General features: G+C 44.8%; 2 protein-coding genes across 5 annotated transcripts in view; one reads left to right on the forward strand and one right to left on the reverse strand.

Moving 5' to 3' along the window:
* Positions 1-9880: 9880 nt before the first annotated feature.
* On the reverse strand, positions 9881-56403 carry letm1 (leucine zipper-EF-hand containing transmembrane protein 1). Of its 3 annotated transcripts, none has more exons than XM_045723820.1 (13): positions 55287-56403; positions 51694-51751; positions 49288-49798; positions 43734-43877; positions 40914-41051; positions 39161-39364; positions 38503-38622; positions 37327-37458; positions 21128-21361; positions 18438-18572; positions 18137-18330; positions 10400-10556; positions 9881-10265 (listed from the first exon to the last, which is right to left on the reverse strand). In XM_045723820.1, exons 1-13 carry the CDS (start codon positions 55363-55365, stop codon positions 10125-10127), a joined length of 2247 nt encoding a protein of 748 aa, XP_045579776.1. In that variant the 5' UTR covers positions 55366-56403; the 3' UTR covers positions 9881-10124. The 3 variants fall into 3 exon arrangements, with proteins under 3 accessions (XP_045579776.1, XP_045579775.1, XP_045579777.1); XM_045723819.1 differs by having other exon boundaries at positions 49288-49801; positions 55287-56392; XM_045723821.1 differs by having other exon boundaries at positions 10400-10538; positions 49288-49801; positions 55287-56387.
* Positions 56404-71467: 15064 nt separating this feature from the next.
* Positions 71468-72089, forward strand: part of nsd2 (nuclear receptor binding SET domain protein 2) — a 65430-nt gene continuing 64808 nt past the window's right edge. For both annotated transcript variants that reach the window (XM_045723823.1, XM_045723822.1), the window contains exon 1: positions 71468-71615. The gene's annotated coding sequence lies outside the window, so the exon portion shown is untranslated. The remainder of the gene's footprint in view (positions 71616-72089) is intronic.

Below are 72089 nucleotides of genomic sequence, written 5' to 3' on the forward strand. Positions count from 1 at the left end.
CATCAGTAGCAGTACTAGCATCAGTAGCAATACTAGCATCAGTAACAATACTAGCATCAGTAGCAGTACTAGCAACAGTAGCGGTACTAGCATCAGTAGCGGTACTAGCATCAGTAGCAGTACTAGCATCAGCAGCAGTACTAACATCAGTAGCAGTACTAGCATCAGTAGCAGTACTAGCATCAGTAGCAGTACAAGCAACAGTACTAACATCAGTAGCAGTACTAGCAACAGTACTAGCATCAGTAGCAGTACTAACATCAGTAGCAGTACTAACATCAGTAGCAGTACTAGCATCAGTAGCGGTACTAACATCAGTAGCAGTACTAACATCAGTAGCAGTACTAGCATCAGTAGCAGTACTAGCATCAGTAGCAGTACTAGCATCAGTAACAATACTAGCATCAGTAGCAGTGCTAGCATCAGTAGAGGTACTAGCATCAGTAGCAGTAGCATCAGTAGCAGTACTAGCAACAGTACTAACATCAGTAGCAGTACTAACATCAGCAGCAGTACTAACATCAGTAGCAGTACTAGCATCAGTAGCAGTACAAGCAACAGTACTAGCATCAGTAGCAGTACTAGCATCAGTAGCAGTACTAGCATCAGTAGCAGTACTAGCATCAGTAGCAGTACTAGCATCAGTAGCAGTACTAGCAACAGTAGCAGTACTAGCATCAGCAGCAGTACTAGCATCAGTAGCAGTACTAGCATCAGTAGCAGTACAAGCATCAGTAGCAGTACAAGCAACAGTACTAACATCAGCAGCAGTACTAACATCAGTAGCAGTACTAGCATCAGTAGCAGTACTAGCATCAGTAGCAGTACTAGCAACAGTACTAACATCAGTAGCGGTACTAACATCAGTAGCAGTACTAACATCAGTAGCAGTACTAGCATCAGTATCAGTACTAGCATCAGTAGTGGTACTAGCATCAGTAGCAGTACTAGCAACAGTACTAACATCAGTAGCAGTACTAGCATCAGTAGCAGTACTAACATCAGCAGCAGTACTAACATCAGCAGCAGTACTAACATCAGTAGCAGTACTAGCATCAGTAGCAGTACTAGCTTCAGTAGCAGTACAAGCATCAGTAGCAGTACAAGCATCAGTACTCACATCAGTAGCAGTACTAGCATCAGTAGCAGTACTAGCAACAGTACTAATATCAGTAGCAGTACTAGCATCATTACTAACATAATAAAAAAATATATAGATATATTTTACCTTTATTTAACTAGGCAACAAATTCTTATTTTCAATGATGGCCTAGGAACAGTGGGTTAACTGCCTTGTTCAGGGGCAGAATGACAGATTTGTACTTTGACAGCTCAGGGATTCAAACTTGCAACCTTTCAGTTACTATTCCAACGCTCTAACCACTAGGCTACCCTGCCACCCCATCTAGCATCAGTAGCAGTACTAACATCAGTAGCAGTACTAACATCAGTAGCAGTACTAGCATCAGTAGCAGTACTAGCATCAGTGTCAGTACTAGCATCAGTAGCAGTACTAGCATCAGCAGCGGTACTAGCATCAGTAGCGGTACTAGCATCAGCAGCGGTACTAGCATTAGTAGCAGTACTAGCATCAGTAGCAATACTAGCATCAGTAGCGGTACTAACATCGGCACCGGTACTAGCATCAGCAGCAGTACTAGCATCAGCATCAGTACTAGCATCAGCAGCAATACTAGCATCAGTAGCAGTACTAGCATCAGTAGCAGTACTAGCGTCGGCATCAGTACTAGCGTCGGCATCAGTACTAGCATCAGCAGCAGTACTAGCATCAGTAGCAATACTAGCATCAGTAGCAGTACTAGCATCAGTAGCAGTACTAGCATCAGTAGCGGTACTAACGTCGGCATCAGTACTAGCATCAGTAGCAGTACTAGCATCAGTAGCGGTACTAGCATCAGCATCAGTACTAGCATCAGTAGCAGTACTAGCATCAGTAGCGGTACTAGCATCAGCATCAGTACTAGCATCAGTAGCGGTACTAGCATCAGTAGCAATACTAGCATCAGTAGCAGTACTAGCATCAGTAGCAGTACTAGAAGAACAATAGAGGAGTGATAGAGAACCCATTAGGAAAGGCCCACCCCCTTTCCTAATAGGTTCTGTACTTTACTATTTATATTTTTGACAACTTTACCTTCATTACATTTCTAATGAAAAATGTACTTTTTACTCCAGACATTTTCCGCGACACCCAAAAGTACTCATTACATTTTGAATGCTTTGCTTAGCAGGACAGGAAAATGGTCCAATTCACCCACTTAAAAAGAGAACATTCCTGGTCATCCTTTATGCATCGGATCTAGCGGACTAACTAAACGCACATGCTTTGTTTGTAAATGGACGTCAGTGTTGGTGTGTGTCCCTGGATATCTGTAATTTTTAAAATTTTTTTTAATAAAATATGTTAATGGTGCCGTCTGGGTTGCTTAATACGAGAAATATGAAATTATTTATACTTTTACTTTTGATTCTCAAGTAGAATTTTACTGGGTGACACCTTTACTGGAGTCATTTTCTATTAAGGAACAGTCTCTTTATGTTTACTGGAGTCATTTTCTATTAAGGGACTTGAGTACTTTTTACACCACTTCTGGTAAGGCAGGAGGGATAGGGGTTATGGTTGGGGTGGTTAAGGTTATGGTTGGGGTTAGGGGTGGTTAAGGTTATGGTTGGGGTGGTTAGGTTATGGTTGGGGTGGTTAAGGTTATGGTTGGGGTTAGGGGTGGTTATGGTGGTTAAGGTTATGGTTGGGGTTAGAGGTGGTTAAGGTTATGGTTGGGGTGGTTAAGGTTATGGTTTGGGTTAGGGGTGGTTAGGGGTTAAGGTTGGAGTGGTTAAGGTGGTTAAGGTTATGGTTGGGGTGGTTAAGGTTATGGTTGGGGTGGTTAAGGTTATGGTTGGGGTGGTTAAGGTTATGGTGGTTAGGGTTGGGTTAGGGGTGGTTAAGGTTATGGTTAGGGGTGGTTAAGGTTAGGGGTTAGAGGTGGTTAAGGGTTAAGGTTGGGGTGGTTACGGTTATGGTTGGGGTTAGGGGTGGTTAAGGTTAGGGGTGGTTAAGGTTAGGGGTGGTTAAGGTTATGGTTGGGGTGGTTAAGGTTGGGGTGGTTAAGGTTATGGTTGGGGTGGTTAAGGTTATGGTTGGGGTTAGGGGTGGTTAAGGTTAGGGTTGGGGTTAGGGGTGGTTAAGGTTAGGGTTGGGGTTAGAGGTGGTTAGGGGTTAAGGTTATGGTTGTGGTGGTTAAGGTTATGGTTGGGGTGGTTACGGGTGGTTAAGGTTATGGTATAAGATTTGTGAATAATCATTCCATGACGCTTGCATGAGAAATAAAAAATAAACCAAAAAATGAACACAATCATTCAGGATCAACCAAAGTTTATTCAAGACTTGTGCCATTTTATGTAAAAGTTAATTATTTACATAAAGATTTGATTTATGACAAAAAAAGCTCTGATTTTAACTAATGTTGAAGTAAACTATCGCTACCAAGTCATCTGAAACATGTTCAAAATGTTATCCAACTTTTTCAGTTTGATTAAATAAACATTAAATAAACAGAATTATACAATATCTTCAATATAAGCACAAGTTATTTGGAACATTGGATTATTTTCATAAACATTTTAAGTAGTGAATGTCATTATACTGCAACGTCTTGCCTCTCAAACCTAATTTAATCCTCTAACCAGAGTTTGGTGCGATGGTCATTAAAAACATAAAACAATATCAGTGCATAATATCATATATGATACGGACCAAGCCCTAGTAACTAGCCTTCCACAGTATACATAGAAGGGTAGACCAGACTTCAATAGAACTATTACAGAATTCTCTTCTAGAACTTAGATTCCAGTCAGTTCTGTTCCAGTCAGTTCTGTCTGTTGTCCCCTGTCCTCCTCCATCATACTGCCAATCTGATGCTATACAACCTATTGGTTACTAACAGTTACTATAGGTTACTGCTAGCCTGCTGCCAGTCAGGCTGGATAGTAACTAATTACTCACCCTAACATGTTGCCAGTCAGGCTGGATAGTAACTAATTACTCACCCTAACATGTTGCCAGTCAGGCTGGATAGGAACTGATTACTCACCCTAACATGCTGCCAGTCAGGCTGGATAGTAACTGATTACTCACCCTAACATGCTGCCAGTCAGGCTGGATAGGAACTGATTACTCACCCTAACATGCTGCCAGTCAGGCTGGATAGTAACTGATTACTCACCCTAACATGCTGCCAGTCAGGCTGGATAGGAACTGATTACTCACCCTAACATGCTGCCAGTCAGGCTGGATAGTAACTGATTACTCACCCTAACATGCTGCCAGTCAGGCTGGATAGTAACTGATTACTCACCCTAACATGCTGCCAGTCAGGCTGGATAGGAACTGATTACTCACCCTAACATGCTGCCCACCAGCCTCTAGATGTGCTGATGACTTCAACTTTAAAAACAATCCCAATCTGAAACACAATCCACTAAAATAGCATTTCCTCAGATAATAAATTAACTATTACAATGTACGCCCTCAAAATGAAGAGAAAACAACATATCGTACACTTAATTTCTCTCCAATAAAAACTGAATGACGTATTGCTTCTTCTCTAGTATCTCAGAACCAGTGTACATGGTCAGATACACCCTGAGTCCACATGGACAACAAACATGCATTTGATTATTAGACTAATAGACTATTGTGCAATTAAAAACTCCATGAAATAATTCCCCCTTGCGGTTAGAGGCCAGCCAGCAGCCGGAAGGTTGCCAGTTTGAATCCCGGACCGCCCAGAAAAATCTGGTGGGAAGTCAGCTGGAAGGTTGCTGGTATCAAATCCTAGATGCCACTACCTGCCGTTGTGCCCTTGAGCAAGGCACTTAACCCCCCACAACAACAGCTCCCTGGGCTCACAGTGTGGCCCCTGCACCTCTCCAATACCTGTATGTAGAATGTCACTTTCGGAGGAGGTGGGTTAAAAGCGTAAGTCAAATTTTGGTTGGACCTTGTGTGCAATTGACTCCTCCTCTACACCTTCCCCTGTCCTCTAGTGGTTGAAGACTCCTCCTGAACTAGGCTTTGGTGGTATACCGTATATATCATATCTGAAACTATGTCTTTTAAGTTTTTCCAATACATTTTAATATTTGTAGATTTAAAAAAAAAGTAAATACCTGTAGTCAACTTGTGCAATACATTAGGAGATAAAGCAGATTGCATTCTTCATTTCATCTCACACATTTTATATTATGAAGCTTACCATAGTTCCCCAGAACAGCTGACCCAGTCACATGTTTGTTTGTAAATAGCACAACTGGAGAAAGCAGGAGCAGGTGAGACCAGCTGTGTATTGACAGGGGTCGTGTTTTATATTGAAAGTCTGTTTTTTGCTTCAATAGAATAATCAGGGACGTGCAACTACAGTTTTCCAGTGCAACACATTCGGCTGAAAACAGCTTCATTTTCATCAGATGACAACAGAAGTGCAATGATATTTGTCTGACAGCCAAAAAAGTAAATGAGTTTACAATGAAAAGCAAGGTATTTTTTGCAAAAACGATGCATGGCCAACATATTTCTAATGTTTAGGCCTACCATAGGAAGAATGTATCCAGCTACCTTTCCTAATATTTAGGCCTACCATAGGAAAAAAGTGGGCAGCTACATTTCCTAATGTTTTGCTTAACATTAAACTCGCATTTTAAAGGAGAAAAATAATCTGGCTACACCGAGAAAAGGAGAGAGAAAAGCATCTCCATATCAGCCAGAGCGCTGCCTGGTCCTGAATTATGAGTTTAGAACTGAAGCACAAAATTAGTCTGCCGCCGAGCAGAAATTACAATAAGAAGCATTTTAGAAATGTGTTTACAGAACTCAGAAAGATATTTGTAATGCATTTTCTTTTTTTCCTGATTGAAAAATGCTGAATTAAACTTGCTAGTTATCTAAGTGGCTAAATTAATAAGGTGAGGGGGCATCATATTGTGTTCACTTTCTGCCATGATTAAGTCGTCAAAGCCCTTTGGATCAGCTCTGTAAAGCTGCCACTGCTCTCTCTTGATTTCCTTTCATTTCTTCTCCGCACCCATCTTCTAAGCAGAGCAGGCAGGCTCGTCGCCCTAGCGACTCCAGACTCCACACAGACACAGCATGTAGACATGCTGCTCCAGAGTCAGTACTGTTCGTTTGCACAATGTCTCTCATTTCACATGCACTTGTAAATGTACAAACTCATCGAAAATTACATTCGGTAGTGCCTACCTATATACGTAGAATTTTATGAGCTGGACTGGTTGTCTTTGCAATTAACTTATTTTTGTTTGTGCTCGTTAGCATATTTAGGTAGCAGCCTCCATGCTATTACTTGTGCTAATTTTGTTAGCATTCTGCTAATAAGACGCCCAATGGGGTTTATTTGGTGCCCACTTGTGTACTAAACCGGTAATACTGTAAATCCCGGGATAAGAGGACGGTCTGATATGAAAATCTGGATAACGCCAATTCCTAGTCTGCACTGATACTATATCTACCTGGCAGAGACGCGTCTGAACTGACCTGGCAGAGACGCGTCTGAACTGACCTGGCAGAGACGCGTCTGAACTGACCTGGCAGAGACGCGTCTGAACTAATAATATATCTACCTAACAGACGACAGCCAACCCTCCAGCATCACAGCAAACCCCAATGTATTCCAGGAATGGATTAAAAAAGGTACCATGTCAATATCCTTCTCCTGACCTTCTAGCCCTCCGAACCAGCAGCAGGCTCGTACACTCCTCTACCTAGAGCTCAGAAATAAGGAAGTTTCGAAAATCAACATGTATCAGACAGACATTCTGATGTCCAATACAACTCAACCAAACGAACTCTATAAAACGCAAAACCACACCTCCTTGGATTTAGTAACAAACCAGGTCAAGTACTCAAGTCAAAGTGGGCAGAATATTATATATTCATCAAAAACAACAATACATCTTTGACAGTATCCATAATGTCTGGTTCTATTCAAGGCCAAGATGCTGATTGGTCAGACTCTCACCCTGTGCTCCATGCAGATCAATACAATCGATTATTGGTTTTATTACATTTGATTGCTTCTTTAGTCAGTTATAATTGTAAATAGAAATAGAGAGACTGTTTGGGGGGAAGGTCTGTCTCTCCTAACATCAGGTCTAGTCTATACAGTAGAACTGACAGGTCATAGACTCCTATAAGTAATGCGGTCCCTTTGGTGACGAACCATAAAGCCTTTAGAATGCTTAACCTTCATCTTACATTCAACACAATAAATAGCAACAACTCGGTTATCACGTATTAACATCAGGAGCGCAAAAACAAAAAAACTAAAACTAAATAAAGTTCAATCAAAAGCAAAATTGGGCTGAGTGGAATAAATGAATGAGATTTAGTGTGTCGAGGAGTGATCTTGAAGAACAAATCCTTCCTTTGATGGTTGAATGAATGGAAGGCCAGCTGGTTCATCTCCAACCTCACCAGAGCCATTATACAGGTTTTAAAGTATGGCTATATACACTGCATGTACAAAACATGAAGAACACCTGCTCTTTCCATGACAGACTGACCAGGTGAAAGCTATGATCCCTTACTGATGTCACTTGTTAAATCCACTTCAAATCAGTGTAGATAAAGGGGAGGAGACAGGTTAAAGAAGGATTTTTAAGCCTTGAGACATGGATTGTGTATGTGTGCCATTCAGAGGGTGAATGGGCAAGACAAAATATTTAAGTGCCTTTGAACGGGGTGTGGTAGTAGGTGCCAGACGCAGCGGTTTGTGTCAAGAACTGCAACGCTACTGAGTTTTTCACGTGTGTATCAAGATTGGTCCACCACCCAAAGGACATCCAGACAAATTGACACAATTGTGGGAAGCATTGGAGTCAGCAACAGCCAGCATCCCTGTGGAACGCTTTAGCTACCTTGAGGAGTCCATGCCGTGACGAATTGAGGCTGTTCTGAGAGCTAAAGGGGGTACAACTCCATAGGATGGTGTCCTTAATGTTTTGTCAACTGTAGCTGTAAGATAGGAACTCATTCCACGTAAGGTCGAGTGTCTGCAGGTTTTTGGCTTTTCCTTTCAATTAAGACCTAGACAACCAGCGGTGGGGAGTTCCTTACTGAGACCTAGACAACCAGGTGAGGAGAGTTCCTTACTGAGACCTAGACAACCAGGTGAGGAGAGTTCCTTACTGAGACCTAGACAACCAGGTGAGGAGAGTTCCTTACTGAGACCTAGACAACCAGGTGAGGAGAGTTCCTTACTGAGACCTAGACAACCAGGTGAGGAGAGTTCCTTACTGAGACCTAGACAACCAGGTGAGGGGAGTTCCTTACTGAGACCTAGACAACCAGGTGAGGGGAGTTCCTTACTGAGACCTAGACAACCAGGTGAGGAGAGTTCCTTACTGAGACCTAGACAACCAGCGGTGGGGAGTTCCTTACTGAGACCTAGACAACCAGGTGAGGAGAGTTCCTTACTGAGACCTAGACAACCAGGTGTGGAGAGTTCCTTACTGAGACCTAGACAACCAGGTGTGGAGAGTTCCTTACTGAGACCTAGACAACCAGCTGTGGGGAGTTCCTTACTGAGACCTAGACAACCAGGTGAGGGGAGTTCCTTACTGAGACCTAGACAACCAGGTGAGGGGAGTTCCTTACTGAGACCTAGACAACCAGGTGAGGGGAGTTCCTAACTGAGACCTAGACAACCAGCTGTGGGGAGTTCCTTACTGAGACCTAGACAACCAGGTGTGGGGAGTTCCTTATTAAAAAGTACAAGGGTGGAGCGGAAACCGACAGACACTCACCCCTCCCTGAAATGAGTTTCACACATGGCTGAGATAAAGCATATCTAACCAAGTACTACCATTAGATAGCTTGGGTGCCAGTACTACCATTAGATAGCTAGCTTGGGTCCCAGTACTACCATTAGATAGCTAGCTTGGGTCCCAGTACTACCATTAGATAGCTAGCTTGGGTCCCAGTACTACCATTAGATAGCTAGCTTGGGTCCCAGTACTAACATTAGATAGCTAGCTTGGGTCCCAGTACTACCATTAGATAGCTAGCTTGGGTCCCAGTACTACCATTTGATAGCTAGCTTGGGTCCCTGTACTACCATTAGATAGCTAGCTTGGGTCCCTGTACTACCATTAGATAGCTAGCTTGGGTCCCTGTACTACCATTAGATAGCTTGGGTGCCAGAACTACCATTAGATAGCTTGGGTCCCAGTACTACCATTAGCTAGCTTGGGTCCCAGTACTACCATTAGCTAGCTTGGGTCCCAGTACTACCATTAGCTAGCTTGGGTGCCAGAACTACCATTAGATAGCTTGGGTCCCAGTACTACCATTAGCTAGCTTGGGTCCCAGTACTACCATTAGCTAGCTTGGGTCCCAGTACTACCATTAGCTAGCTTGGGTCCCAGTACTACCATTAGCTAGCTTGGGTCCCAGTACTACCATTAGCTAGCTTGGGTCCCAGTACTACCATTAGATAGCTTGGGTCCCAGTACTACCATTAGATAGCTTGGGTGCAAGAACTACCATTAGATAGCTTGGGTCCCGGTACTACCATTAGATAGCTTGGGTCCCAGTACTACCATTAGATAGCTTGGGTCCCAGTACTACCATTAGATAGCTTGGGTCCCAGTACTACCATTAGATAGCTTGGGTGCCAGAATTACCATTACATAGCTTGGGTGCCAGAACTACCATTAGATAGCTTGGGTCCCAGTACTAACATTAGATAGCTTGGGCGCCAGAACTACCATTAGATAGCTTGGGTGCCAGAAACATAATTTGTTTCTAAGACTATGTTGTTTGAGTATAATTGTTGGGTATTTTGGGATAAGTTGAAATAATGTTCATAAGGACACAAGAGCCTTTTTCTGAAACAAATTTTAGAACAAAAAGTCAGCCTCTAATTCTGTTGGAAGAAACTGTTTAGAGTGGCTGGCTGGTAGCGCATGGTGCTGGTCGACTGGTCAAGGTCAGTTTAGGGTGAACGGAGGTCTGGGGTCCAGAGATGAGCTCCGGTTACGTCATCTGGGAGGCGGATTCCTCCCCCAAGCAGAGCCTCTTCTGTGGGCTAGTTATTTAACTTAGCAGCCTGCTCCTTCTGGGCCTTCTCCTTCTCTTGCAGCTTCTCCTCCTTCTGCAGCATCACCATGATTTCTGCTACCTGGCTGGTGTTGATGTCAATGTCCTCCTTGTCAATCAACTCCACCAACTAGAATAACACACACAACGAGACACACATTGAGTTAGCGTTCATTTGTTGTCACCACCTGTCTGTCTTTCATTCAGCTGATTGGCTGAGAAGACACAGCCAGAGGTCCTTCTGATTGGCCCAACAACACATACCTTGATGACATCGTCAATGTCGATCTTCCCGTCCTTGTTGTCGTCGAGCGCGTCAGCGATGCTCTGCAGCTTGTGCTCTGGAATGTTCTGGATCTGTCTCATGACGGTGATGAGCTCGTTGATGCTGATCAGGTTCTCCCTAAAGGTAAACAGAAGGCTACATACAGGAGGCATGTTACTGGCTCACACAGGTCACATGGTGGGGGAGGAGGAGCCAACTCTGTTGCCATGCAGGATCAAAGGTCCCAGATCAGAGCACACCAATCAGATCAAACCAAATTACATTTTAGGGAGTATTTTATCAGTGAAGTGCAATGAAGAACAAGCTCAAATTAAAAACGTTATTTTTTCATTGGAAAAAATATTAAAAAACCTTTCCTAGGAATTGCATCTTTTGCGAAAAATCATATCTAGAAAATGATTATTAATTTAGCAAATGAGTTAAAATCAAATCAAATTTATTTGTCACATGGTCAGCAGATGTTAATGCAAGTGTAGCGAAATGCTTGTGCTTCTAGTTCCGACCATGCAGTAATATCTAACAAGTAATCTAACAATTCCACAACTACCTTATACACACACACACACACACACACACACAAGTGTAAAGGAATGAATAAGAATATGTACATATAAATATATGGATGAGCGATGGCCGAACGGCATAGGCAGGATGCAGTAGATAGTATAGAGTGCAATATATACATATGAGATGAGTAATGTAGGGTATGAAAACAAAGTGGCATAGTTTAAAGTGGCTAGTGATACATTACATCAAGATGGCAAGATGCAGTAGATGGTATAGAGTACAGTATATACATATGAGATGAGTAATGTAGGGTATGAAAACATTATATAAAGTGGCTTTGTTTAAAGTAGCTAGTGATACATCTAATACATCATTCATTATTGTGAATAAAAAAACAGTACCCTTAATAAACAATGTTGAGGTGTATTATGCTATAGCAACAGTTTAAATGCCATATGGTCTATACCATTTCATCACCAGTCTAAATGCCATATGGTCTATACCATTTCATCAACAGTCTAAATGCCATATGGTCTATACCAATGGTTCCAATCAGTGTGCGGCTTGAGGAACAGTGGTGCAGCACACATTCCATTCCTTTAGATTGGTGTGTATTTGGTGTATTGTAGTGAAATTGTTAAGATATTACTGCAATGTTGGAGCTAGAAACACAAGCATTTCACTACACCCACAATAACATCTGCTAAACGTGTGTATGTGACCAATAACATTTTATTTGAGGTGTGCGGCTTGAGGAACTCTCAGGTGTGCGGCTTGAGGAACTCTCAGGTGTGCTGCTTGAGGAACTCTCAGGTGTGCTGCAAAACTTTTCCTAATCGTGACCATTTTTTTGAAACCTCACTTATAAACATGTAATGTTGACTTGGCAGCACTAGTGTTGGTCAGATAATACATGAAATGGTTCCATCTGGACGGTTGTTTCCAGTCCAGTGTGCTCAGGCTGCTGTTACATTTGTATCACCTGAGGGGCGCGCATCACCAGCAAAGTAATTTGTATCATTTTACTTTTGTCTATAAAAACAGTTAGCACAACTAAGTCTGATAGGGTTTAGTCATTTATTTCTTAATATATGGCTCTGGGCTTAGCTATACCACAGCCTCCGCTCTAGAAACAAACGTATATGGCTCTGGGCTTAGCCATACCACAGCCTCCGCTCTAGAAACAAACAGAGTGGCTCTGGGCTTAGCTATACCACAGCCTCCGCTCTAGAAACAAACAGAGTGGCTCTGGGCTTAGCTATACCACAGCCTCTGCTCTAGAAAGAAAAAGAGTGGCTTCGTGTCCATGGTTGCACCTTTACAATACAGAAAACCACTCCTCTGTAGCCCAAACTGTTTAAAACTAAAACATGTTTTAACAGAGCTAAAAAAAATATATATATTATTTCGGGAGCAGATTCGCGGGTCGCTATAAAGGGGTAAACGGATTCGTGGGTCGCTATAAAGGGGTAAACGGATTCGCGGGTCGCTATAAAGGGGCGGGTGTCATTGCAAATGAAGCCTTTCCAGCGTAGTTTGATGGACTAAATGGTTGAAACCCCAACACATTGGTCTGGCAAGCAGTAGATAAACGAGGTAACAGCTTTTACCAACATTTAGCTGAACTTTTAGCGACTCCATATTTCTCAATGAATAATCAGAATATTAAGAACAATTTAAATGTGTTAGCATCTGATCGTAGAAAATTATCAAGATTTCTTGTTTTGTTTGATTTGGGAAAGCCTCAGTGTCAGAATGGTAAAACTATTGTTAGTCTGTCTGCTTGTATTCCCTCCACCACCGTTTAAATAAGGGTTAGGGTTAACTCTAACCCAGACTGGCTTCCATACTGACGAATAAGGGTTAGTGTTAACTCTAACCCAGACTGGCTTCTCAGGAAGTCTACATTAGAACAGACACCATCAATAACATAGTGATGATGCATGTTTGCCATTCCAAATGAAGAGTGACTTTACAGGCCAGAGAACAGAGACGAACTAAAGACCTCATGCTTCTCCTTAAAGAAAACACACTATTCTTAAAATGGAGACAGCCCTTAATGGCGCTGCCCATTCCGTCACAGGAGCTGCTATTAGGAAGAGCTGTCTAACATAATCTAGTGTGAAGCCCCACCACAGTGAATGGAGGTGAGTGTGAAGCCCCACCACAGTGAATGGAGGTGAGTGTGAAGCCCCACCACAGTGAATGGAGGTGAGTGTGAAGCCCCACCACAGTGAATGGAGGTGAGTGTGAAGCCCCACCACAGTGAATGGAGGTGAGTGTGAAGCCCCACCACAGTGAATGGAGGCGAGTGTGAAGCCACACCACAGTGAATGGAGGTCAGTGTGAAGCCACACCACAGTGAATGGAGATCAGTGTGAAGCCACACCACAGTGAATGGAGATCAGTGTGAAGCCACACCACAGTGAATGGAGATCAGTGTGAAGCCACACCACAGTGAAATGAGTGGACCTGTTCCAGCAGACAACCAGGCTATGACACGTCACCTGACCAGGTACAGCTGCTGAGGGCAGAGCGCCCAGCTCAGATGGAACAGTAATCTGTGCCACCAAGCAGGGTTTCAGTTAGCCGGTGTTAGCCGGCTTTTGGAAGATAAAAAAAATAGAAAAGCCGATAAAATCTGCACCAGCCAATTGTCCGGTAGGGGAATCAAAAAATAAAAACATTTTTAGCCTCATCATTGATGTAAATACATTTGACCAGTCATGCTTATTAGTCTCTAGGTTAACTTGCATAACTGAATGGAATTAAATTGGCGTGTGTATATTCGTTATGCAACTTATTTGTGACTCGTTTCAGTAAGGTAGGCGTATGATGGACGTCACCACTTCACAGGAGAGACATATGAACGTTTTTTTTGTTTGTTGCAGAAATGCCTTCTGGAACATGTGAACTTTCAAGTGCCTTAATAACAAAATTGTATGTCATCTGTAAATACGAATAAAATTGTTAAGTTACGAGCCTGGTTGGTTAAGCCACGGAAAAAGACAGGAACTTTCCCGCTAGCCATGATTGGCTGAGATAATGGATGGACATGCCGAGACATGAGTTCGGATTGGTCTGCCATGAAACATACTTCTATAACATGAGCTGCTCAGTATGTGTAGATACTTGCTACCGCAGCTTTTTGAAAGATATAACGTTAACAACAGAGAAATGCAAAGTGATGCTACTGCTCTCAACAACAACGCTGCCCTGAATTTAGTAGACACTATTGACAAAGATCAGTGGAAAAAAAGTTGGACTACTTTCTGGAGGACGATCGTGTCATTGTTGACTCTCTCCGACTGAAAATTATTCAGACGATGAGGAAATCCCTGACTTAAGTAAAAGCATTTTCATTGAACCTTCTTCTGATGACAGTGATTGGGAAGAAACGGCGATCAACAGTGTTGTTGTCGCAGAAGAAGTTGACAATGTTTTGAAATCAGTAGAATGCCTGGTGGAAGCAGAGTATGATAAGGAGATGAATAGAATTTTGCCGTTTGGTTACAAATGCAGAGGGAGTGGAAAAGAGAACAAGGCTGTTGTATAAAACATCTGTCTCCGGATTACATCTTCAAACTAAGGGCAACTATGGCATCCGCGACAGAGAAGGAGAAGATTTGATGATTATGGCATTGCACACAGTCAGTGTGAACCAGAGTGACTGGACCCAATGGGCCAAGCAAGCTGTACAAACAAAATGAAAACGACACAGGGCATCTTATATAATGAAAGGGGTTGCAGTCTGCCACTAACCGTTCATGCATGTACACGGCTACATGCATCTAGCTACATTTTCCATGTAGAAATATCTCAGAAATCCATTTGCATTGCTAGTTATACTCTAATGTTAGCTAGCTAACTAGAACCTATTTGGTTAGCTTTAGCTAGCTATGACAATCAGTTTGTAATACTAGTATTCTATGGATTGAGATTATGGTTTATTAGCTAGCTACATGTCAAAACAAAAGCCCAAGTTAAAGTGTACTGTTAGTTAATGTTAGCTGGCACATTGAACCTAGTTGGTTAGCTTTAGCGGCTATGACACCGTCGGTATCCTGTGCATGTAACAAACAATCTTCAATTTTATATAGTGTGTTTACCAGAGACAGTAATGTGAACAACATGACCTGCACCAAAGTCAGATTAGGATATAGGCCAAGGACTAGATATTGTATTTTTACCTGGAGCTACTATTTTCACCACTAAGTCTTGAAAACATTGGTTGTTTACTACACTACTCACTCTGTTTAGCACATGGCCTCAAATGATAATCCTTAAAGAGATGGGTGGGGCTAAGGCTTAAGAGGGTGGGAACGATGCTGAATGGGTGTAGACAAAGAAGAACTCTCCAGTAGGTACCAAAACATTCAAGGACCACTTTCTCAAAAGTGAGTTTACAAGTTCATCAACTTTCATAGCAGAATTACTTTCCCATTGTTCCTCAGCTACAGTGAATGATACCATTTTTCTTGCTAAATCTCTACTTTTATCCAATGTAAAAAACACAATTTCAAATGTTGCTACATATGACTGAAAAGAGGTAGTGGGTCACATTTAAATCACACAGATACAAAGCCTATGAGCAGAAAATCTGTCCGACAGCGAGAGAGCTCCTGCTATAGCATCTCAAACAGCAGAGGCAACTTCACACACCACTTCCCAATGAGCTGGAGGCAGTACGCATTTTGAAAACATGTACTTAAATTGTTGGAAACCTGAATGTTTTACTACATATTGAGGCATGTCTTTCCTCGCTTCGAAGTAGCTTAGCCAAAATCAGACCATATCCATGGAGGCAATTATTTGATATGAACTTTTTCCATTTTCCAGTTACCAAAGGCACAATCATAGTCATATTAGCCCCCCATGCTAGTTGATGATAATCCTAGTCATATTAGCAGCCCATGCTAGTTGTTGATAATCATAGTCATATTTTCAACCCATGCTAGTTGATGATAATCCTAGTCATATTAGCAGCCCATGCAAGTTGATCTCCCCTCTTTCTAAATTTCTAACGGATATTTTCATCTCCTTCACATGAAACCGCTGGCTTTTGACAACAGTGTTTGCGCGTATTTTACTGCCTTGTGCGCATTGCTGCGCTTATAATATGAAGAAAAAATGGTTTATCAACATTTTAAACTAAAGGTTCTGATCTGTTGCATCAGACTCATTGCTTTACACATCGTTGCATCCTCGACTTGCATGTTCTGTTAACATGGATTGCAATAATCTAAATTTGACTTTGTTATTCTGAGCACCGTGGGTGGACGCCGTAATCAGGTTATGCACCCAATGCATATGGATCCGGTAAATTTCTCAAATGTCCGACGCCACATTTTCCTAACGGAAACCCTTGTTCTGAGTAGGATATCAAACCCTGTCACCCAGACACACCGTCAACAACCCTGCCACACCGTCAACAACCCTGACACACCGTCAACAACCCTGACACACCGTCAACAACCCTGACACACCGTCAACACCGCCACAGAAAACACTGCTACTCCTACTGCTCTCTCCTCGTCTGACCACGTGTTCTCGCATAACCCGAGAGCATCTGGCCAGCAGGGTGGTGGCACTGGAATCCTCATCTCTCCCAAGTGGACATTCTCTCTTTCTCCCCTGACCCATCTGTCTATCTCCTCCTTTGAATTCCATGCTGTCACAGTTACCAGCCCATTCAAGCTTAACATCCTTACCATTTATTGCCCTCCAGGTTCCCTTGGAGAGTTCATCAATGAGCTTGACGCCTTGATAAGTTCCATTCCTGAGGATGGCTCACCCCTCACAGTTCTGGGTGACTTTAACCTCCCTACGTCTACCTTTGACTCATTCCTCTCTGCCTCCTTCTTTCCACTCCTCTCCTCTTTTGACCTCACCCTCTCACCGTCCCCCCCTACTCACAAGGCAGGAAATTCGCTTGACCTCATCTTTACTAGATGCTGTTCTTCTACTAATCTCACTGCAACTCCCCTCCAAGTCTCCGACCACTACCTTGTATCCTTTTCCCTCTCACTCTCCTCCAACACTTCTCACTCTGCCCCTACTCAGATGTTATTGTGCCGTCGCAACCTTCGCTCCCTCTCTCCTGCTACTCTCTCCTCTTCCATCCCATCATCTCTTCCCTCTGCTCAATCCCATCTCCTGACTCTGCCTCCTCAACCCTCCTCTCCTCCCTTTCTGCATCCTTTGATTCTCTATGTCCCCTATCCTCCAGGCCGGCTCGGTCCTCCCCTCCTGCTCCGTGGCTTGACGACTCATTGCGAGCTCACAGAACAGGGCTCCGGGCAGCCGAGCGGAAATGGAGGAAAATTCGCCTCCCTGCGGACCTGGCATCTTTTCACACCCTCCTCTCTACATTTTCCTCCTCTGATTCTGCTGCTAAAGCCACTTTCTACCACTCTAAATTCCAAGCATCTGCCTCTAACCCTAGGAAGCTCTTTGCCACCTTCTCCTCCCTCCTGAATCCTCCTCCCCCTCCTCCCTCTCCGCGGATGACTTCGTCAACCATTTTGAAAAGAAGGTCGACGACATCTGATCCTCGTTTGTTAAGTCAAACGACACCGCTGGTCCTGCTCACATTGCCCTACCCTATGCTTTGACCCTGTCACACCGTCAACAACCCAGACACACCGTCAACAACCACTATGATGATCATCCATTCTCCATCAAATGTCAAATGAACATTATCCAATTTTCAAACTAGCCTAGTTTTTGTTGAAGGCATATTAAGTGATATTTCTTTGGAGGCAACACATTTCAGCATGTGAATAAGACTCCTAACCCATTACTCCAAATGCTACCTAACTATACGTTTAGCCCATTGGTAACTACCGGAAACTACACGTTTAGCCCATTGGTAACTACACGTTTAGCCCATTGGTAACTACACGTTTAGCCCATTGGTAACTACACGTTTAGCCCATTGGTAACTACACGTTTAGCCCATTGGTAACTACACGTTTAGCCCATTGGTAACTACACGTTTAGCCCATTGGTAACTACACGTTTAGCCCATTGGTAACTACACGTTTAGCCCATTGGTAACTACTGGTAACTACACGTTTAGCCCATTGGTAACTACCGGTAACGACACGTTAACGCCGGTCACATGACGTCCATATCCTGTTCCAGTCTGATCGGACACCCCCATTGGTTCCCAGAGTGGTTCTATGATGAGGCTGCTGATTTCTTACCCAATAGGAGGAGTGGATGGTCTGTCCATCTGTCCATCCAGGACCACCTTGTCCTGCTCCAGCTCTGTGATGATCTTTCCTATCCTACCGATCATCCTGTTGACCCTCTTAGAGAGCCGCTGAGAGGCCTTACTCTCCTGCACGGCCTTCTCCTGGCCAGTCTTAGATAACTCCTTCTTTATCTCCTTCAGGTCCTGGACAGAAACACAGAACCCCCCGTCAGTAGTGGAGATCCCACCTTACCCCCGTCAGTAGTGGAGATCCCACCTTACCCCCGTCAGTAGTGGAGATCCCACCTTACCTCGCTGTACTCCTGCACATCGTCTTTCAGGTCCTCTAGCTCCTCCTTTTCCAGAGTGAGTAACTTCTTCTGTCCCTTCAGCTGGGTACAAGCATCACTCAACATGTCTATCTCTTCCTTAGTGATCTCCTCTCCCTGTAGGGGACAATATATACAATTATACAGCTGGGTACAAGCATCACTCAACATGTCTATCTCTTCCTTATTATTATACAGTTTGGTACAGGACAGACACTCAGTGACCAGTTTATTAGGTAAAACACCCAGCAGGGTACAGGACAATATATACTATTATACAGTTTGGTACAGGACAACAGGATAGGATTGTCGTAGGATAGAATAGTGTATACAGCAATAGTTGAATAGGATGGCATTGCCTAGAACACAGTATATACATATGAGCTTAGTAAAGCATTACATAATCATCATTAAAGTGGCCAATGATTCCATGTCTATGTACATAGAGCAGTAGCCTCTAAGGTGCAGGGTTGAGTAACTGGGTGGTAGCCGGCTAGTAACGGTGACAAAGTTCAGGGCAGGGTACTGGGTGTTGGACGGCTAGTGATTGCTATTTAACAGTCTGAAGGCCTTCAGATGGTAGCTGTTTTTCAGTCTCTCGGTCCCAGCTTTGATGCACCTGTACTGACCTCGCCTTCTGGATGATAGCGGGATGAACAGGCAGTGGCTCGGGTGGTTGTTGTCCTTGATGATCTTTTTGGCCTTCCTATGACATCGGGTGCTGTAGGTGTCCTGGAGGGCAGGTAGTTTGCCCCTGGTGATGCGTTGTGCAGACCTCACCACCCTCTGGAGGGCCTTGCGGTTGTGGGCGGAGCAGTTGCCGTACCAGGCGGTGATACAGCCCGACAGGATGCTCTCGATGCATATCTAAAAGTTTGTGAGGGTCTTAGCAGCCAAGCCAATTTCCTTCAGCCTCCTGAGGTTGAAGAGGCGTTATAGCGCCTTATTCACCACGCTGTCTGTGTGGGTGGACCATTTCAGTTTGTCCGTGATGTGTATGCCCGACGAACTTAAAACGTTCCCCGTTCTCCACTGCTGTTTTGTCGATGTGGATAGGGGGGTGCTCCCCCTGCTGTTTCCTGAAGTCCACGATCATCTCCTTTGTTTTGTTGACGTTGAGTGTGAGGTTATTTTCCTGACACCACACTCCGAGGGCCCTCACCTCCTCCCTGTAGGCCGTCTCGTCGTTGTTGGTAATCAAGCCTACCACTGTAGTGTCGTCTGCAAACTTGATGATTGAGTTAGAGGCGTGCGTGACCATGCAGTCATGGGTGAACAGGGAGTACAGGAGAGGGCTGAGAACGCACCCTTGTGGGACCCCAGTGTTGAGGATCAGCGGGGTGGAGATGTTGTTTCCTACCTTCACCACCTGGGGGCGGCCCGTCAGAAAGTCCTGGACTGAGTTGCACAGGCTCGGGGTTCAGACCCAGGGCCCAGAGCTTAATGATGACGTTGGAGGGTACTATGGTGTTGAAGGCTGAGCTGTAGTCAATTAACAGCATGATCACCATGGCACCATGAGCAGCAGGTATGGAACAGCCAGATGAGTCCACAGACCTTACTAATGATCAGGTTATGATGTTCAGATAATGTAATCATCATACATTATCTGACTATCATCTGCAAACAATCTACAAGATTGTGCGAAGTTCCTGGATATTGGCGGGAACTGGAACACGCTGTTGTACACGTTGATCCAGAGCATCCCAAACATGCTCAATGGGTGACATGTCGGTGAGTATGCAGGCCATGGAAGAACTGGGACATTTTCAGCTTCCAGGAATTGTGTACAGATCCTTGAGACATGGGACTGTGCATTATCATGCTGAAACATGAGGTGATGGCGGCGGATGAATGGAATGACAACGGGCCTCAGGACCTCATCACGGTATCTCTGTGCATTCAAATTGCCATAAAATGCAATGGTGTTCGTAGCTTACGCCTGCCCATACCATAACCCCACTCCACCATGGGGCACTCTGTTGACATCAGCAAACCACTCGTCCACACAACGCCATACACACCGTCTGCGGTTGGGAGGCCGGTTGGACGTACTGCCAAATTCTCTAAAATTATGTCGGAGGTGGCTTATGGTAGAGAAATTAATATTAAATTATCTGGCAACAGCTCTGGTGGACATTCCTGCAATCAGCGTGCCAATTGCACACTCAGTGGCATTGTGTTGTATGACAAAACAGCACATTTTAGAGTGGCCTTTTATTGTCCCCAGCACAAGGTGCACCTGTGTAATGGTCATGCTGTTTAATCAGCTTCTTGATAATCCATCCACCTGACAGGTGTGGCCTATCTTGGCAAAGGAAAAACGCTCACAAACAGGAATGTAAACAGATTTGTGCAAAACATTTGAGCGAAATAAGCTTTTTGTTCATATGGAACATGTCTGGGATCTTATTTCAGCTCATGAAACATGGGACCAACACTTTACATGTTTTTAAAATATTTTTGTTCAGTATAAAATATGATTATGGTGAAATCTATTCAAATCACACGAAGACCTTGATGCCCTCTAGGACAGGTGTTGGTCTGTGTGTTACCTTCATGCCCTAAAGGACAGGTGTTGGTCTGTGTGTTACCTTCATGCCCTAAAGGACAGGTGTTGGTCTGTGTGTTACCTTCATGCCCTCTAGGACAGGTGTTGGTCTGTGTGTTACCTTCATGCCCTCTAGGACAGGCGCAGTGTCCCGTAGTGTCTCTGAGTGTTTAGACATGTCCCCATTAGAGAGGGAGAACTCTGTCCTCTCTGCTGCGTCCGCCAGCCTCTCCAGCTCTCTGTCCTTGTTATCCTGACGTATCGCTGCCTCCTCCTGCAGCGTTGCTTCCAGCTTGGTCTTGTTGTCCACCTGGGACAGCTCCATCTCAGCCACCTTAACCTGGGCCTCCTTAGCCTGGAGAGAGAGAGAGAGAGAGAGACACACCAAGTCATACATAACCCTAACCTCTAACCCTACACCATGTCAGAGACCCTGACCTCTCACCCTGACCTCTATCCCTACACCCTCCCAGAGACACTGACCCTGACCACCTCGGCCTGGAGACGGAGAGAACGTATGTGAATAAACGAACGACGCTCCAGGTTAAAACAGAAGGCGGCTACACACACACACCCATGTCAGTATACCAACCCTGTACCAGCAGTTGGAACTGTACTCATACACACCACTATTTCCAGGTGGAACTGTACTCATACACACCCACCCCTATTTCCAGGTGGAACTGTACTCATACACACCCACCCCTATTTCCATGTGGAACTGTACTCATACACACCCACCCCTATTTCCATGTGGAACTGTACTCATACACACAAACCCCTATTTCCATGTGGAACTGTACTCATACACACAAACCCCTATTTCCATGTGGAACTGTACTCATACACACACACACACACACACCACTATTTCCATGTGGAACTGTACTCATACACACACACACACACACCCCTATTTCCAGGTGGAACTGTACACACACACACACACACACACCCCCCCTATTTCCAGGTGGAACTGTACACACACACACACCCCCCCCCTATTTCCAGGTGGAACTGTACTCATACACACCCCCCCCCTATTTCCAGGTGGAACTGTACTCATACACACACCCCCCTATTTCCAGGTGGAACTGTCTACACAACCCCTATTTCCAGGTGAAACTGTACTCAAACCATTCAGGTGCACACACTATGGGAACTGTACACACACACACACACACACACAAATTCATGAGACACACCCACCCCTATTTCCAGGTGGAAGTAAAACATAGCCAGGTAGAACTGTACTCATACACACACCCCTATTTCCATGTGGAACTGTACTCATACACACAAACCCCTATTTCCATGTGGAACTGTACTCATACACACAAACCCCTATTTCCATGTGGAACTGTACTCATACACACACACACACCCCCTATTTCCAGGTGGAACTGTACACACACACACACACACACACCCCCCTATTTCCAGGTGGAACTGTACACACACACACACACACACACCCCCCCTATTTCCAGGTGGAACTGTACTCATACACACCCCCCCCCCTATTTCCAGGTGGAACTGTCCTCACACACACCCCTATTTCCAGGTGAAACTGTACTCACACATACACCCCTATTTCCAGGTGGCACTGTACTCACACATACACCCCTATTTCCAGGTGGCACTGTACTCACACACACCCCTATTTCCATGTGGAACTGTACACACACACACACACACACACACACCAATTTCCATGTGGAACTGTACTCATACACACCCACCCCTATTTCCAGGTGGAACTGTACTCATACACACCACTATTGCCAGGTAGAACTGTACTCATACACACACCTATTTCCATGTGGAACTGTAATCATACACACACCCACCCCCCCTATTTCCATGTGGAACTGTACTCACACACACACACACACACCCCTATTTCCAGGTGGAACTGTACTCATACACACCACTATTGCCATGTGGAACTGTACTCATACACACCCCCCCCCTATTTCCATGTGGAACTGTACTCACACACACACACACACACACCCACACACCCCTATTTCCAGGTGGAACTGTACTCACACACACCCCTATTTCCAGGTGGAACTGTACTCATACACACCCCTATTTCCAGGTGGAACTGTCCTCACACACACACACACACACACACCCCTATTTCCAGGTGGAACTGTACTCAAACACACACACCCCTATTTCCAGGTGGAACTGTACTCATACACACACACACACCCCTATTTCCAGGTGGAACTGTACTCATACACACACACCCCTATTTCCATGTGGAACTGTACACACACACCCTATTTCCAGGTGGAACTGTACTCATACACACCCACCCCTATTTCCAGGTGGAACTGTACTCATACACACCCCTATTTCCAGGTGAAACTGTACTCATACACACACACCCCTATTTCCAGGTGGAACTGAACTCATACACACACCCCTATTTCCATGTGGAACTGTACACACACACACACACACACCTATTTCCAGGTGAAACTGTACTCTCACACACACCACTATTTCCAGGTGGAACTGTACACACACACACCACTATTTCCAGGTGGAACTGTACACACACACACACACACACCACTATTTCCAGGTGGAACTGTACTCATACACACACCCCTATTTCCATGAGGAACTGTACTCATACCCCCACCCCTATTTCCATGTGGAACTGTACTCATAACCCCCCCTATCTCCATGTGGAACTGTACTCACACACACACACACACACACCCCTATTTCCAGGTGAAACTGTACACACACACCCCTATTTCCAGGTGAAACTGTACACACACACACACACACCCCCCTATTTCCAGGTGGAACTGTACTCATACACACACACACACCCCTATTTCCAGGTGGAACTGTCCTCATATACACACACACCCACCCCTATTTCCAGGTGGAACTGTACTCATACACACACCCCTATTTCCATGTGGAACTGTACTCATACACCCCCCCCTATTTCCATGTGGAACTGTACACACACACACACACACACACACACACACACCCCTATTTCCAGGTGGAACTGTACTCTCTACACACACACACACACACACACACACACACATACCCCTATTTCCAGGTGGAACTGTACTCATACACACACCCCTATTTCCATGTGGAACTGTATTCATACACACCCCTATTTCCAGGTGGAACTGTACTCACACACCCCTATTTCCAGGTGGAACTGTACTCATACAAACCCCTATTTCCAGGTGGAACTGTACACACACACCACTATTTCCAGGTGGAACTGTACACACACACACACACCACTATTTCCAGGTGGTACTGTACACACACACACACACCACTATTTCCAGGTGGAACTGTACTCATACACACCACTATTTCCAGGTGAAACTGTACTCATACACACACACACACCCCTATTTCCAGGTGGAACTGTCCTCATATACACACACACACACACCCACCCCTATTTCCAGGTGGAACTGTACTCATACACACACACCCCTATTTCCATGTGGAACTGTACTCATACACCCCTATTTCCAGGTGGAACTGTACTCATACACACACACGCCACTATTGCAAGGTGGAACTGTACTCATACACACCACTATTTCCAGGTGGAACTGTACTCATACACACCACTATTTCCAGGTGGAACTGTACTCATACACACACCCCTATTTCCAGGTGGAACTGTCCTCATATACACACACACACCCACCCCTATTTCCAGGTGGAACTGTACTCATACACACACACCCCTATTTCCATGTGGAACTGTACTCATACACCCCTATTTCCAGGTGGAACTGTACTCATACACACACGCCACTATTGCAAGGTGGAACTGTACTCATACACACCACTATTTCCAGGTGGAACTGTACTCACACACACACCCCTATTTCCAGGTGGCACTGTACTCACACACACACACACACACACACACCTATTTCCAGGTGGCACTGTACTCACACACACACACACACACACACACACACACCTATTTCCATGTGGAACTGTACACACACACACACACACACACAATTTCCATGTGGAACTGTACTCATACACACCCACCCCTATTTCCAGGTGGAACTGTACTCATACACACACCTATTTCCATGTGGAACTGTACTCATATACACACACACCCCTATTTCCAGGTGGAACTGTACTCATACACACACACCCCTATTTCCAGGTGGAACTGTACTCATACACACCCCTATTTCCAGGTGGAACTGTACTCATACACACCCCTATTTCCAGGTGGAACTGTACTCATACAAACCCCTATTTCCAGGTGGAACTGTACTCACACACACACACACCACTATTTCCAGGTGGAACTGTACTCACACACACACACCACTATTTCCAGGTGGAACTGTACTCACACACACACCACTATTTCCAGGTGGAACTGTACACACACAAACCACTATTTCCAGGTGGAACTGTACACACACAAACCACTATTTCCAGGTGGAACTGTACACACACACACACCACTATTTCCAGGTGGAACTGTACTCACACACACACACACCACTATTTCCAGGTGGAACTGTACACACACACACACACACACCACACCACTATTTCCAGGTGGAACTGTACTCATACACACACACACACACACACACACCCTATTTCCAGGTGGAACTGTACTCATACACACACACACCCCTATTTCCAGGTGGAACTGTCCTCATACACACACACACACACACAACCCTATTTCCAGGTGGAACTGTACTCATACACACCCACCCCTATTTCCAGGTGGAACTCTACTCATACACACCCCTATTTCCAGGTGGAACTCTACTCATACACACCCCTATTTCCAGGTGGAACTGTACTCATACACACCACTATTTCCAGGTGGAACTGTACACACACACACCACTATTTCCAGGTGGAACTGTACACACACACACCACTATTTCCAGGTGGAACTGTACTCACACACACACCACTATTTCCAGGTGGAACTGTACTCATACACACACCCCTATTTCCATGAGGAACTGTACTCATACCCCCACCCCTATTTCCATGTGGAACTGTACTCATAACCCCCCCTATCTCCATGTGGAACTGTACTCACACACACACACACACACCCCTATTTCCAGGTGAAACTGTACACACACACACCCCTATTTCCAGGTGAAACTGTACACACACACACACACACCCCCTATTTCCAGGTGGAACTGTACTCATACACACACACACACCCCTATTTCCAGGTGAAACTGTACTCATACACACACACACACCCCTATTTCCAGGTGGAACTGTACTCATATACACACACACCCACCCCTATTTCCAGGTGGAACTGTACTCATACACACACCCCTATTTCCATGTGGAACTGTACTCATACACCCCCCCCTATTTCCATGTGGAACTGTACACACACACACACACCCCTATTTCCAGGTGGAACTGTACTCTCTCACACACACACACACACACACACCCCTATTTCCAGGTGGAACTGTACTCATACACACACCCCTATTTCCATGTGGAACTGTATTCATACACACCCCTATTTCCAGGTGGAACTGTACTCACACACCCCTATTTCCAGGTGGAACTGTACTCATACAAACCCCTATTTCCAGGTGGAACTGTACTCACACAAACCCCTATTTCCAGGTGGAACTGTACTCACACACACACACCACTATTTCCAGGTGGAACTGTACACACACACACACACATCCCTATTTCCAGGTGGAACTGTACACACACACACCACTATTTCCAGGTGGAACTGTACACACACACACACACCACTATTTCCAGGTGGTACTGTACACACACACACACACACACCACTATTTCCAGGTGGAACTGTACACACACACACCACTATTTCCAGGTGGAACTGTACTCATACACACCCCTATTTCCAGGTGGAACTGTACTCACACACACACACCACTATTTCCAGGTGGAACTGTACACACACACACACACACCCCTATTTCCAGGTGGAACTGTACACACACACACACACCACTATTTCCAGGTGGTACTGTACACACACACACACACCACTATTTCCAGGTGGTACTGTACACACACACACACCACTATTTCCAGGTGGTACTGTACACACACACACCACTATTTCCAGGTGGAACTGTACTCATACACACCCCTATTTCCAGGTGGAACTGTACTCACACACACACACCACTATTTCCAGGTGGAACTGTACACACACACACACACACATCCCTATTTCCAGGTGGAACTGTACACACACACACACACCACTATTTCCAGGTGGTACTGTACACACACACACCACTATTTCCAGGTGGTACTGTACACACACACACACACACACCACTATTTCCAGGTGGAACTGTACACACACACACCACTATTTCCAGGTGAAACTGTACTCATACACACCACTATTTCCAGGTGAAACTGTCCTCATATACACACACACACACACACCCCTATTTCCATGTGGAACTGTACTCATACACCCCTATTTCCAGGTGGAACTGTACTCATACACACACACGCCACTATTGCAAGGTGGAACTGTACTCATACACAAACCACTATTTCAAGGTGGAACTGTACTCATACACACCACTATTTCCAGGTGGAACTGTACTCATACACACCACTATTTCCAGGTGGAACTGTACTCATACACACACCCCTATTTCCAGGTGGAACTGTCCTCATATACACACACACACCCACCCCTATTTCCAGGTGAAACTGTACTCATACACACCACTATTTCCAGGTGAAACTGTACTCATACACACACACACACCCCTATTTCCAGGTGGAACTGTCCTCATATACACACACACACACACCCACCCCTATTTCCAGGTGGAACTGTACTCATACACACACACCCCTATTTCCATGTGGAACTGTACTCATACACCCCTATTTCCAGGTGGAACTGTACTCATACACACACACGCCACTATTGCAAGGTGGAACTGTACTCATACACACCACTATTTCCAGGTGGAACTGTACTCATACACACCACTATTTCCAGGTGGAACTGTACTCATACACACACCCCTATTTCCAGGTGGAACTGTCCTCATATACACACACACACCCACCCCAATTTCCAGGTGGAACTGTACTCATACACACACACCCCTATTTCCATGTGGAACTGTACTCATACACACCACTATTTCCAGGTGGAACTGTACTCATACACACCACTATTTCCAGGTGGAACTGTACTCACACACACACACACACACACCTATTTCCATGTGGAACTGTACACACACACACACACACACACACACACAATTTCCATGTGGAACTGTACTCATACACACCCACCCCTATTTCCATGTGGAACTGTACTCATACACACACCTATTTCCATGTGGAACTGTACTCATATACACACACACACCTATTTCCAGGTGGAACTGTACTCATACACACACACACCTATTTCCAGGTGGAACTGTACTCATACACACACACCCCTATTTCCAGGTGGAACTGTACTCATACACACCACTATTTCCAGGTGGAACTGTACTCACACACACACCCCTATTTCCAGGTGGAACTGTACTCACACACACACCCCTATTTCCAGGTGGCACTGTACTCACACACACACACACACACACACACCTATTTCCATGTGGAACTGTACTCATACACACCCACCCCTATTTCCAGGTGGAACTGTACTCATACACACACCTATTTCCATGTGGAACTGTACTCATATACACACACACACCTATTTCCATGTGGAACTGTACTCATATACACACACACACCTATTTCCAGGTGGAACTGTACTCACACACACACACACACACACACACACACACCCCTATTTCCAGGTGGAACTGTACTCATACACACACACCCCTATTTCCAGGTGGAACTGTACTCATACACACACCCCTATTTCCAGGTGGAACTGTACTCACACACACACACCACTATTTCCAGGTGGAACTGTACTCACACACCTATTCCGGTGACTGACCACACACCACTATTTCCAGGTGGAACTGTACTCACACACACACACCACTATTTCCAGGTGGAACTGTACTCACACACACACACCACTATTTCCAGGTGGAACTGTACTCACACACACACACCACTATTTCCAGGTGGAACTGTACTCACACACACACACCACTATTTCCAGGTGGAACTGTACTCACACACACACCACTATTTCCAGGTGGAACTGTACACACACACACACCACTATTTCCAGGTGGAACTGTACACACACAAACCACTATTTCCAGGTGGAACTGTACACACACAAACCACTATTTCCAGGTGGAACTGTACACACACACACACACACACACACACACACCACTATTTCCAGGTGGAACTGTACTCACACACACACACACCACTATTTCCAGGTGGAACTGTACACACACACACCACACCACTATTTCCAGGTGGAACTGTACTCATACACACACACACACACACAACCCTATTTCCAGGTGGAACTGTACTCATACACACACACACCCCTATTTCCAGGTGGAACTGTCCTCATACACACACACACACACACAACCCTATTTCCAGGTGGAACTGTACTCATACACACCCACCCCTATTTCCAGGTGGAACTCTACTCATACACACCCCTATTTCCAGGTGGAACTGTACTCATACACACCACTATTTCCAGGTGGAACTGTACACACACACACCACTATTTCCAGGTGGAACTGTACACACACACACACCACTATTTCCAGGTGGAACTGTACTCATACACACACCCCTATTTCCATGTGGAACTGTACTCATAACCCCCCCTATCTCCATGTGGAACTGTACTCACACACACACACACACACACACCCCTATTTCCAGGTGAAACTGTACACACACACACCCCTATTTCCAGGTGAAACTGTACACACACACACACACCCCCCTATTTCCAGGTGGAACTGTACTCATACACACACACACACACCCCTATTTCCAGGTGAAACTGTACTCATACACACACACACACACCCCTATTTCCAGGTGGAACTGTCCTCATATACACACACACCCACCCCTATTTCCAGGTGGAACTGTACTCATACACACACCCCTATTTCCATGTGGAACTGTACTCATACACCCCCCCCTATTTCCATGTGGAACTGTAACACACACACACACCCCTATTTCCAGGTGGAACTGTACTCATCACACACACACATCATGAACTGTATTCACACACACCCCTATTTCCAGGTGGAACTGTACTCACACACCCCTATTTCCAGGTGGAACTGTACTCATACACACCCCTATTTCCAGGTGGAACTGTACTCATACAAACCCCTATTTCCAGGTGGAACTGTACTCATACAAACCCCTATTTCCAGGTGGAACTGTACTCACACAAACCCCTATTTCCAGGTGGAACTGTACTCACACACACACACACCACTATTTCCAGGTGGAACTGTACACACACACACACACACACACCCCTATTTCCAGGTGGAACTGTACACACACACCACTATTTCCAGGTGGAACTGTACACACACACACACACCACTATTTCCAGGTGGAACTGTACACACACACACCACTATTTCCAGGTGGAACTGTACACACACACACACACCACTATTTCCAGGTGGTACTGTACACACACACACACACACACCACTATTTCCAGGTGGAACTGTACACACACACACCACTATTTCCAGGTGAAACTGTACTCATACACACCACTATTTCCAGGTGGTACTGTACACACACACACACACCACTATTTCCAGGTGGAACTGTACACACACACACCACTATTTCCAGGTGGAACTGTACTCACACAAACCCCTATTTCCAGGTGGAACTGTACTCACACACACACACACACCACTATTTCCAGGTGGAACTGTACACACACACACACACACCCCTATTTCCAGGTGGAACTGTACACACACACACCACTATTTCCAGGTGGAACTGTACACACACACACACACCACTATTTCCAGGTGGTACTGTACACACACACACCACTATTTCCAGGTGGAACTGTACACACACACACACCACTATTTCCAGGTGAAACTGTACTCATACACACCACTATTTCCAGGTGAAACTGTACTCATACACACACACACACCCCTATTTCCAGGTGGAACTGTCCTCATATACACACACACACACACACACACCCCTATTTCCAGGTGGAACTGTACTCATACACACACACCCCTATTTCCATGTGGAACTGTACTCATACACCCCTATTTCCAGGTGGAACTGTACTCATACACACACACGCCACTATTGCAAGGTGGAACTGTACTCATACACACCACTATTTCCAGGTGGAACTGTACTCATACACACCACTATTTCCAGGTGGAACTGTACTCATACACACACCCCTATTTCCAGGTGGAACTGTCCTCATATACACACACACACCCACCCCTATTTCCAGGTGGAACTGTACTCATACACACACACCCCTATTTCCATGTGGAACTGTACTCATACACCCCTATTTCCAGGTGGAACTGTACTCATACACACACGCCACTATTGCAAGGTGGAACTGTACTCATACACACCACTATTTCCAGGTGGAACTGTACTCACACACACACACACCTATTTCCAGGTGGCACTGTACACACACACACACACAAAAACAATTTCCATGTGGAACTGTACTCATATACACACACACACACACACGAACACACACACACACACACACACCCCATTTCCAGGTGGAACTGTACTCATACACCCCTATTTCCAGGTGGAACTGTACTCATACACACACACTATTGCAAGGTGGAACTGTACTCATACACACCACTATTTCCAGGTGGAACTGTACTCACACACACACACACCTATTTCCATGTGGAACTGTACACACACACACACACACACACACACACACACAATTTCCATGTGGAACTGTACTCATATACACACACACACACCTATTTCCAGGTGGAACTGTACTCATAAAAAAACACACCCCTATTTCCAGGTGGAACTGTACTCATACACACACCCCTATTTCCAGGTGGAACTGTACTCATCACACACACCACTATTTCCAGGTGGAACTGTACTCATACACACACACCACTATTTCCAGGTGGAACTGTACTCATACACACACACCACTATTTCCAGGTGGAACTGTACTCACACACCACTATTTCCAGGTGGAACTGTACTCACACACACACCACTATTTCCAGGTGGAACTGTACACACACAAACCACTATTTCCAGGTGGAACTGTACACACACACACACACACACACACACACCACTATTTCCAGGTGGAACTGTACTCACACACACACACACCACTATTTCCAGGTGGAACTGTACACACAAACACACACCACACCACTATTTCCAGGTGGAACTGTACTCATACACACACACACACACAACCCTATTTCCAGGTGGAACTGTACTCATACACACACACACCCCTATTTCCAGGTGGAACTGTCCTCATACACACACACACACACCCACCCCTATTTCCAGGTGGAACTCTACTCATACACACCCCTATTTCCAGGTGGAACTCTACTCATACACACCCCTATTTCCAGGTGGAACTGTACTCATACACACCACTATTTCCAGGTGGAACTGTACTCATACACACCCCTATTTCCAGGTGGAACTGTACTCATACACACCCCTATTTCCAGGTGGAACTGTACTCACACACACACACCACTATTTCCAGGTGGAACTGTACACACACAAACCACTATTTCCAGGTGGAACTGTACTCACACAAACCACTATTTCCAGGTGGAACTGTACTCATACACACACACACCCCTATTTCCAGGTGGAACTGTACTCATACACACACACAACCCTATTTCCAGGTGGAACTGTACTCATACACACACACAACCCTATTTCCAGGTGGAACTGTACTCATACACACCCACCCCTATTTCCAGGTGGAACTCTACTCATACACACCCCTATTTCCAGGTGGAACTGTACTCATACACACCACTATTTCCAGGTGGAACTGTACTCATACACACCACTATTTCCATGTGGAACTGTACTCATACACACCCCTATTTCCATGTGGAACTGTACACACACACACCCCTATTTCCATGTGGAACTGTACACACACACACACACCCCTATTTCCAGGTGAAACTGTACTCTCACACACACACACACACACCACTATTTCCAGGTGGAACTGTACACACACACACACCACTATTTCCATGTGGAACTGTACTCACACACACACCCCTATTTCCAGGTGAAACTGTACTCATACACCCCTATTTCCAGGTGGAACTGTACTCACACACACACGCCACTATTGCAAGGTGGAACTGTACTCATACACACCACTATTTCCAGGTGGAACTGTACTCATACACACACCCCTATTTCCATGTGGAACTGTACTCATACACACACCCCTATTTCCATGTGGAACTGTACTCATACACACCCCTATTTCCATGTGGAACTGTACACACACACACACACACACACACCACTATTTCCAGGTGGAACTGTACTCACACACACACACACACCACTATTTCCAGGTGGAACTGTACTCACACACACACCACTATTTCCAGGTGGAACTGTACTCATACACACACCCCTATTTCCAGGTGGAACTGTCCTCATATACACACACACACACACACACACACCCCTATTTCCAGGTGGAACTGTACTCATACACACACCCCTATTTCCAGGTGGAACTGTCCTCATATACACACACACACACACACCCACCCCTATTTCCAGGTGGAACTGTACTCATACACCCCTATTTCCAGGTGGAACTGTACTCATACACACACCCACTATTTCCAGGTGGAACTGTACTCATACACCCCCCCCTATTTCCAGGTGGAACTGTACTCATACACACACCACTATTTCCATGTGGAACTGTACACACACCCCCCTATTTCCAGGTGGAACTGTACTCATACACACACACCCCCCTATTTCCAGGTGGAACTGTACTCATACACACCACTATTTCCAGGTGGAACTGTACTCATACACACCCCTATTTCCAGGTGGAACTGTACTCATACACACCCCTATTTCCAGGTGGAACTGTACTCATACACACCCCTATTTCCATGTGGAACTGTACTCATACACACACCCCTATTTCCATGTGGAACTGTACTCATACACACACCCCTATTTCCATGTGGAACTGTACAAACACACCCCTATTTCCAGGTGGAACTGTACTCATACACACACACACCCCTATTTCCAGGTGGAACTGTACTCATACACACCACTATTTCCAGGTGGAACTGTACTCATACACACCCCTATTTCCAGGTGGAACTGTACTCATACACACCCCTATTTCCAGGTGGAACTGTACTCATACACACCCCTATTTCCATGTGGAACTGTACTCACACACACCCCTATTTCCATGTGGAACTGTACTCACACACACACCCCTATTTCCAGGTGAAACTGTACTCTACACACACACACACACACACACACACACCACTATTTCCAGGTGGAACTGTACACACACACACACACCACTATTTCCAGGTGGAACTGTACTCACACACACCACTATTTCCAGGTGGAACTGTACTCATACACACACCCCTATTTCCATGTGGAACTGTACTCACACACACACCCCTATTTCCAGGTGAAACTGTACTCATACACACACACACACCCCTATTTCCAGGTGGAACTGTACTCATAACCACACACACACCCACCCCTATTTCCAGGTGGAACTGTACTCATACAACCCCCTATTTCCATGTGGAACTGTACTCATACACACAACCCTATTTCCAGGTGGAACTGTACTCATACACACACACGCCACTATTGCAAGGTGGAACTGTACTCATACACACCCCTATTTCCAGGTGGAACTGTACTCATATACATACACACACACACCTATTTCCAGGTGGAACTGTACTCATACACACACACCCCTATTTCCATGTGGAACTGTACTCATATACACCTATTTCCAGGTGGAACTGTACACACACACACACACACACACCTATTTCCAGGTGGAACTGTACTCATACACACACACCCCTATTTCCAGGTGGAACTGTACTCATACACACCACTATTTCCAGGTGGAACTATACTCATACACACACACACACACACACCTATTTCCATGTGGAACTGTACTCATACACACACACACCCCTATTTCCAGGTGGAACTGTACTCACACACACACACACAAACACACTATTTCCATGTGGAACTGTATTCATACACACCCCTATTTCCAGGTGGAACTGTACTCATACACACACCCCTATTTCCAGGTGGAACTGTACTCATACACACACCCCTATTTCCATGTGGAACTGTACTCATACACACACCCCTATTTCCAGGTGGAACTGTACTCAAACACACACACACACACACCACTATTTCCAGGTGGAACTGTACACACACACACCCCTATTTCCAGGTGGAACTGTACTCATACAAACCCCTATTTCCAGGTGGAACTGTACTCACACACACACACACCCCTATTTCCAGGTGGAACTGTAACACACACCACTATTTCCAGGTGGAACTGTACTCAATACACACACACACACCCACCCCTATTTCCAGGTGGAACTGTACTCATACACACACACCCCTATTTCCAGGTGGAACTGTACTCATACACACCCCTATTTCCAGGTGGAACTGTACTCATACACACACCCCTATTTCCATGTGGAACTGTACTCATACACACACACACACACACACACACACCTATTTCCATGTGGAACTGTACTCATACACACACACACCCCTATTTCCAGGTGGAACTGTACTCATACACACACACACACACACACACCCCTATTTCCATGTGGCACTGTACTCACACACACACACACAAACACACTATTTCCATGTGGAACTGTATTCATACACACCCCTATTTCCAGGTGGAACTGTACTCACACACCCCTATTTCCAGGTGGAACTGTACTCATACAAACCCCTATTTCCAGGTGGAACTGTACTCACACACACACACACCACTATTTCCAGGTGGAACTGTACACACACACACACACCACTATTTCCAGGTGGAACTGTCCTCATATACACACACACACACCCACCCCTATTTCCAGGTGGAACTGTACTCATACACACACACCCCTATTTCCAGGTGGAACTGTACTCATACACACCCCTATTTCCAGGTGGAACTGTACTCATACACACCCCTATTTCCAGGTGGAACTGTACTCATACACACCCCTATTTCCAGGTGGAACTGTACTCATACACACACCCCTATTTCCATGTGGAACTGTACTCATACACACACCCCTATTTCCATGTGGAACTGTACTCATACACACACCCCTATTTCCATGTGGAACTGTACTCATACACACACCCCTATTTCCATGTGGAACTGTACTCACACACACACACACACACACACACACACACACCACTATTTCCAGGTGGAACTGTACACACACACACCACTATTTCCAGGTGGAACTGTACACACACACACACACCACTATTTCCAGGTGGAACTGTACTCATACACACACACACACACACACACACACACACCCCTATTTCCAGGTGGAACTGTACTCACACACACCCCTATTTCCAGGTGGAACTGTACTCACACACACCCCCCTATTTCCAGGTGGAACTGTACTCACACACACACACCCCCCTATTTCCAGGTGGAACTGTACTCACACACACCCCCCTATTTCCAGGTGGAACTGTACTCATACACACACCCCCCCCTATTTCCAGGTGGAACTGTACTCATACACACACCCCCCTATTTCCAGGTGGAACTGTACTCATACACACACCCCCCTATTTCCAGGTGGAACTGTACTCATACACACACCCCCCTATTTCCAGGTGAAACTGTACTCATACATACCACTATTTCCAGGTGGAACTGTACTCATACATACCACTATTTCCAGGTGGAACTGTACTCATACATACCACTATTTCCAGGTGGAACTGTACTCATACATACCACTATTTCCAGGTGGAACTGTACTCATACATACCACTGTTTCCAGGTGGAACTGTACTCATACATACCACCATTTCCAGGTGGAACTGTACTCATACATACCACTATTTCCAGGTGGAACTGTACTCATACATACCACTATTTCCAGGTGGAACTGTACTCATACATACCACTATGTCAGGCAGATTCTGCAGGGTGGTCTTGAGCTGGTCAGCAGGGGAGAGGGTATCAGGGAGGAACATGGCTCTGGAGAGGAGGAGCAGTGAGGTGGGGATGTGCTGGTTCAGGTGGAGCTCTAACCACTGGAGAAGAGGAACACACACCAGGTTATAACCCCTAACCCATAACCCCTAACCCATAACCCCTACCCTACCACTGGAGAAGAGGAACACACCAGGTTATAACCCCATAATCCCTACCCTAACCCAAACCCCTAACCCCAACCCTAACCATAAACCCCAACCCCTATCCCCTAACCCCTAACCCCTATCCCCTAACCCTACCACTGGAGAAGAGGAACACACACCAGGTTATAACCCCATAATCCCTACCCTAACCCCTACCCCTACCCTAACCCCTAACCCCACCACTGGAGAAGAGGAACACACCAGGTTATAACCCCATAATCCCTACCCTAACCCAAACCCCTAACCCCAACCCCTACCCTGACCACTGGAGAAGAGGAACACACCAGGTTCTAACCCCCTACCCTACCCTAACCCCTATCCTAACCCCTAGAGAAGAGGAACACACACCAGGTTATAACCCCTACCCTAACCCCTAATCCCCATCCTAACCCCAACCCTACCACTGGAGAAGAGGAACACACCAGGTTAGCATCTAATCACAGTGAAAAACTCTTATGTTTAAACAGTGTTTAGTAGGTTTAATATAGGCTCACTGTCTCAGCCTCTCCTCCATCAGGACACTGATATGTTAATATATAATAATATACAGGTGGTTTATTACCTGCTGATCTATCAGCCTCTCCTCCATCAGGACACTGATATGTTAATATATAATAATATATAGGTGGTTTATTACCTGCTGATCTATCAGCCTCTCCTCCATCAGGACACTGATATGTTAATATATAATAATATATAGGTGGTTTATTACCTGCTGATCTATCAGCCTCTCCTCCATCAGGACACTGATATGTTAATATATAATAATATATAGGTGGTTTATTACCTGCTGATCTATCAGCCTCTCCTCCATCAGGACACTGATATGTTAATATATAATAATATATAGGTGGTTTATTACCTGCTGATCTCTCAGCCTCTCCTCCATCAGGACACTGATATGTTAATATATATAATAATATATAGGTGGTTTATTACCTGCTGGAGCTGTTCTCTCAGCCTCTCCTCTGTGACTCCCAGAGCTCTCATCCCTCGGACTCGACAGGCTGCCTGGAGCTCATTCACACTCAGAGTGTCCACCCCCTCTTCCGCTATCAACTGTACAGACAGAACAGTAATCAGTAGTATTGATTCAACACGGATGACAGATTATTTATGTTCTTCATTCAGCCTCCATCACCAAACTAGCTGAGTGATTAGGGTTAAAAGGTCAGGGAGTCTAACGTCTGACCTTGTCACCACAGACGGCTCATATTTCACCTTTATTTAACTAGGCAAGTCAGTTAAGAACAAACTCTTATTTCACAATGACGGCCTACCCCGGCCAACAAACTAACCCGGACGACTCTGGGCCAATTGTGCGTCGCCCTATGGGACTCCCAATCACAGCCAGTTGTGATACGGCCTGGAATCGAGCCAGGGTCTGTAGTGACGCCTCTAGCACTGAGATGCAGTGCCTTAGACCGCTGCGCCACTCTGGAGCCCAAGGTCGTAGCTCGAGGTCAGAGATTACGGATGGCTCGTAGCTTCACGATCACACAGACACACTTATTTTTTGACTTGCCTAGTTAAATAAAGGTTCAATAAAATATTATCCATTGGAAGGCTTAGGGGTTAAAGGTCAGGGGTTACAGACCTTGTCGTCAGCACGGATGGCTCGTAGCTTCATGATGAGTTGAAAGCGAAGGAAGTTGTTGGTTCCTATAGACTGGAGCTCCAACAGACGACAGAGAGCAACCAGCTGAGGACGAGTCAGGTTGTCCAGAGTCAACTCATCCTCAAACAGCTTAGAGAACCTGATGATCTGCTCATTACTGGGACGCTCCCCTGAGTCACGGATCTATAGGGGGAGAGACCGAGACACAGGGGGACGGAGCAGAGATGGTTAGGGAGAAATTGGGGGACAGAGACCGAGACGGGGGGAACGGACAGAGACCGAGACGGGGGGAAACAGAGACGGGGGGGTGAGACAGAGACCGAGACGGGGGGGCAGAACGGACAGAGACCGAGACGGGGGGTGGGGACAGAGACCGAGACAGGGGGGGGCAGAAGGGACAGAGACAGGGGGGGGCAGAAGGGACAGAGACCGAGACAGGGGGGGGCAGAAGGGACAGAGACCGAGACAGGGGGGGCAGAAGGGACAGAGACCGAGACAGGGGGGGGCAGAAGGGACAGAGACCGAGACAGGGGGGGGCAGAAGGGACAGAGACCGAGACAGGGGGGGGCAGAAGGGACAGAGACCGAGACAGGGGGGCAGAAGGGACAGAGACCGAGACAGGGGGGGGCAGAAGGGACAGAGACCGAGACGGGGGGGGCAGAAGGGACAGAGACCGAGACAGGGGGGGCAGAAGGGACAGAGACCGAGACAGGGGGGGGCAGAAGGGACAGAGACCGAGACAGGGGGGGGCAGAAGGGACAGAGACCGAGACGGGGGGCGGGGACAGAGACCGAGACGGGGGGCGGGGACAGAGACCGAGACGGTGGGGGGCAGAACGGACAGAGACCGAGACGGGGGGGACAGAGACAGAGACCGAGACGGGGGGCGGGGACAGAGACCGAGACGGTGGGGGGCAGAACGGACAGAGACCGAGACGGGGGGGGACAGAACGGACAGAGACCGAGACGGGGGGGACAGAGACAGAGACCGAGACGGGGGGGGACAGAGACAGAGACCGAGACGGGGGACGGGACAGAGACAGAGACCGAGACGGGGGACGGGACAGAGACAGAGACCGAGGGGGGGACAGAGGCCGGGAACGGGGGGACAGAGACCGAGACGGGGGGGTGGGGACAGAGACCGAGACAGGGGGGGGCAGAAGGGACAGAGACAGGGGGGGCAGAAGGGACAGAGACAGGGGGGGGCAGAAGGGACAGAGACAGAGACCGAGACAGGGGGGGCAGAAGGGACAGAGACCGAGACAGCGGGGGGACAGAGACCGAGACAGGGGGGGACAGAGACCGAGACAGGGGGGCAGAACGGACAGAGACCGAGACAGCGGGGGGGACAGAGACCGAGACAGGGGGGACAGAGACCGAGACAGGGGGGGCAGAACGGACAGAGACCGAGACGGGGACGACGGGGACGACAGAGACCGAGACGGGGGGGGACAGAGACAGGGGGGGGACAGAGACCGAGACGGGGGGGACGGACAGAGACCGAGACGGGGGGACAGAGACCGAGACAGGGGGACGGGGACGGGACAGAGACAGAGGGGGGACAGAGGGCGGGAACGGGGGGGACAGAGGGTGTGGGGACAGAGACCGGGAACGGGGGGGACAGAGACCGAGACACAAGGGGGGCAGAGACACGGAGACAGAGATTTTATGGAGACGGGGGACAGAGACATGGGGACACAGGCGTTTTGACTGTAGCGATAGATGGATGGTACCTTCTGAAAGAAGGTAGAGAACTCCTCAGTGACGTTGCCCTTGGCAGCCTTGTTCCTCAGAGCGATCTCCTCCACAGTGTCCTGGAGGAATTTAGCCATCTCCAGCTTCACACGCAGCTCTGTCTTCAGCCTCTCCTCCTGGAGGACACACACACACACACATTAGATCAGGGAGGGCTAAGGTCAGCGGCAGGGCTAGATTAAAGGGGAGGTCAGCGGCAGGGCTAGATTAAAGGGGAGGTCAGCGGCAGGGCTAGATTAAAGGGGAAGTCAGAGGTGTGGCTGGGATTACAGGGGAGGGGAGGAACCTAAAGAAGGCTATGGCTGGTGTGACGACCCTCCCACTCTGTCTGCCAAATTCTCTCTCAACGCTCTCCTTTTCCTTAATAGGATGTCGGTGGGCGGAGCCAGGAGGGTCGTCAGCTTAATGGGACACGCCTGGGCTCTGGTTTATCTTTCTTAGTAGTGACTGGGTCTATTGATACACCATCCAAAGTGTAATTAATAACTTCACACAGCTCAAAGGGATATTCAATGTCTGCTTTTAAAATGTTTTACCCATCTACCAATAGCTGCCCTTCTTTGTGAGGCATTGGAAAACCTCCCTGGAATTTGAATCTGTGTTTGAAATCCACTGCTGGACTGAGGGATCTTACAGATAATTGTATGTGTGGGGTACAGAGATGAGGTAGTCGTTAAATCATGTTAAACACTATTATTGCACACTGAGTCCTGACCTTTATTTAGGCTTGACATAACCAAGGGGTTAAATACTTAAGACATTTCAGCTTTTCATGTTTAATTAATTTGTAAAAAATATAATTCCACTTTGGCATTATGGCGTAGTGCGTGTAGGCCAGTCACACAACATCTAAATGTAATCTATTAAAAAAATTCAGGCTGTAACAACAAAATGTGGGAACAAGTCCAGGGGTGTGAATCCTTTCTGAAGGCACTGTAGTCAGTGTTCCAGAAATGTACTTGTGTAAATTTACATTGTGAATAAATTGGATTCTGATCGTTCAACACTTGTTAAGTCATAATCGTCCAACTCTGCAGAGCCATTCTACACACAATAGATTATCTGACATGAGTAATGTCAGTCTCATGGCTGTTTAACTAGGAAGGCCCACTTTCTCAAATTCCCCGTGTTCAGAGGTGGGACAAGCAAGAGATCAGGAAATCAACCTCACTCCTCCCTAAAGCTTGTTGTAGCTTTTAACCTGTTGGGTCTAGGGGGCAGCATTTGCACGTCTGGATAAAAAAAATGTACCCGATTTAATCTGGTTACTAATCCTACCCAGTAACTAGAATATGCATATACTTATTATATATGGATAGAAAACACTCTAAAGTTTCCAAAACTGTTTGAATGGTGTCTGTGAGTATAACAGAACTCATTTGGCAGGCAAAACCCTGAGACATTTTCTGACAGGAAGTGGATACCTGATGTGTTGTATTGATTTTAAACCTATCCCATTGAAAAACACAGGGGTTTAGGAATATTTTGGCACTTCCTATTGCTTCCACTAGATGTCACCAGCCTTTACAAAGTGTTTTGAGTCTTCTGGAGGGAGATCTGACCGAACAAGAGCCATGGAACGGTGATGTCCCATTAGACACCTGGCGCGCTACTTCATGTTGGGTACCCTCGTTCCAATACGTTATAAAGGCTATGCATTCGTCCACCTTGAATATTATTCATGTTCTGGTTAAAAAGGCCCTAATGATTTATGCTATACAACGTTTGACATGTTTGAACGAACGGAAATATATTTTTTCCCCTCGTTCATGACGGAAGTCCGGCTGGCTTACATCATGTGCTAACGAGACGGAGATTTTTGGACATAAATGATGAGCTTTTTTGAACAAAACTACATTCGTTATGGACCTGTGATACCTGGAAGTGACATCTGATGAAGAGAATCAAAGGTAATGGATTATTTACATAGTATTTTCGATTTTAGATCTCCCCAACATGACGTCTAGTCTGTATCGCAACGCGTATTTTTCTGGGCACAGTGCTCAGATTATTGCAAAGTGTGATTTCCCAGTAAGGTTATTTTTAAATCTGGCAAGTTGATTGCGTTCAAAAGATGTAAATCTATAATTCTTTAAATGACAATATAATATTTTACCAATGTTTTCTAATTTTAATTATTTAATTTGTGACGCTGACTTGACTGCCGGTTATTGGAGGGAAACGATTTCCTCAACATCAATGCCATAGTAAAACGCTGTTTTTGTATATAAATATGAACTTGATAGAACTAAAAATGCATGCATTGTCTAACATAATGTCCTAGGAGTGTCATCTGATGGAGATTGTAAAAGGTTAGTGTATCATTTTAGCTGGTTTTATGGTTTTGTTGACCCTGTCTTTGACTTGACAAAACATTACACACAACTCTTGTAAATGTACTGTCCTAACATACTCTAAATTTATGCTTTCGCCGTAAAACCTTTTTGAAATCGTAAAACGTGGTTAGATTAAGGAGATGTTTATCTTTCAAATGGTGTAACATAGTTGTATTTTTGAAAAATTTGAATTTTGACATTTATTTGGATTCAAATTTGCCGCTCTTGAAATGCACCTGCTGTTGATGGAGTGCACCACAGGTGGCACGCTAGCGTCCCACCTAGCCCCAAGAGGTTAAAAACCACGTGATCACCCCCAAATACGTCACTGAGGGAGAATAACCATACATATAACTCATTTGGAAGCTGTTTCCTACATGTTCTAACGTGACCGAACGATTAAGGTAAATAAAGAAAATCTGGAACATTCCTTTAAGATAATGGTTAAGGAGGAGGTCCTACCTTCTTGGACTGCGTCTCAAAGGTTGAGGGCAGCATGTTGGGGAAGAGCTTCAGTGCCACAGGAAGCAGGAACTCCATGAACGGCACAATGATGAACACCAGGAAGGGAAGGAGTCGAAAGACATCGGCACAAGTTCTTAGGAACTGGGGAGGAAAACAGACATTTAGTCAAAAACAGTTTATGTATGTATTTATTATGGATCCCCTTCACTCTTCCTGCGGTCTGGCAAAATTAAGGCAGTTGTACCATTTTTAAAACATTACAATACTCCATCAAAATGGCTAAAAATAAAACACATTTGAAGTTTTGGAATGGCCTAGTCAAAGTCCAGACCTAATCTCAATAGAGATGTTGTGGCAAGACTTGAAATGAGCAGTTCATGCTTAAAAACACACAAATGTTGCTGACTTAAAGCAGTTCTGCATGGAAGAGTGGGCCAGAATTCCTCCACAGCGACGTCAGAGACTGATCAATAACTACAGGAAGTGTTTGGTCGGAGTCATTGCAGCTCAAGGTGGAACAACCAGTTAGAGTTTAAGGGGGAAATACTTTTCACACATTTGCAGTTGCATAACTTTGTTAATTAAATAAATAAATGTTGTATGTAATTGTGTTATTTGTTCACTCAGGTTCCCGTTACCTAATACTGGGTTTTGCTTGAAGATCTGATAACATTCAGTATAAAATGTTTTGCTAAAGTAGAGAAAATTAGAAAGGGGTGAAATACTTTTCCCCAGCCCTGTTTAGAGGCTATTCTCCTACCGTCTCAATCCCACTGAAACATTTCCCCAGCCCTGTATATTTTCTGGCTATTCTCCTACCGTCTCAATCCCCCTGAAACATTTCCCCGGCCCCGTATATAGAGGCTATTCTCCTACCGTCTCAATCCCCCTGAAACATTTCCCCGGCCCTGTATATAGAGGCTATTCTCCTACCGTCTCAATCCCCCTGAAACATTTTCCCAGCTTCTCTGGCTGTCTCGTATTGCTGCCCATAGGAGAGTTTCGGTAGAGAATGAGTGATCAACAAACAGTAGATATGGATAAGATACCTTGATATTTAAACCGATTTCCTCTTAATCTCCCCGTTATTCATGATCTGATATCTGGATAATCAACTCAATTTTGCCAAATAGGAGAGATTCAGTAATTGGTTGGAGGTTAACTAGCAAGCTGACTTTTGTTTGACTGCCGTTTCCAAAGTTTGTGTGATTGGACAACAGTACAGCCTAGTCAGCCTAGCATGCTCTGTGTTGAAACAGCCTTTAGCCTACTGCGGAAATAGAGGAACATGATAACGCTCAGAATTTATGAACGGCTTGTTTCGCAACGTCATTGGTGATCAAAGTTACTCTATCATTACTAAATAGCAGTTTCACTTGCTGTGAAATCTTTACATAGTGTCACAGCCGGCAATGTGGGGAGAACCCCGGTAAAGTGAACATATCTTGGTTTTAAATGCTTTAAAAACAGGCACTTCCGATTGGGACTCCAGCGATAAATATGAATTATTCCCAGTATTGAAAATTGGTCGATTTTCTGGAAAAATATGAATCACTATACAGGGCTGTTTGTAATACCAGGAGACATTCCAAAAATGGGTAATCTCACAAAACCTCTGTTGAATCCCAAAGGTTTGACCTACTAGGTGGACATCTGAGACCGCTTCACGAACACAATAATGTTCTTCGTTTTGCTCTACGAATCCCACAAGTGCTGAGGGACCCGTCTGATGGTCACAGACATGAATGGAAGATTGAAGGTAGTTCTGTGAAGGTCGTTTTGTGACCACAACATCGGGGGGTTAAATGTGTCCAAAAAAACAAACATTTCCTGAGCTTTCTTATTTATCCTAGATAAAAGGACAGACACTTCAAAACCTTATTCCTCATTATAGATTTTTTTACTTTCTTTTTTGCCATTTATGAACATGTTATTCAATGCTTTTCTATGGACTATAAAAGTAAAGGCCAAATACAATATTTGATCAAATCATTTGTTTATATATTTTGATACATACAGGGGTCCTAAAATTCTAAATCAAATCCCTTAATGATCCACGATAGGAGCATCTTAAGACAATTCCATATGTTAGTTTAGTAGAGCACACCATCCCATCTGCTGTCAGAGCCAGCCATCTCTAGCCCACTGGGTAACACATTAGTACAACAAACACAGTACAGTCCAGTACATCAGACAACAGAACAGCCACAGTACAGTCACAATATCAGTCAACAGGACAGCCAGACTACAGTCCAGTATATCAGGCCAGTATACAGTCCATTAGGCTACATCAGGACAATATTAGGCAACAGAACAGCCAGACTACAGTCCAGTACATCAGGACAATATCCATCTCCTCTCCCACCTCCTCTGCACCTCCCTCCCACCTCTCCACATGGTCAAAACATAGACTCCATGGTTGCTAAAATAGGAAGAGGTGTGTCCATGATAAGGTGTTGCTCAGCTTTGACATATCAGTCAACCAGGCAGGTCCTAGTTGTCTCAGCTGGACTACTGACCAGTTGTGTGGTTAGGTGCCACAAAGGAGGACATAAGTCAATTGCAGTTGGTCCAGAACAGAGCAACGTCTAAGTATATATGTATATATACACACAAGTGTCAATGTATGTTGATGACCCAAGTTTTTTTCTTAGGTCCACAGTCTGGATCCCTGCACAGTCTGGAGATCTTGATCACTTTTCGAGCCTCTCTGGACTAAAACCTAATTATGACTAGTGTACCATATTACGTAACGGATCGTTAAAAAAATACAGTGTTTACACTACTTTACCAATAAGATGGGCAGATGGTGAAGTAGACATCCTTGGTATTCATATCTCCAAAAATATAAATGAACTTCCCAGAATCAATTTCAAATCTGAGGTGCAGTTAGTTGCTGATTTCTGAGGCTGGTAACTCTAATGAACTTATCCTCTGCAGCAGAGGGAACTCTGGGTCTTCCTTTCCTGTGGCGGTCGTCATGGGAGCCAGTTTCATCATAGCACTTGATGGTTTTGGCGACGGCACTTGAAGAAACGTTCAAAGTTATTGAAATTTTCCGGATTGACTGACCATGTCTTAAAGTAATGATGGACTGTCATTTCTCTTTGCTCATTTGAGCTGTTCTTGCCATAATATGGACTTGGTATTTTACCTAACAGGACTATCTTCTGTATGCCAACCCTACCTTGTCACAACACAACTGATGGGCTCAAACGCATTAAGGAAAGAAATTCCACAAATTAACAAGGCACACCTGTAAATTGAAATGCATTCCAGGTGACTACCTCATGAAGCTGGTTGAGAGAATGCCAAGAGTGTGCAAAGCTGTAATCAAGGCAAAGGGTGGCTACTTTTAAGAATCTGAAATATATTTTGATTTGTTTAACACTTTTTTGGTTACTACATGATTCCATATGTGTAATTTCATAGTTTATGATTTCACTATTATTCTACAATGTAGAAAATAGGAAAAACAAATTAGTTGGTGTGTCAACTTTTGACTGTATATGGGGCATACAACAATATCAGCTCTGTAGATGTTGCTGCGAACAGACATAGGGGGAATTGTCCCTATGTAGCTTGTTTCTGGTCACAGGTCCAGGAATGGTAAAAAAAAAAATACAAAAAATCATGACATTCACTTGCAATTAACCTTACAACTAGCAGTGTTGGGCGATTTGAAAAGCCAGTCAATAAATAATAATATTTGTCGGAATGGTTTGTGGATGCTATACGGTGAGAAAGGTTCAAAGTGTATACATGTAAAACATCACAGCACAATTGAAAAATATGGCACATGGAAACCAAATGAGGGTGGTCTATGGTGATAGGTGGGGTGGGCTGAGAGGCTGAGGGGTGGGATTAAAGAGCTTGTTTGGTAATGTATTATTGTTATGTGATTGTTGTATGTAAAAGTACCATATATGTACAGTGCCTATGGAAAGTATTCAGACCTCTTGACATTTTCCACTTTGTTACATTACAGCCTTAATATAAAATGGATTTAATAAAAAAGAATCCTCAGCAATCAACACACAATACCCCATAATGACAAGGCGAAAACAGGTTGGCATTTTTGCTAAATGTATAAAAAAAATACATATACCTTATTTACATAAGTATTCAGACCTTTTTATCTCAAAAGACTCAAATTAAGCTCAGGTGCATCCTGTTTCCATTGATCATCCTTGAGATGTTTCTACAACTTGGAGTCCACCTGTTGCAAATACATTTGATTGGACATGATGTGGAAAGGCACATACCTGTCTATATAAGGTCTCACAGTTGACAGTGCATGTCAGAGCAAAAACCAAGCCATGATGTCGAAGGAAATGTCCGTAGAGCTCCGAGACAGGATTGTGTCGAGGCACAGATCTGGGGAAGGGTACCAAAACATTTCTGCAGCATTGAAGGTCCCCAAGAACACAGTGGCCTCCATCATTCTTAAATGGAAAAAGTTTGGAACCACCAAGACTCTTCCTAGACCTGGCCGCCCGGCCAAACTGAGCAATTGGGGATGAAGGATCTTCTTCAGAGAGGTGACAAAGAGCCCAATGGTTACTCTGACAGAGCTCCAATGTTCCTCTGTGGTAATGGGAGAACCTTCCAAAAGGACAACCATCTCCGCAGCACTCCACCAATCCGGCCTTTATGATAAAGGGGCCAGACAGAAGCCACTCCTCTGTAAAAGGCACAACAGCCCGCTTTGGAGTTTGCCAAAAGGCGCCTAAAGACTCCGACCATGAGAAACAAGATTCTCTGGTCTGATGAAACCAGACCAGAGAAACCTGGTACAATCCCTACGGTGAAGCTTGGTAGTGGCAGCATCATGCTGTGGGGATGTTTTTCAGAGGCAGGGACTGGGAGACTAGTCAGGATCAATGCAAAGATGAACGGAGCAAAGTACAGAGAGATCCTTGATGAAAACCTGCTCCAGGGTGCTCAGGACCTCAGACTGGGGCGAAGGTTCACCTTCAAACAGGACAACGACCCTAAGCACACAGCCAAGACAACGCAGGAGTGGCTTCGGGTAAAGTCTTTGAATGTCCTTGAGTGGCCCAGCCAGAGACCGGACTTGAACCCGATTGAACATCTTTGGAGAGACCTGAAAATAGCTGGGCAGCGACACTCCCCATCCAACCTGACAGAACTTGAGAGGATCTGCAGAGAAGAATGGGAGAAACTCCCCAAATACAGGTGTGCCAAGCTTGTAGCGTCATACCCAAGACTAGAGGCTGTAAATGCTGCCAAAGGTGCTTCAACAAAGTACTGGGTAAAGGGTCTGAATACTTAAGTAAATGTGAAATGTTTTTTATTTTTAATAAATTAGCAAACATTTCTAAAAACCTTTTTGGGGGGGGGTTATTGTGTGTAGATTGAGGAGGAAAAAAATGCTATTTAATACATTTTAGAATAAGGCTGTTACCTAACAAAATGTGGAAAAAGCCAAAAGGGTCTGAATATTTTCCAAAGGCGCTGTATATGTAGCAGAAAAGGGGGGTGGTGGATGGATTAACAAAAGATTACATAGGATTCCTGATCTCCTCACCTGTCTCCTCTCCCGTCGGGACAGGGGGTGCCCGTTGAGGACCTGCCACAGCATGCGTCCAGCGATGGTAGTGTCGATCCAGAGCAGTCTGAAGCCATGGTAGTAGTGTTTAACCTCGTCTAGAACGCGCTGTCCTATAGTTCTCCTGACTATGGTATGGTCTACCGTAGGACTGTACACCGGCCCGCCCTCTTCTAGCTTCTTGTTCTTATCCTTCAGAGAACGGAGAGACTTCTCTACTTTAGAGTCGTCATGAAGACATCTGGAGGTGTGGATCCACCGTACCCCGACCACGTTCCCCCTCCCTCTCCAGGACACCGTCCACTGTGAGTACAGAGTGGAGGTGGTGGAGGAGCCTTCCACTACAGCGCAGTACAGCCTCTTAGAAGGGCTGTGGTCTGTGGCGTGGCCTGGAACCCTATAGCCGTCTGACGCCGTATGCAGTGAGGGGACTAGGAAGGAGGGCGGAGCCAAGCTCCCACCTCGGACCACCAGCCTATCACCATCCATTCTACTGAAAACACAGAGACACACAATAACAACAGCTAACTATTGTAAAAAAAAAGAAGAAGCCCAAGTGTTGCTGTCCAATAGTTTACTCGAATTAGGGGAGGGGTGGTAGGGTTAGGGGAAAAAACATTTAAAAGAAATATACATATATATGCAGAGAATTACATTGATGGAAGCCACAATCTGCAATATTAAAGGTGATCTACCCCCTAAAAAAATGAAATATGAACAGCACACTCAATAACATGAACAACAACCAAAACACCAGTCAAACCCTAACGACGCTGGGCCAATTGTGGGTCGCCCTATGGGACTCCCAATCACGGCAGGTTGGGATACAGCCTGGAATCGAACCAGGGTCTGTAGTGACGCCTCTAGAACTAAGATGCAGTGCCTTAGACTGCTGCGCTACTTGGGAGCCCAGGAAAGAACTTCTGCCAGCCATGAAAGCTGCCAGAGCGCGTGGGGACATTACTGACATCCACTATGACAGGCTCATCGTCCACCCTCCCTCCCAGAAGCCTGGAAGGGATGAGAGAGCCAAGCCTTTGGGTTCATGGCTTCAACCCACACACACACACACACACACACACCAACTGATTAATGGACTGCTGAATGTGTATTTTTTTCTCTTTGTTTGCTCTTTTCAGTATTATGTCTATCTCTGATAAGCTACTCAGGAAAGGGCTGAAAATAACCCATATTATTATATGTAGTTTTAGAAACAAGGTTAATGAAATCAATAACTTGCTAACATCAGATAACGTTCATATATTAGCCATTTCTGAGTCTCACTTACATAATTAATTTGATGATATATCCTTGTATTGCTACTGATGTAACATCTATAGAAGAGACAGGAATGCTTATGGGGGAGGTGTTGCTGTATATATTCAGAGCCATATCCCTGTAATGCTTAGAGAAGATCTTATGTCAAGTGTTACTTAAGTGTTGTGGTTGCAGGTTCACCTGCCTCATCTAAATCCTATTATTTTGGGGTGTTGCTATAGGCCACCAAGTGCTAACAGTCAGTATCTAAATAATATGTGTGAAATGCATGACAACGTATGTGATGTAAACAGAGAGGTCTACTTTCTTGGGGACCTGAATATTGACTGGTTTTTATCAAGCTGTCCGCTCAATAGGAAGCTTCTCACTGTATCCAGTGCATGTAATCTGGTGAAGGTTATTAATTAACCTACCAGGGTGTTTACAAACACTACAAGAACAAGATCATCCACATGTATTGATCACATTAACGCTGTATCCGTACCCATTGGATGCAGTGATCACAATATAGTGGCTATATCCAGGAAAGCCAAGGTTCCAAAAGCTGGGTGTAAAATAGTGAATAACAGATCCAATAAAAGATTGTGACTTTTACGTGGATGATGTTAAACATATTTGTTGGTCTGATGTGATTAATGAGGAGCATCCAGACGAGGGCATTTGATGAATTTATGGAATTGCTCCTTCCAATTATTGATAAACATTATACAGAGACATTATTGCATAGAACTCTGTTCCATCTCATATTGCTCAAAATGAACAACAAACCTGTGTTTTCAAACAGATATGGCACAACGCCTCTCCCCTATTTGACCTAAATAGTTTGTGTGTGTATACGTAGGCTGTGTGCCTTCTGTAAAACATATATTTTTGATTGATTTAGTTCTGACCTTGAGCTGTTCTTGTCTATTAAAATGTTCTGATTCTCATGTTTCATCTTTTATATGGACCCCAGGCTGAGTAGCTGCTGCTTTTGCAACAGCTAATGGGGATCCTAATAAAATCCCCCCGAAAACAATAACCACACCACACTCATTGACAATATGAACAGAAAAACCCCAGCACGGTGATTCATTTAACTGTTACTTTGTATCAGTTAGAAACTACCTTTGACTGGAGAGTCTGAGAGATGTACAGCTGAAACAGGAGCCATCTTGAAGCTTCCCTGAAAACACAGAGAGAAACAGATATATTGATCTATAGGCTGCGACAGAAAAGTACATGACAGGGCAGACAGTCAGTTTACAGTATGCCACCCATTCATCATCCACATTGGATACTACAGCCAGCTCGGGTCCATCGCGCACCACTGCCCTTCGGTCCTCGAGGGGTTTGCGAAACCACTCAAGGCAAAAGAACAGCCGGACCTCCTCAGCCATTGCACAAGTTGTCTTCATCAGCAGCTCTGTTGTCAGAACCCTGTGTAATCCTGGAGCACGAGTACAGAACATAACCAAGCTGCTTCTACCGTTCTGACAGATGCCGGGAACTGTTGTAGTCCATGTGGGGACAAACGACATCAGGAGAGCTAGCTCAGAACTTCTGAAAAATTATTTTGAAGAACTGATTCTAGCACTGAAAGATTACAAAAAGCAGCCAATAATTTCTGGTCCAGTACCATCGTTGGGCCGCGGGTGTTAAAGATTCAGCAGGCTACTGGTATTACACACCTGGCTAATAGACTACTGTAGCTCTGCTGGTATTACACACCTGGCTAAAAGACTACTGTAGCTCTGCTGGTATTACACACCTGGCTAATAGACTACTGTAGCTCTGCTGGAGTCACTTTCATTGATACCTTTGACACCTTCTGGAAACAGAAGATACTCAACAGGAATGACGGAGTCCATCCAAATCATCTTGGCTCCTGGACTCCACGCATTTCAAGACTGTTGAGACTGACTAATCAATGACCCAAGCCCAGCTCAGTTAATCCCAACCATTGTGACGCTGAGTTGTCATAATGCTGCATCAAATATACTATATCCCAGGGGTGTTGGCAGACACAATGTAAGTAACTTAAATTGTCCCCCTAATTGCCTGAATACCTCTGTTGATCCTACAGCTATTAGATGCAGTAATCATGAGCCTATAAACCAGAGTTACACTGTTAGCACCTTGATGATACAGTGGTAGTAATACATGGTTATAACATCTACCGAAAAGACAGAAATACCAATGGAGGCGGTGTTGCGGTCTATATTCAGAACCACATTCCAGTAAAGTTGAGAGACGATCTCATGTTAAATACTGTTGAAGTAAAATTAAATAAAATAAATTTGGAAAAATTTAAAATCATTTTTTTTCAACCACTCCGCAAATTTCTTGTTAACAAACTATAGTTTTGGCAAGTCAGTTAGGACATCTACTTTGTGCATGACAAGTCATTTTTCCAACAATTGTTTACAGACAGATTATTTCACTTAATCACAATTCCAGTGGGTCAGAAGTATACATACTAAGTTGACTGTGCCTTTAAAAAGCTTGGAAAATGTTCTGGAATTATGTCCTGGCTTTAGAAGCTTCTGATAGGCTAAATTACATAATTTGAGTCAATTGGAGGTGTACCTGTGGATATATTTCAAGGCCTACTGTCAAACTCAGTGCCTCCTAGCTTGACATCATGGGAAATTCAAAAGAAATCAGCCAAGACCTCAGAAAAACAATTGTAGTCCTCCACAAGTCTGGTTCATCCTTGGAAGCAATTTCCAAATGCCTGAAGGTACCACGTTCATCTGAACAAAAAATAGTACGCAAGTGTAAACATCATGGGACCACGCAGCCGTCATACCGCTCAGGAAGGAGACGCGTTCTGTCTCCTAGAGATGAACATGCTTTGGTGCGAAAAGTGCAAATCAATCCCAGAACAACAGCAAAGGACCTTGTGAAGATGCTGGAGGAAACAGGTACAAAAGTATCTATATCCACAGTAAAACGAGTCCTATATCAACCTAACCTGAAAGGCCGCTCAGCAAGGAAGAAGCCAATGCTCCAAAACCGCCATTAAAAAGCCAGACTACGGTGTGTAACTGCACATGGTGACAAAGATCGTACTTTTTGGAGAAATGTCCTCTGGTCTGATGAAACAAAAATAGAACTGTTTAGCCATAATGACCATCGTTATGCTTGGAGGAAAAAGGGGGATGCTTGCAAGCCGAAGAACACCATCCCAACTGTGAAGCACGGGGGTGGCAGCATCATGTTGTGGGGGTGCTTTGCTGCAGGAGGGACTGGTGCATTTCACAAAATGGATGGCATCATGAGGTAGGAAATTATGTGGATATTTTATTTTACCTTTATTTAACTAGGCAAGTCAGTTAAGAACAAATTCTTATTTTCAATGACGGCCTAGGAACAGTGGGTTAACTGCCTTGTTCAGGGGCAGAACGACAGATTTGTACCTTGTCAGTCTATCTCACAGCACTGCCGTGCCGAGCCAGACCTGTTTTACGCAGACAATTTCAAATGTAGGTGTTTATATAGGTGTAGGTGTTTAGAGGTGTAGGTGTTTATAGTGGTGTTTATATAGGTGTTTATATTTGTGTAGCTGTTTATAAACACCTACACCTCTATAAACATCTACACCTACATAAACACCTACATTTGAAATTGTCTGCATAAAACAGGTCTGCCTCTGCAAGGCAGTGCTGTGAGATAGACTGCGAAACGGCACCACAGCAGGCCAGGGAAACGGCACCACAGCAGGCCAGGGAAACGGCACCACAGCAGGCCAGGGAAAAGGCACCACAGCAGGCCAGGGAAACGGCACCACAGCAGGCCAGGGAAACGGCACCACAGCAGGCCAGGGAAACGGCACCACAGCTGACTGGAGCGGCTGGTTAAGGAGTCGACTGGAGGAGGTACCCATCACCCGAATGACGTGTCCTCCCCTTACATGAATTCGCTCCATTCGCAAGGTGTGGTGCCTGAAGCGACCACGTTACACCGCAAAATACATACATGACATGTTTATAGATATAACAGCATGACAAAATACATTTGAATGGAAATTGACTAAAAGCTGTCGAGGATCTGAAACCCGATGGTTTGTATAGGAAGTGGATGCGCTAAACTAGAGAGCTTTATTCCAATAATGACAGTCGCATGTACACCAACCGGGGAGCCTGGCGACAGAACCGACAACTAACGTTAGTTGTAGCTCTGTCCTCCAGGCCTCACGGACCGTTCTCTCCCCCCCAGACCCTAGTCTTGGCCTTAGATGACCTGACAATGTAATCACAACGTCTGGAACAGAAACACTAAAGGTTAAAAGCCCAAGATGACCCGCTTAGTTAAGGTCGTAGCTAATAGAGGAGCAGGAATCAGTCTAGAAGTTGTCTCTGTCCGCGGCCCCGTAATGGATCAACAAAGGCCTGAACGGACCATGTCACAACACACGCTTCTGGAACCGGTATACACCGTTACCGGCAGAGCTAGTTGCTAACTGTAGTAACTTATTAACAGAAATAGCCCGTATAACGTTACCATTATCTCCGTGAAACAACTAGTTAACCTCTCCACGGTCATAAAACACTTCAGTTATGAACATTTATCATTGTGTTCACAGTTAAACAACACTGGTAGTCTACCTACAATGTCAAAACCAGCTAATACAAAGCAAAACATGTTACAACAGACTTATACACAGATCTTCAGTAGACATGGACAATCATTCAGTAGACATGGACAATCATTCTCACCTTTGCGGAACTCGCTCTTTAAGGACCGAGATGTTTTCATTAACGGGGTGCGAGACCGCGTCAACAGCATTAACGCCATGCTCCCGGTTCTGATGAACGTTCACGGAGTTTAGCTGGTTAGCCAACTGGTTAAAACTAATGGAAAAACAACGCCGATGCGCTGCTAGCTACTTTAATAAGTCACTAGCTGAACTACTCCCATGTCCTTGCTTTCTCCGTGGGTGGATGAACTGCGGATTATATCGGTTTCCGTCTTCGTCTTTCTTCTTCTTCTTCTTCTTCTTCTTCTTCTTTAAAGTTGAATGGCAGTCGACGCCTAGTGGTGATTCGCCGCCACCTACTGTACCGGGTACATAACATAATATACTCCATTGTGGGAAGGGGGTATCCGAGATAATACAAAAACCATTAAAACAACCATCCCACTCCTTCAGTCATATTCAAATCCCATCTCTACACAGGTGCCTGTGAGGATTCATCGATAGGATTCCTTGTAATGGCTCTGCAGAGAAGTCCCTGAGTCCCAAAAACCGCTCAGCTGCACTCCTGGTGCCTGTTTTCTCAGATTTCCTCTCCGTTTGCGCTGTGCAGTTGATAACCAAAGTAATAACCGCTAAAAAAGTCCACCTTCTTAACGTGCAACATGTCAGGATCTCTCTGTTGACAAGGAACATCATCTGGTGTCTCTGCTCCTACCACCATTACTTCATCAACTTCACTCCTTTCTTCTCAACGCCTCCAGATAGGAGACATTCTGGACGGCACTCATTCACCCAAACAGAACACTGCAGAAATTATAGGTGCACGTTCACCACCACAATTACAGCATTTAGGCTCAGCTGGCATATCATGCTCCTCCCGTCTACATACACTTGACCCATGACAAAACAATGTACATTTATCACACTGTATGGGTTAGGGCACGAAGGCTCTCACAGGGACTCTCATGTAACCGAAATACACGTGAGACTCATCAAAAAAACTATAGAACGGATGGAGTGTGCTTCCGCACTCCATCCACCATGCGGGTCAGTCATTGTGCACCAACCACTTGATCAAATTCTTCCCATAAATCCTTTGCATTTACTTCTAGCGCCACCCCAGAGATAAAAAACCCTTGATAGGCGCCCTGCTTCGAAGATCGACACATTCCAATCCGACATCTTGAGGGACAAAGCAGGCTCCTTCTGTTCCATAGAAACACAACAACAAAAAAATACAAAAAATAAGCCCACTTCTCATTATTCTTATTGACGCCACCTCACCCAACGCATCCACAATTTTAATAGAGAAAGAGAATTGAAAACAGATCTCTCTGGTAACAACATCGATTCAAAGCCCTTATTCCAACCAAAGAAAAGACTAAGAACTAGGTTTGGATTGACTAGTTTCCAAGTTTCCACTACCACTTTAGTTCTCTTATTCCCTTCTGCATTCTCCACTGTAATCCAATTCCTCTCACTCTCATGTCCACTCCACACGCAATCTGATTCAAACAGAACATCCACTTCCGCCATTTTCCAGTCAGTTTATGTCTTCCTGGAGACCGATTTGAGTAGATTACCGTTCTCCTGGCAGCAGGATATAATGACAGCATCATGATTGCAGATACATTTTTTTCAAAATAAGAGTAAAATCAAATCAAATGTTATTGTCACATGCGCCGAATACAGCAGGTGTAGACTTTACCATGAAACGTTTACCTACCAACCCTTTCCCAACAATTCTGAGTCAAAAAGTAAGAAACATTTGCAAAAAAGCAAATAGTAATACAATAAAACAACAACAATGAGAATATACAGTATCGGTCAAAGTTTTAGACCACCTACTCATTCAAGGGTTTTTCTTTATTTTTACTATTTTCTACATTGTACAATAATTGTGAGTTTGAGTTTATTTTTTATTTTTACAGGGACAGTGCACATGAATCAACATTTCAGTAAAAGTGATGGTTTTTGCCAGCCAGCTAATTTTCAACCGCAGTCCCTGGGCAGGTTATTAAAAACAAATACAATAACAATACAGACAATCAGTGAGCACATGCAGAGCAACATAGGACAAGCAAGACGTAGAATGCAGACAGAGCAACATAGTGTGTGTGTGTGTGTGTGTGTGTGTGTGTGTGTGTGTGTGTGTGTGTGTGTGTGTGTGTGTGTGTGTGTGTGTGTGTGTGTGTGTGTGTGTGTGTGAGAGAGAGAGAGCTTTTCTTTGACATCTGATGGGATAAATGACTGATTTACAGTTCATGAGAGTTGCCTAGTCACACATATGAAGTTTTGGAAAGATGTGACTTTTTTAACCCTTCAAAACAGCTACTGTGACCCCAATTTAAGGCACTTCTGGTTGACACAGGAAGCTGAAAGTGAACACATATCCTCCTTGGGTTAGGCTCTTATAGAATATTGAGTTTTAAGTCTTTACATTAAGAACTGACTTATTTACAGAGGGTTGAATGAGTTTGTGTTATTTCAGAAAATCACAGAAATCTCGCAGAGCTCCGAAACCCGCCTTAACGGATTCATCTGAACACGCTGCAACTGGATCTGTAACTTTTTGGGGGGAAAAAACAATTTTTTTTGAACATCACCAATTGTACATTGTACAATTTCTCTTATTAAATGACGATAGATAAATGTCTGGTTCTTTTTTTCCTGACACTGTAGGCTCATGTACTCTGACGTGAAGCGGTCAAATTAGCGCTCTATTTTCATTTTTGACCTTTAATCCCAGAAAAATGGCCTTAACTCAAAAAGCATTGAGTCCTCGACTCTATCTTGTTCGGGGCCAACTGCCCATTATGCCAAACCGATGCTCACCAAGTTTTGTCTTCGAAGTCTTTTCCGTTTAGGAGAAAAGGCCATGTCGTGAATCGTGATGTTTTGTACATTTGCAATATGATCCATTCGCCCTCTGCTGGTATTTTCCGGGACAGGTAAAAAATGACCAAAATTTGAAAATGTTATAAAACGGAAACCGAATGTCCGAGAGACTTCGTTCGATGACTTCCGGGAAGATCTGGCCCCGGTGCACGGCCCGCCACCGTCCGAGAATTTTACAAACGTTCGCGGACGTCTAGTAAGGGACCGTACATTTGCAATATGGAGTTTCTCATCAATCATACAGCAAATGCCGAAATGTGCCCTTCATGTATGTTAGGCCCAGGTTTGAGGCTGGCTCGGTGATGTTGGGCCCAGGGTCGAGGATGGCTCAGTGATGTTAGGCCCAGGATTGAGTTGCACATCCCCGGAGAGCAGGAGAGTAGTGAACAGGTAGTTTAACAGTTTCTGATAAAAGTTGGACTTGTGTTTGTTACGCCTAAGCGGGTCAGTGGAATAGGGAGCGAGGTAGACTTGGCCATTATTCAGAACATTATGGTATGCTGTGTACTGTCCGCTCCCGTGGAACAGTGAACCAATGTCAGGTTGTGCGCTACTGGTGTAGAAGTCAGGTGCAGGAGAGCAGAGAGTTGTGATCAGGCACACACTTTATTTGGCAGAAGCAACAACAGACGGACGCAACTGTGTCAAACAACCTCCAGCCAATGGCAAAAGTGAAAAGCGCGACAACAGTCACAATGATGCAAATGTTTAACAATTAAACATACTTCGGGTTAAACACGGTACCCGGGGAAAAACCAGCCTGGCACACAAAGACATGGTGGGGAACAGAGGGAATATATATGTAGTGTGATTAGGGAATGTAAACCAGGTGTGCAGGGAAACAAGACAATACACATGGAACAATGAAAAATGGAGTGGCGATGGCTAGAAGAGCGGTGACGTCGACCGCCGAACGCCGCCCGAACAAGGAGAGGAGCCGACTTCGGCGGAAGTCGTGACAACCAATGTGTTTGGTGTTGATATTCTCCGGCAGTAGATTGATTGCGTCATCCCAGCAAGGACGCACTGAGATCATCAGTAGAGCGGCTACATAACTGACAATCATGGCAATGTACTGGAGATAAAACACATAAACGCACTTTAAATCTTTGCATGAGTTACTTAGCTGGGGTCGGCGTACATCTGATGTTTTAGATAAAATAACAGCATCTGGAGGAGAAGCGGCACCTGCCGCACCATCCTCCCTTCCGTCTGCCATCTTCCACATCATCATCAAGACATCAAAACTATGAAATAACACATATGGAATCATGTAGTAACCAGAAAAGTGTTAAACAAATCAAAATATATTTTATATTTGAGATTCTTCAAAGTAGCCACCCTTTGCCTTGATGACAGCTTAGCACACTCTGGGTATTCTCTCAACCAGCTTCATGAGGTAGTCCCCTGGAACGCATTTCAAATAGCAGGTGTGCCTTGTTAAAAGTTAATTTGTGGAATTTGTGGAATTTCTTTCCTTCTTAATGCGTTTCAGCCAATCAGTTGTGTTGTGACAAGGTAGGGGTGGTGTACAGAAGATAGCCCTATTTGGTAAAAGACCAAGTCCATATTATGGCTAGAACAGCTCAAATAAGCAAAGCGAAATGACAGCGTCATTACTTTAAGACATGAAGATCAGTCAATACAGAACATTTTAAGAACTTTCTTCAAGTGCAGTCGCAAAAACCATCAAGCTCTATGATGAAACTGGCTCTCATGAGGACCGCCACAGGAAAGGAAAACCCAGAGTTACCTCTGCTGCAGAGCATAAGTTCATTAGACTTAACGCCACCTCAGATTGCAGCCCAAATAAATGCTTCACTGAGTTCAGGTAACAGACACATCTCAACATAAACTGTTCAGAGGAGACTTCATGAATTAGGCCTTCATGGTCGAATTACTGCAAAGAAACCACTACTAAAGGACACCAATAATAATAAGAGAATTGCTTGGGCCAAGAAACACGAGCAAGGGACATTAGACTGGTGGAAATCTGTCCTTTGGTCTGATGAGTCCAAATTGGAGATTTTTGGTTACAACCGCTGTGTCTTTATGATACACAGAGTAGGTGAAAGGATGATCTCCGCATGTGTGGTTCCCACCGTGAAGCTTGGAGGAGGAGGTGTAATGGTGTGGGGGTGCTTTGCTGGTGACACTGTCAGTGATTTATTTAGAATTCAAGGCACACTTAACCAGCATGTCTACCACAGCATTCTGCAGTGATACGCCATCCCATCTGGTTTGCCCTTAGTGGGACAATCATTTGTTTTTCAACAGGACAATGACCCAAAACACACCTCCAGGCTGTGTAAGGACTATTTCACAAAGAAGGAGAGTGATGGAGTGCTGCATCAGATGACCTGCCCTCCACAATCACCCTCTTTCATGTTTCCCTCCTCAGGCCAGTGTTTCCTGGTCCCCTGGCTGGTGCCGTCCCCCACGACACCCCTCCACCTCCCTGGACATTGATGGGATCCCTGCCTATACAGGTTCCTCCTGGACTCACGGCGCCGTGGGGGTTGGCAACCAGTACCTGATGGACTAGTGGACGACATCCTGGATCCTAACATCCTACAGTATTTCCACCTCCGCCGCCCACTCCTCGCCCTCTGGGCTGTCCCCCTGGCCGGCATCCTCTTGCGGCTGGAGTCATACTTTAGGAGGGGGGTACTGTCACATCTACTCCCGCTCTCGGGGCCGTCCCCCTGACCGTCATCCACCTGCGGCTGGAGTCACGCTTTAGGAGGGGGGTACTGTCACACCTACTCCCGCTCTCGGGGCTGTCTCCCTGACCGTCATCCACCTGCGGCTGGAGTCACGCTTTAGGAGGGGGGTACTGTCACACCTACTCCCGCTCTCGGGGCTGTCCCCCTGACCGGCATCCACCTGCGGCTGGAGTCACGCTTTAGGAGGGGGTTCTGTCACACCTACTCCCGCTCTCGGGGCTGTCCCCCTGACCGGCATCCACCTGCGGCTGGAGTCACGCTTTAGGAGGTACTGTCACACCTACTCCCGCTCTCGGGGCTGTCCCCCTGACCGGCATCCACCTGCGGCTGGAGTCACGCTTTAGGAGGGGGGTACTGTCACACCTACTCCCGCTCTCGGGGCTGTCCCCCTGACCGGCATCCACCTGCGGCTGGAGTCACGCTTTAGGAGAGGGGTACTGTCACACCTACTCCCGCTCTCGAACTCCGGCACTTCGACATCAATGGTCTACTAGCCACCGATCCTGGCAACCCAGACTACGCACACCTGGCAACCATCATTAAGCACACCTGGTCCCCATCGTTACGCACACCTGGTCCCCATCATTACGCACACCTGGTCCCCATCGTTACGCACACCTGGACTTCATTTTCAAATCAAATCAAAAGTTATTTGTCACATGCGCAGAATACAACAGGTGTAGACCTTACAGTGAAGTGCTTATTTACAAGCCCTTAACCAACAATGCAGTTTTAAGAAAAAATATATAGAAATATAGCAAATAATTAAAGAGCAACAATATATAATATGTACATGTAGGTAAAGGTAAAGTGACTATGCATGTATGATAAACAGAGAGTAGGAGCAGCATAAAAATTGGGGGATGCCTCATAGAAGCGCCGCTTCTGGATGAGCATATTCCTGTTTGCTTATGGCCCTATACAGCTCATTGAGTGCCATATTATTGCCAGCATCGGTTTGTGGTGGTAAATATACAGCTACGAAAAATATAGATTACAACTCTCTTGGTAAATAGTGTGGTCTACAGCTTATCAGGAGATACTCTACCTCAGGCAAGCAAAACCTCAAGACTTCCTTAATATTAGATTTCGTTCACCAGCTGTTATTTACAAATAGACACAGTTCGAAGCCATCTTACCGGAGGCAGCTGTTCTATCTTGCCGATGGACCGTAAACCCAGCAAGCTGTATGTTATACATGTCGTCATTCAGCCACGACTCGGTGAAAGATAATATAATACAGTCTTTAATGTCCCGTTGGTAGGATATCCTTGATCGGAGCTCATCCATTTTGTTGTCCAATGATTGCACATTGGCTAATAGGACTGATGGTAGAGGAGGTTAACTCACTCGCCTACGAATTCTCAGAGGGCAGCCCGACTTCTGCCCCCTTTGTCTCCGTGTCACGTCTTGACCAGCAGAGGGTGTTGTTGTGTAGTTTTGGTCACGACATGGCAGAGTATGTCTGTGTATGTGTGTTCTGGGTGTTGTATTTCTATGTGGGTCTGTGTGGCTCCCGATCAGGGACAGCTGGTGATCGTTGTTCCTGATTGGGAGTCATATAATTAGGAGTATGTTTGTCACTTGGGTTTGTGGGTGGTTGTGCTAACACTGCTAGTCTTTTTTGTATGTATAGCCTGTTGGCCTGTCTGAAGTCGTTCGTGGTTATTGTTTTTTTGTGTATTCTTTATTCTTTACATTAAAAGATGAGTATCCACATCCCGCTTGCATTTTGGTCTGACTCTGACTTCGAGATATCTTCAGATGAAGGAGAATATCGTGACACTCTGTCTTTTCTTCACGCAAATACTGGGGATTTGGGCCCGTTCCCAAGAAAGCAGTATATCCTTCGCGTCGGACTCATTAAAGAAAAAAATCTTTGTCCAGTTTGATGTAAGTAATCGCTGTTCTGATGTCCAGAAGTTCTTGTCGGTCATAAGTGATGGTAGCGGCAACATTACGTTGAAAATAAGTTACAAACTACACGGAAAAATGAACAAAATAGCACAGTTGGTTAGGAGCACGTAAAACGGCAGCCATCCCCTCCGGCGCCATTCAACCTATGATTACTCTCCATTTGTTTATCCCTTAGTAGCTTTAGTCTTCAGGCAGTATTTGTTGTGTTTACGCTCAGGACGCAACTCCTGTTTTGTTTACCTTCATTTTTCCTGAATCTCTGTGTATACGTTACAGAATTAGATATGTACATGAAAACAGGGTAAAGTGACTAGGCATCAGGATAGATAATAATAAGGTAATCAAATCAAATTTTATTGGTCACATACATGTGATTAGCAGATGTTATTGCGGCTGTAGCGAAATGCTTGTGCTTCTAACTCCAACAGTGCAGTAATATCTAGATGATGGCGCCGACAGAGATGGTCGCCTCGCTTCAGGTCCTTAGAAAACTATGCAGTAATTTGTTTTTTTATGTATTATTTTTTACATTGTTAGCCCAGAAAATCTGAAGTGTTATTACATACAGCAAGGAAGAACTACTGGATATAAAAGCGACGTCAACTTACCAACATTACAACCAGGAATACGACTTTCCTGAAGCGGATCCTTTGTTCGGACCTCCACCCTGGACACTGGATCTAATCCCAGAAGCCCGACCCAAAACAACACGGTCGCCGCAGGAGAGGCAGACGGAGCGGCCTACTGGTCAGACTCAGAAGGCAAGCACACCATCCACCGCTTCTGAGAATATTACTCGCCAATGTCCAATCTCTAGTTAACAAGGTGGACGAAATTAGGGCGAAGAAGCTTTCCACCTTCTCCACTGCGGTCCTGTCAATGTAGATAGGGGGGTGCACCCTCTGCTGTTTCCTGAAGTCCATGATTATCTCCTTTGTTTTGTTGACATTGAGTGAGAGGTTGTTTTCCAGGCACCACAATCCCAGAGCCCTCACCTCCTCCCTGTAGGCCGTCTCGTCATCGTTGGTTATCAGGCCTATTACTGTTGTGTTGTCGTGCTTGGCCACACAGTCATGGGTGAACACGCGCCCTTGTGGGTCCCCATTGTTGAGGATCAGCACAGTGAAGGGGATGTTTCCTACCTTCACCTATTTGAGGTAGATATGTACATGAAGGCAGGGTAAAGTGACTAGACATCAGGATAGACAATAATAAGGTATTTGAGGTAGATATGTACATGAATGCAGGGTAAAGTGACAAGGCATCAGGATAGATAATAATAATGTAGATAGGTACATGAAGGCAGGCCCCACAAAAACATCGGCCCTTGCAGAGCAAGGGAAACAATTACTTCAAGGTCTCAGAGTGAGTGGCGTCACCGATTGAAATGCCACTAGCGTGCAACGCTAACTAGCCAGCTATTTCACACCGGTTACACTCACCCCACTTTGACCTCCTCCTTCTCCAAAGTAACCAGCTATCCACGCCACAGCACCAGTGTAACAGCTGTCCAGCGAAGACAGGAAGACTGAACTGCACTGTTGGTTAAGGGCTTGTAAGTAAGCATTTCACGGTAAGGTCTACACATGTTGTATTCGGCACGTGTGACAAATAAAGTTTGATTTGATTTGGTCTCTCTTGCATTGTTTTTTTTTAAAGAAAAAATGCCAGCCAATGGCCCCAGTTGATTTGTTGTTTAGTCTGACGATAGACACAATGAAGCACATTCGATGTGCAGGACAACAGTATGTTGATGGCTGTAGAATCGAGATTGCCAAGAGTGTGGAAAGCTGTCATCAAGGCAAAGGGTGGCTACTTTGAAGAATCTCAAATATAAAATCAGGACATACCAAAATATCCCTTTAATAAATAATAAAATATACATTGATTGGTAGGTTATACTATATTTAGATATAAATGGTGAATCACTATTTGTGATGGTGTTCTTTGTTCGAATGTATATGCATGAAACGTATATTATCTATTTTTCCTAGCCACCGTGCTTCTACACCTGCACGGCTTGCTGTTTGGGGTTTTAGGCTGGGTTTCTGTACAGCACTTTGTGACATCAGCTGATGTTAAAAGAGCTTTATAAATCAATTTAATTGATTGATTGATATACACACATTCATTGAACATTTAGTATTTCAAACTCAAACATAATTTTTTTTCTAAAATCCTACAGGTTATTTATCATTCTCCTTATAGTATGTAGTGTTCCCGGAGGACTGGCACTTCCTCACTTTGTTCAATACACGGAGAGGGAAAAACTATTTCTCGAAAATCAGTTATATTTAGAGCCTGAATTCAAATGAAGATTTATGAAATGAATGTTTTGTCTCACCCATCTACACACAAACCCCACGATGACAAAGGGAAAACATATTTTTAGACATGGTTGCTAATTTATTGAAAATGAAACAGAAGTATCTGTCACCACTGAGTCAATACATCTTAGAATCACCTTTGGCAGCGATTACAGGTGTGAGTCTTTCTGGCTAAGTCTCAAAGCACTTTGCACACCTGGATTGTACAATATTTGCAAATGTTTCTTTTTAAAACATTTCAAGCTCTGTCTAGTTGGGTGTTGATCATTGCTAGGCAGCCAATAGTGTAGCCATATATTTTCAAGACGATTTATGTCAAAACTGTAACTAGGCCTCTCAGAAACATGTCATCTTGGTAAGCAACTCCAGTGTATATTTGGCCTTGTGGCTTAGGTTATTGAATTTGTCTCCCAGTGGCTGTTGGAAGCAGACTGAACCAGGTTTTCCTCTGGGGTTTTGCCTGTGCTTAGTTCAATTCCATTTATTTTTATTTAAAAAAACTCCCTAGTCCTTGTCGATGACAAGCATACCCATAACATGATGCAGCCACCACCATGCTTGAAAATATGAAGAGTGGTACTCAGTGATGTGTTGTTTTGGATTTTCCCCAAACATAATGCTTTGTATTCAGTGTCACATCTGCTCCTGCTACGCCCTCTACTGGTCATCCTGTGTCTCTTTGACCTGCCGCCTCCCCCAGTGGTCTTTCCCTGTGTGTGTGTGTGTGTGTGTGTGTGTGTGTGTGTGTGTGGGCAGAGACAGGGGTGCTGGAGTCAGAGCAGATCCCCACCAGCTGCAACCCGTTCCATAATCAAGACCTCCACAAATACTCAGTCCTGCCACTTCCACACTGCCAGATCGTAATCGCTGCTCAGTCAGTTCACGCTTCTAGCTATTTGTTACTACTCAGATCCTGTTACCCTGCTCTGCCTGTTACCCTGCTCTGCCTAATTCCCTGCCTGACGCTGATTTGTTCTCTGCTACAGTTCTGCCTGCTCTGACTCTGGTCCCTGTCCCACGTCTCACCCTGCTGCTCTATCCTGGATTCCCCACTCCACTACTCCCTTGGATTCCCTTCCGGACCTGCTTACCCTGTCTCAACCCCCATCGCTCCAGCCTCAGCCTCCGCTCCTGGTCTCCAGCAACCCGTCCGAGCTTCCTCTGGCCTGCACTCCATCTTCCCCCATGTTCCAATAAATACCTTGGTTACTTCCTCCCCGTCTGAGTCTGCTCCTGGGTTCACCCGTTCTGCTCTGCCTGACATTCAGGACAAAGTTCATTTCTTTGCCAAATGTTTTACTGTTTAACTTTAGTGCCTTGTTGCAAACAGGATGGATGTTTTTTGTACAGGCTTCCTTTTCACTCTATCAATTAGGTTAGTATTGTGGAGTAACTACAATGTTGTTGATCCATCCTCAGTTTTTTCCTATTAAATTGTATTGGTCACATACACATGGTGAGCAGATGTTATTGCGAGTGTAGCGAAATGCTTGTTTTTCTAGTTCAGACTGTCACGTCCTGACCAGTAAAAGGGGTTATTTGTCATTGTAGTTGGTCAGGGCGTGGCAGGGGGTGTTTGTATTGGGTGTTTTGATGTTTTGGGGGTTTTGTTCTATGTTTTTATTTCTATGTTTATTCTAGTTTTCTAGATCTATGTTGGTTTGTGGCAATGACCTCCAATTAGAGGAAGCTGGTTGTTGTTGTTGTCTCTAATTGGAGGCCATATTTAGTTGTGTTCGTTTCACTTGTGTTTTGTGGGTGGTTGCTTTCTGTATAGTTGGGTTACCTTACAGAACTGTTGGTTGTCGTTCATTGTTTTCGTTTAAGTGTTCACTTTATTTAGTAATTAAATAAAAGAAGATGATCACTATACCCACTGCGTTTTTGGTCTCCTCAATACGACCGTTGTGACACCAACAATGCAGTAATATCTAACAATTCCACAACAAATACCTAATAAACACAAATCTAAGTAAGGAATGGAATAAGAATATATAAATATATGGATGAACAATGTTGGAGCGGCATAGGCTAAGATGCAATAGTATAGAATACAGTATATACATATGAGAGGAGTAATGCATGATATGTAAACATTATTAAAGTGACTAGTGTTCCATTTATTAAAGTCACCATTTGCCTCATGGTGAAATCCCTGAGTGGTTTCCTCTCTGTCAACTGAGTTAGGAAGGATGCCTGTATCTTTGTAGTGACTGGGTGTATTGATACCCCATCTAAATTGTAATTAACAACTTCACCATGCTCAAAGGGATATTCAATGTCTGCTTTTTACTGTCTACAAATAGGTGCACTTTGCGAGGCATTGAAAAACCTCCCTGTTCTTTGTGTTTGATTCTGTTTTTGAAATTCACTGCTTGACTGAGGGGACCTTACAGATAATTGTATGTGTGGGGTACAGAGATGAGGTAGTCATTCACAAATCATGGGCTAGGTGTCCCGCTAGCGTTCCACTACGACAACGTCCGGTGAAATTGCAGAGCGCGAAATTCAAAATACAAAAATCGTAATATTAAACATTCATGAAAATACAAGTGTCTTACATCATTCTTTAGCTTAGAATCTTGGTACTCGAACCGCTTTGTCCGATTTACAATAGGCTTTACGACGAAAGCATAGCATTTGATTGTCTGAGGACAGCGCCCCCGCATACTCCTATCATAATCTTTTCCCCCAAACCAGCAGAGGGGTCACAAAAAATCTGAAATAGCGATAAAATAAATCACTTACCTTTGAAGATCTTCCCCTGTTTGCCATCCCAAGGGTCCCAGCTACACAACAAATGGTTGTTTTGTTCGATAAAGTCCTTCTTTATATCCCAAAAAAGTATGTTTAGTTGGTGCGTTTGATTCAATAATCCACCTGTTCAACTCGTTCAACATGCAGACAAATGAATCCCAAAAGTTACCGGTAAACTTGGTCCAAACAAGTCAAACAATGTTTCTAATTAATCCTCAGGTACCCTAATATGTAAATAAACATTCACGCTCCACAAGACTAGAGTCCTAATGAGGGACACCTTGGAAAAACTACAACTACTTGTTCATTTTTCAAAAAACAAACGTGAAACCTTTTCTAAAGACTGGTTACATCAAGTGGAAGCCATAGGTACTGCAATCTGGGCGCTTTTTGGGTGGAAATTCAATAGGCCAACATAGGAATGGTCAGGGAGCTCAAAAAAAAGAAAATTCCGGATGGATTTTTCTCTGGTTTTTGCCTGCCATATCAGTTCTGTTATACTCACTGACATTATTTTAACAGTTTTAGAAACTGCAGAGTGTTTTCTATCCAATTCTACCAATTCTATGCACATCCTAGCTTCTGGGCCTGAGTAACAGTCAGTTTACTTTGGGCACGTCAGACAGCCGAAGTTCAGAATACTGCCCCCTAGCCCAGAGAGGTTAACTTCTCCTTTGATTTTATGCTTCTTCTCTCTCATTTATTTAATATCTCAATGTTCAAAATGTCGAACCCAACAATGTGCAGACAAAGGTATGGTAGGATGTGAATACAGTGTAGGTAAACTTATGCATTGAGTGGCGATGAGAGAGATAATGTCTCTAGAAACATCATTTAAACCAGGTGAGGTCACCGCATGTGTGGGAGGTGGAACTAAAGAGTTAGCTAAGGTGTATTGAGCAGGGCTAGAGGCTCTACAATGAAATAAGGCAATAATTACAAACCAAAACAGCAATGGACAAGGAATATTGACATTAGGGAGAGGCATGCGTAGCCGAGTGATCATTGGGTCTAGTGAGTAGCTGGGCGAGCTGGAGACACAGTAATTCAGACAGCTAGCGGGCCGAGGCTAGCAGGCTAGCAGAAGGGCCTTAGAGGGACGTCGCGACGGAAGAAGTCAGTTGTAGCCCCTTCGTGCGGTTACGTCGGCAGACCAGCCGTGATGGATCAGCAGGGGTCTGTGTAGTAAAAGGGTCCAGGCCAATTGGCAAAATAGGTATAGTATCCCAAGAAAAATTGTCTGATGGACCTCTTCAGCTAACAGCTAACAGCTGAAGAGGGAAGGGTGGGCTGGATGTTGGTCCTGCTGCTCTGATTGGATAGAGCAAAGCTGTATTTCTCCATCCACGCGCTTCGCTTCATAATTTCACTTGATCACTTCTCCTCGCATGTTTCGGTCTGATCATTTAGATTGCTTCTGCCTCCTGTTAGCCTGCTACTATGATAAATCAAATGGCGAGGACGTTTGCTAGTTTCGCAAGTTATCAATGTGCATAATCTCTAACAAGAGGGCGAGGGTAGTGAAAATACATGCACCGATGCGCATTCTGACTGAGTGACAGCCAACTTGTCTGCCCCTTGAAAGTTGAGGACACAGAAACACACACCCTTGTTGCTCCTAATCTTCAACCAGTTTTCTCTACCAAGGTGCAGGGATATAGATATTTTTCCCGATCACAAGTATCATCCGATCCGACTATCAACTGTCAATTTACCGATATGATTCCGAATACGAGTATGGCCAGGTCGGCACACCCCTAGTATTAACGACTGGTCATTACCACTGTTGTAAAGGCTGAAGTTAGGATCGGCGAGAGAGATGAACAGAGGTGGGAGGACTGAGTCGGAAATGGTGGCGAGTAGAGAGGACAAAATGGAGGAAATTGAGAAAATGTTGGTGAAGCAACAGCTGTGCTGGAATGTAAACAATATGGGTGTCAGTTCTAATGGTATGTAGCGGGAGGATGAGGGTCAAGGTAGTGGAAAGACAAAGGAAGAAGAGAGATCATGATACAGAAAGAAGTGGAGCGTCTAGTAAAGAAAGCATAACGAGGGCCAAGGTAGGAAACAGGAGTAGTGGTGTATTGGAGTGGAAAGTGGTGATGGTGTTTGATGAGACCGCAGGGCCTCATTTACACCCTATCTGATGAACTAATGCCATAGAGAAAGAGCTAGGTGAAGTCAAATTAGCTCAGTTAATTGGAAATGGTAGATTGTTAATATGGTGTGGTAGCCAGGCTCAGCAAGAGGAGATTCTGAAAATGGAAAAGCCTAATGGGAAGACGATTAAAAGCCATATCCCTGGTGGTTATGCTAGATCGAGGGGAGTCATCACTGGTATCCCAATATCTATGTCCATCGATAATATTAAAGAAAATGTGAAGGGAGGAAAAGTGATTGAGGCCTAAAGGTTGATCAGTATGAAAGAAGGTCAAAGAAGTGAAAGTATATCAGTGCTACTGATGTTTGAGAAGCTTATGCCTGGGACAGTACAGATAGGATTTCTTAGTTTTAATGTTAGAGAATTTATCCCATATGCACTGCAATGTTTTCAATGCCAAAGAATGGGACATGTAGCTGCTCAGTGGGAAGAAAAGATGTGCCAAGTGTGGAGGGGAACATGATTACGGTGAATGTTTGGAGCAACGTGAAGGTTAAGTGTTGTAATTGTGGGACGGAACATAGTACAGAATTTGCTGGATGCCAGGTGCAGAGAGAGGCTAGAGAGGCTCAGAGATATAGAATTAATCATGATGTATTGTATGCAGACTGCAGAGGCTGTAACACAGATTGGTGGAACTACAGTGTGGAATGATGGAGCTCACATGGACGTACCGGTAGTAAGTGGACCTGCTGTCGGGCTGGTGCTTCTGATGGTCTTGGAATGGTTTCAAATCAAATCACATTTATTTGTCACATACACATGGTTAGCAGGTGTTAATGCAAGTGTAGCGAAATGCTTGTTTGGAGGCCTGTTCAGAAATCTGGTGCTCATGAATGTGCAGCATCAAAGGACACTTTGATAATGAATAAAGTTGATTTCATAGCTTTTACATTTTAATTACATTTTAGTCATTTAGCAGACGCTCTTATCCAGAGCGACTTACAGTAGTGAATGCATACATTTCATACATTTTTTTCTCCGTACTGGTCCCCCGTGGGAATCGAACCCACAACCCTGGCGTTGCAAACACCATGCTCTACCAACTGAGCCACATGGTAAGGTTATTAATATGACTCAGGTTGTGGAAAGCAGAAATGCCAGGATAGAAGGGCATTGTGGAGAGGGCAAAAGAGATATTGGGGGTAATAGATGTTAAGGTTGAAATGGTTGTTGACATGCTGAACAATCCTAATGCTGGAGTGTTCCAGCATGATATAGATAAAGTTGAATGTGGTTGGGGAGGGGTTGTGGATTAAACTAGGGATTTATTTTGTTTTGAATTTTATTTTCATGGCAGATCATGATTGCTCGTACATTCCAACACAGTAGGTGGCGGCATGAACATAAAGGATAGTTTGCGGACCGCCATGATACCACAGAAGAAGAAAAACGCAGCGGTATAGTTGCTCTCGACCAATCGGAAGCGAGTATTTTTCGCGCTGATTGGAACTCGGGGAACGGAGTTTCCCCGCAAGCTTTAAATTCAACGGAGTCGGCGTTTTTAACATGATTCAAACTGACTAGTTTCCAATTTGATAACTATTCGAGAAATTCAGCAGGTAATTTAACCAATTACTATGCTTATGAGAGGAGAACGCGACTGTGATCATCTTTCAATAAACGTGTCTCTAATGTAGCATGTCACAGGCAGGTAGCTAGCTAACTTTAGCTGAATGTCAGTTACTTATCGAGCTAACTTGAATTTACTCAGAAGCTAGCTTGTGTCATTGAGCGTCGGTTAATTCCGATCATTTTCTGATTCGTTTCACTAGCTATGTGAAGTAACAGGACATTGTCATTCTGTATCTGTCATGGTTTAGTCGACGCTACTTATTTAGCCTTAGCCAATAGCCAGGGTTCCTAGCTAAATGGCTAGTTACGTTAGCTAGCTGTAACTTTACGCCAGTTTAGATAAGTAGTTGTCTCGTCACAATCTCAACATTTCAAGTATTTTACCAGAGTGAGAATGTGGGATCTATGATGTGCTTGGTAATGCATACTACTGCTGTTGTTGAAGTCCGGTAACTAACTAA

The sequence above is a fragment of the Salmo salar genome, chromosome ssa09 (genome assembly GCF_905237065.1).
Source record: "Salmo salar chromosome ssa09, Ssal_v3.1, whole genome shotgun sequence".
NCBI lineage: Eukaryota > Metazoa > Chordata > Actinopteri > Salmoniformes > Salmonidae > Salmo > Salmo salar.

Coding starts and splice junctions, on each gene's coding strand:
- letm1 (XM_045723819.1), bottom strand. CDS start 55,365: ATGGCGTTAATGCTGTTGACGCGGTCTCGCACCCCGTTAATGAAAACA. Junction 43,878..49,287: donor CCCGACGGGAGAGGAGACAG/GTGAGGAGATCA, acceptor TTTCCTCCCCAG/TTCCTAAGAACTTGTGCCGA. Junction 41,052..43,733: donor TTGAGACGCAGTCCAAGAAG/GTAGGACCTCCT, acceptor TGTGTCCTCCAG/GAGGAGAGGCTGAAGACAGA.